The sequence below is a fragment of the Heloderma suspectum genome, chromosome 2 (genome assembly GCF_057233095.1).
Source record: "Heloderma suspectum isolate Gila_16-S chromosome 2, 16-S_ref, whole genome shotgun sequence".
In the NCBI taxonomy this organism is placed as follows: domain Eukaryota; kingdom Metazoa; phylum Chordata; class Lepidosauria; order Squamata; family Helodermatidae; genus Heloderma; species Heloderma suspectum.
In genome coordinates this window covers 233870539-233933941 of record NC_139459.1, presented here as the reverse complement: position 1 = coordinate 233933941, position 63403 = coordinate 233870539, and the positions used below count along the sequence as shown (strand labels likewise).

General features: G+C 47.2%; 2 protein-coding genes across 5 annotated transcripts; both read right to left on the bottom strand.

The window, feature by feature from the left end:
- Positions 1-14378: 14378 nt before the first annotated feature.
- LOC146354262 (volume-regulated anion channel subunit LRRC8D-like) lies at positions 14379-15995 on the bottom strand. Its single transcript, XM_084829796.1, has 2 exons — positions 14881-15995; positions 14379-14649 (listed from the first exon to the last, which is right to left on the bottom strand). Exons 1-2 carry the CDS (start codon positions 15993-15995, stop codon positions 14379-14381), a joined length of 1386 nt encoding a protein of 461 aa, XP_084685922.1.
- A 17593-nt stretch (positions 15996-33588) lies between these two features.
- On the bottom strand, positions 33589-47619 carry LOC146354261 (volume-regulated anion channel subunit LRRC8E-like). 4 transcript variants are annotated; one of them, XM_084838499.1, is made up of 3 exons: positions 47054-47189; positions 37069-37207; positions 33589-36270 (listed from the first exon to the last, which is right to left on the bottom strand). In XM_084838499.1, the coding sequence occupies exons 2-3, from the start codon at positions 37204-37206 to the stop codon at positions 34024-34026; spliced, it is 2385 nt and encodes a 794-aa protein (XP_084694625.1). In that variant the 5' UTR covers position 37207; positions 47054-47189; the 3' UTR covers positions 33589-34023. The 4 variants fall into 4 exon arrangements, with proteins under 4 accessions (XP_084694625.1, XP_084694629.1, XP_084694628.1 ...); XM_084838503.1 differs by lacking the exon at positions 47054-47189 and adding an exon at positions 47575-47619 and having other exon boundaries at positions 33596-36270; XM_084838502.1 differs by having other exon boundaries at positions 33596-36270; positions 46857-47189.
- Between the last annotated feature and the right edge of the window lie 15784 nt (positions 47620-63403).

Below are 63403 nucleotides of genomic sequence, written 5' to 3'. Positions count from 1 at the left end.
TTGCTGGCATGTGAAATGAGCGCAATTGTGCGGTAGTTTGAACACTCTTTGGCGTTGCCCTTCTTTGGAATTGGAATGTAAACTGACCTTTTCCAGTCTTGTGGCCACTGTTGAGTGTTCCAGATTTGTTGGCATATTGAATGCAGCACTTTAACAGCATCATCTTTTAGGATTTTAAATAGCTCGGCTGGAATACTGTCATCTCCGCTAGCTTTGTTGTTACTAATGCTTCCTAAGGCCCACTTGACTTCACTCTCTAGGATGTCCGGCTCAAGTTCAGTGACCGCACTATCATGGCTATCAGGGACATTCAGATCTTTCCTGTATAGTTCTTCTGTGTATTCTTGCCACCTTTTCTTAATCTCATCTGCTTCTGTTAGGTCCCTGCCTTCTTTGTCCTTTATCATGCCCGTCTTTGCACAAAACGTTCCCTTGAGATCTCCAATTTTCTTGAAGAGATATCTAGTCTTTCCCATTCTGTTGTTTTCCTCAATTTCTTTGCATTGTTCACTTAAGAAGGCCTTCTTGTCTCTCCTTGCTATTCTCTGGAACTCTGCATTCAGTTGGGTATATCTTCCCCTTTCTCCCTTGCTTTTCGCTTCCCTTCTTTCCTCAGCTACTTGTAAAGCCTCATCAGACAGCCACTTGGCTTTCTTGCATTTCTTTTTCTTTGGGACGGATTTCGTTGCTGCGTCCTGAACAACGTTACGGACCTCCGTCCATAGTTCCTCAGGCACTCTGTCTATCAGGTCTAATCCCTGAAATCTATTCCTCACCTCCACTGTATATTCATCAGGGATATGATTTAGGTCATACCTGAACAGTTTAGTGGTTTTCCCGACGTTCTTCAATTTAAGCCGAAATTTTGCAAGAAGCAGCTCATGATCTGAGCCACAGTCAGCTCCAGGTCTTGTTTTTACTGACTGTATGGAGCTTTTCCATCTTTGGCTGCAAAGGACATAATCAATCTGATTTCGATATTGACCATCTGGTGACGTCCATGTGTAGAGTCGCCTCTTGTGCTGTTGGAAAAGAGTGTTTGCTATGATCAGCATGTTCTCTTGGCAAAACTCTATTAGCTTTTGTCCTGCTTCATTTTGTACACCAAGGCCATGCCTGCCTGTTATCCCAGTGATTTCTTGACTTCCTACTTTAGCATTCCAATCCCCTGTGATGAAGAGGACATCTTTTTTTGGTGTTAGTTCTAGAAGGTGTTGTAGGTCTTCATAGAACCGATCAACCTCAGCTTCTTCGGCCTCAGTGGTTGGGGCACAGACTTGAATTACTGTGATGTTGAATGGTTTGCCTTGGATTCGTACTGAGATCATTCTATCATTTTTAAGATTGTACCCCAGTACTGCTTTTCCCATCCTTTTGTTGACTATGAGTGCTACTCCATTTCTTCTCAGGGATTCTTGGCCACAATAGTAGATATGATGGTCACCTGAATTAAATTCGCCCATGCCTGTCCATTTTAGTTCGCTGATTCCCAAGATGTCGATGTTCAATCTTGCCATCTCATGTTTGACCACCTCCAGCTTACCTTGATTCATTGATCTGACATTCCAGGTTCCTAAACAATATTGTTCTTTACAGCATCGGATTTTCTTTTCACCGCCAGACACATCCACAGCTGAGTGTCCTTTCGGGTTTGGCCCAGCCGCTTCACTCTTTCTGGCGCTACTTGGAAATACCCTCTGCTCTTCCCCAGTAGCATATTGGACACCTTCCGACCTGAGGGGCTCATCTTCCGGCGTCATATCTTTTAGCCTTGTGATACGTTCCATGGGGTTTTCTTGGCAAGAATACTGGAGTGGGTTGCCATTTCCTTCTCCAGTGGACCACATTTTGTCAGAACTCTCTGCCATGACCTGTCCGTCTTGGGTGGCCCTGCACGGCATAGCTTATGGCTTCACTGAGTTACGCAAGCCCCTTCACCACAACAAGGCAATGATCCATGAAGGGGCAATGATCCATGAAGGGGCCAACACTGAAAAAATCAGCCAACACTGAACTGCTCCAAATACAGACATTTCCCCTCCAGGCCTAACAGAGAGCATCGTCGTGGCGACCACCCGTGACCGAGTAAGATCGTCTTCCAGAGACAGAGCCTTAGCAGTGGGTCTGCAGGTGGCTGTGGAGGCCGATTCTGGGTCCGCACAGCCTCCCGCAGTGAGGACATAGGTTTCCAGGTGGAAGGCGCTCACGATGCGGGTTTGCTTGACCTGCTTTCCGCTGAGCTCGTTTCTCCATTTCGCCCTGTACTCGTGCCTCTTCAGAGTCCGTAGCGCCTTTAATATAGGCTGACCTCCCGTTGGAACGCTCATGGGTTAGAGCTTCCCAGTTCTCAGTGCTTATGTTACATTTTTTTTAGATCAGCTTTAAGAACACCTTTAAATCTCTTTTGCTGTCCACCAATATTCCGTTTTCCATTCATAAGTTGGGAATAGAGTAGCTGCTTTGGAAGACAATAATCAGGCATTCGAACAACATGGCCAATCCAGCGAAGTTGATGTTGGAGAATCATTGTTTCAACGCTGGTGGTCTTTGCTTCTTCCAGTACGCTGACATTTGCCCGTCTGTCTTCCCAAGTAATTTGCAGAATTTTTCGGGGGCCGCGTTGGTGGAATCTTTCGAGAAGTTGCGAGTGGCGTTTATAGATGGTCCATGTTTCACAGGCGTACAGCAAGGTCAGTAGTACAATGGCTTTGTAAACAAGCATTTTGGTCTCCCTGCGAATGTCCTGATCCTCGAACACTACGCTTCATTCAGGAGACTGCTACACTTGCAGAGCTCAAGCGATGCGGAATTTCAGCGTCGATGTCGGCTTTTGTGGAGAGATGGCTGCCAAGATAAGAAAAGTGATCGACGTAACAGAGAACTCCAGTGGGATCTATCTGACCGTCTGCTTGCACCCAGGTTTCCTTTTGCTTCCTCCGTCCATGTTCCCTTTAACGCTGGGACGGTCATAGCAGATTTTGTGGACCCATTTTCCCATGAAAGGATTCCCCACCCCCTTCATCTGCAACCCTTTAGAGCAGCCAGGCGGGTGTATGTTCTCAAGATTACGTCTAAATATCTGCTGTCCCAGAAGAAGAAAAGAGGGAGAGGAAATCCACTCAAGCTACTTGGCAAACTGGTTTTTTTATCATGAAATTTTATGATGTTATGTTTTCCCACTGCTTCTTCCGCCTTTTCTCTTACCAAAAAATCTGTTAAGGAAAAATTGAATAGCTGCACAATGTCTTTTCATTGTTAGTGCTAGCAGCCCTCCATCTGGTACCACAGCACTCAATGGAACATACTCGGAATGCTTCCAGATGAGGCGTTTATTGTGCAACCACTCTGCCCCATTCACAAAATTATTATGGGAGGTCCAGACGGCATCATCTTCCACCCAAAACCCTCCATGTTTTCTCCCCGCTGCTTCTGACATTTTTCTTACCACAGAAGATCCATTAAGGAGGGAAAGATGGAATAGCACAATGTATTTTGATTGGTAGCGTTAGGAGCCCTCCTGGAAGTACCAGGGTAAATGCATAGGATTACAGGGTAAATGCATAGGATTACAGGATTACAGCAGGTTGGACTGTACTCTCCTGCCATTTTTGGTTCTGCTGGACACATGGGAGATCAGGGCATATGCCTCACGCTAACTGAGTTCCCCTTTAGTAGGGAAAAATTATTCTCATTATTATTATTTTCATTTCTATATCGCCCAATAGCCAAAGCTCTCTGGGCAGTTCACAACAATTCAGTGCAGCCCCCACCCTGTTTCCCTGTTGACCCTCATCTCAAGCCTATTCTTGGTGCATGATGCAGACCCATTCCATTTAATCAACTAACCAGACTATTCAACCACCTACCCGTATTATTGATAAAGCCCTGTAGTAATGGCGAAGTGACAGCGGGCATGGAAGATGCTGCTGGGAGCCTGCGGCAGCAGGGAGAGGCTTCCAATGCAACGCTGCTCAGGTGGACAGGTAGGGCTGAGAGCACCATGAGCCAATACAAAGCTTTGACTCAGACAAGTTGCTAGGGCACCTGGTAGGGCACAATCTGCTGGGCCATAACTCAGTAACAGAGCTATGTATCAGAGTGCACTTTGCATGCAGGAAGCCCAGGAGATTCACTCCCTGAATCTCCAGTTTTAAAAGGGGTCTTGGGGCTAAGAAAGATCTCTGCCTGAGACCCTGAGGACTCCCCACAAGTAGGAGTAGATAGTACTGGGCTGGATAGGCCAGTGGTCAAATTCAGGATAAGTCAGATTCATACGTTCATTTCCAGTGTAAAAGGAATATCTTTTCTGGATTCAGCCTGAGCATTTTATTTATTTATTCTGAAGATGTATACCCCATGTTTCAATCAAATGATCCCCAAGGCAACTCACAACGGATAATGATAATACAATACAAACAAATTAACTCATGTCTTTGTGGTGGGGCAGCCAAGAGAGGAGGAATATAATGTCAAAGCCTCCCCCAAACACTCTGGTGTTCTTGCTGCTGCTGCTTTTGCTCAGCCTGCAGCAAGCACAAGGCAAAAGAATATACACTTATAGGGTATAGTGTGCTAGCAGCATGGATATATGAATTGGGATGGCTGAGAGTTTATTTGGGGAAGCAGATGTGTTCAAATCCTATATGTGTAATGTATACACAAGGCCCACACATTCCTATACAGTGCCATCCAAGAATCCTTAACCCCCAAGCTAGACCCTAAAAGAGACAGATGGAACACAGCGTTGCAAGCAATCAAATCATCTACTTTGGATATATCAGGCTGAGATTAATACAACAGAAAATCATGTACAGAGCGTACTGGACACCAGTTTGCTTACCACAATAAGACATGACTCTAGAGGATAGGCACTGGAGATGTGGGTAACTGCAAGCTGGCCTCATACATCTTCTATGGAAATGTCAAATAACAGTCCCCTTCTGGACAGAAGTTAAATAATCAACATGGTCCTAGACAGGTTACTTATGACAGAATAGGGGTGTTGAACATCTTTCAGCCTGAGGGACAAATTCCATTTCAGAGATGCTCTCAGGGCCCACATTCCAGTAATGGACAGAGCCAATGACAAAAAGGTATTTTTGTTTCAAGCTGTTAGCATTTCAACCTTTTAGAATGGAGAAAAAACTGCACAAAACTGCATCAAACGATTGGTGGTTAAGGGAAGGAGGTGGGGCCAGGAAAAGGGAGCGTGGCTCTCTAGGGAACTCTGAAGGAAGAATTGGGACCCCCAGGGGGACCGGTATGGGGCCCTGCCCCTACGTTTCTGCATCCCTGTAATAGGGGATGTACACATCTTGGTGGGCCTTGTACCCAGTAGGAGAATGGTTTCCCAGAGCTACAATGACAGCCAAATGCATAATCTTGCAAAACTGGAAATTCAAAATCTCCACAAGCTTGGATTCAAACCTTGCTAGCGCTGGCAGCCTGTGAAAATATACTGTACATTAAATGAGGAAAAGAGAAAAAATTCAAACAATTTGACATAGCTTCCTTGAGCTATATGTGGAATGTGCCAATGAACAACTGGAATATACCACACAAGCCAATTAACAACTTCACTTCTCTTTCCTGTTCTTTCCTCTCTCTCTCTCTCTCTCTCGTTACCTTCCCCATTCTCTATGTTTCTTCTCCCCTTTTTCTTCCTTTGAGGTGTATCCAGCAATGTGTACCAAGTGAAAACAAAACTGCAAAACATAGAGTTGGAAGGAGTATGTGGAGAAATCAGGAAATTGTAGTTAAACTTGTAAGAAAAACCTGAAAAATCAGAAATAAACTTTTAATTAAATTTTTTTTACATACTTATTCAAAGTTCATCTTACCATCACTGCCTCTAGTAACAAATGGTAAGTGCTGATAGCATAGGTATCCACTCATAGGCATAAGGGGGTGCAACTGCCCCCCCCCCATTCCAGTCATGCGGTCATTCGGAGAGCAGCAACAGGGCTGCTGTGCTGTGCCTACTCCATCTGTCTCTAATTTGTTTGCAGCCACATGGGCAAAGCTCAGGACAGGACAGTTGGTGTTTTAGGGAAATGCAGATGGGGCTGTGAAAATGATTGTAGCAGCAGTGCAATTCATTAAGGTTAGAACAGATTGTGAGACACACACACACACACACACACACACACACACAGAGAGAGCTTTAAGAGTGCCAGTTTTAGCTCTTGCAGGAGGCCCAAGTGGATCCTCTTCCCATCTCTCTCTTAGTGTAGGCCTTGGAGCCAAGACTGTGTGCCATGCACCTCCAAATAAGTTAGTGTTTTCTCATATACTGCAGAAATAAACCTCTTTTGAAGGTACTTGAATCTATTGTGCATTGCCTGTAGAGAAGAAGAGCCCTTACATGGGTGAAGGAAGTCATGGAAAGAACTGAGGGTTTCAGCTGTGGATGGAAAGAGATTGTCTGGACACCAGTTCTACCCAAGGAGAAACAACAGAGGGGCAGACCTGGTATATGTTTTACTCGGAGGCTTGATCTACCTGTCTTGGTAGACCTGGTGCTCAGGCCTTATTGCTGCTCGGTCACCAGATCTAGCAGAAACGGTAGACCTCTGATGCTATTAGGGCTTTTTAAAAATGTGCAACCATACGCAAAATGTACAGTTCAAGGAAAAGTATGCAATTCCAAGGTAACTTTGCTGTAGTTCAAAACTCAAGCCATGCTAAGCTTTTATCGTTAGCTGATGTAAAAAGTGGCTGATAACAATGTGAATAAAGTGAGTTGTCCAGGCTCCTCTAGAACTTGAAAACCTGATCAAGCACACCCATTCTCCTTCCTCTGCTAAAGACACTCCCCACAGACTCCACTGCTACTCTCTAGAGCTGCCTTCCCCGACCTGCTGCCCTTCAGATGTTTTGGGTTTCAACTCCAATCAGACCCAGCCAGCATGGCTAACGGTCTGGAATGCTGGGGTTGTAGTTCCGAACATCTGGAGGGCACCAGGTTCTAGAAGACTGTTCTAGACAGTGTTAACCAGTGTTTCCAAGATGAAAAATCATTGCGTCATGTGAAGTTGTCAATGTTATGATAAGGCCAGTGATGCCATAAAATATATGTTATGATATTCTTAAGACAGCTGTACTATGTTTGTGCATCTGGGTTTTTTCCCTCTTCTTCCTATGTGTTGTTTTAATCTCTCACTCCATATAAAGGTTTGTTGAAGTTCACGATGCTTCTTGACTATAATACTCTTCTGCATTAGTGCTGTTCAATTTCCAGGATCTTTCACTACTCTGCGTAGGCTTCCAAATGTCATGGAATGTGACGCTAAGCAACAAAGAGCACACACAAGGAAAGTGCACAGGTGTGCTGCAGCGCTGCATGCTATGCATGTGAATTGCAACCAGAAACTGTTGTGAAGCTTTGCCCACCCCACCCCCGAAAAATTCCAGCGGACGCCCGTGGCTGATAGCCTTGTAACCGTACAACAGGGCCACTAAGATGGAGGTATCAATATACTCAGGGGAACCCCAAGGTTTGCAGAACTGCAAAAAGAACCAAGGGGGAAACTCCCCACTCCTAAACTAGCTCAGTGAAGACAATGCATGCTCTGTAGCCACCGAATGTTAGAAATGAAAAACAGAAAACTGGTATGGATAGGAAATGAAAAACAAAACCAGTCTGGGTAGGAATGTAATAGAGTATCCTGGAGGAGGGCATGGCTGTCTGCAACCCTAACAAAAGCACTCCTGTTAGAAGGTGAAGATACACAAACATTCTGTTGCAGGTCCCAGTTGTGAATCAAACAAGAAAAGCAAATAAGGAACTGACAACTTGGAAACGGCTTCAGCCTCAGGAAATATCAGTGGGAATCACTTGTTTCTTAAAGGCTGGTTTATGTGTTGGTAATATGAAGTAATATTCCTGCCAGCCTAGCAGTTTGAAAGCAAGAAATTGCAAGTAGATAAATAGGTACCGCTTCGGCGGGAAAGGTAACAGCGTTCCGTGCACTTCGGTGTTCAGTTATGCTGGCCACATGACCACGGAAGCATCTTTGGACAGCGCTGGCTCTTTGGCTTTGAAATGGAGATGAGCACCACACCCTAGAGTCAGACATGACTGGCTGGGGACACCTTTACCTTTTACCTTTAATATAAAGTACCTATGATATGCTGGATGTCCCAGCAAACATTCTGTGTAATTTAGTGATTACAGAGTACAGGCCTAGGACCTAAAAGAGATGGGCTCTTGTTCCGTAGAACTGCTGTGGATCTGTTTCCCATCTTTAAAATGTGAAGTGTGGACTTAATGTGGGCCAGGTGTAGAAGCATATTAAGAGATAACACAGCCACCAAAGTAAAGAGTTATTAGCAAGCTTTTATTACAGTCCCTTAGCAGGTGATGACATCAGGGTTCAAGAAGAGAAAACTACTCATACATATATACCCATCATAAGACACATGTTTTAATTTTTTATATATGTCTATTTCTGCTTAATTCTTATCCATGTACTGAGTAGTAAAACCTCAGTACAAATAGAGTCAAAAGGAAATGTACAGTCCTAGCATGCCCATTGAGGAGGTACAGTGCTTAAAGGAAAGAGTTAATTTGGTTTTACCCTACTGGTTTCCTAGTCTAGGCCTTGTCTAGTTCCAGTAGCCACATCTGTTTGGCCTTAGCTACAGTTAAGTGTGTTCTGAATTCAGCCAGAACATTCTGATGATGCAGGTTTCTGCCTACCAAATGCAAACTGCAACAAGCCATTTAGTTCCTGGGGAGGAACTGCAATTTTTGTCTTCTTGGTTCAGTTGTAGCGCTCTTTTCAATTTATATGACATACTTCCTTATATATATCTGTAAAATAAGGGGCGCTGTCCTGATTTTGTTTTGGAACTAGAGACACAGCAGAGAGTTCACAGCATCCAGGAAAGCTGTCCTGTTTTACCCAAAGATTACTGTGGTCAATTTCCAATCTGGCTCTTTGCCAATCTGCTTACTAATTACTAAACTTATTTCCTGTTGCAATGTTTCTAATAGGTTATGATGATTTTTCATTCTAGGCCTCTTTTTTTGGTCAGAAACATCTCTTTTTTTCCTACTTAGTGTTTCACTGACACACTTTTCATGTATCTTTCTCTTTTCCATGTGTCATAAATCTTATAAGCTTCAACTCTTCTCTAAGATAAGGAGATGCAGGAGGCAATGTTTTCGTCTGTGCCTCTGGATAGATTTTATTTATTTATTTATTCATTCATTCATTTCATTTCTATACCGCCCAATAGCTGAAGCTCTCTGGGCGGTTCACAAAAATTAAAACCAAACAACACACAATAAAACAATTACATAGAACTTTAAAACCACAATATAACAATACAACCACAATAAAACCTAGCAGCAGTGCAGGAGTTTAAAATACAAATTTAAAACAGCAAAGCTAAAAATTTAGAAAGCTAAAATGCTAAATGCCTGGGAAAATAAAAAGGTCTTCACCTGGCGCCGAAAGGAATACAGTGTAGGTGCCAGGCTCATTCCAGAGCCGGGGTGCCACAGCAGAAAAAGCCCTCCTCCTAGTAGCCACCCGCCTCACTTCCTTTGGCAGGGGCTCATGGAGAAGGGCCGACGACAATGATCTTAAGGTCTGGGCAGGCACATATGGGAGGAGGCGATCCTTCAGGTAACCTGGCCCCAAGCCATTAAGGGCTTTGATGTTAACACCAGCACTTTGAATCGGGCCCGGAAATGGACTGGCAGCCAGTGCAGCTGGAAAAGTACTGGCGTAATATGAGCTCGCAGGCCAGTCCCTGTTAGCAATCTTGCTGCCCTATTTTGGACCAGCTGAAGTTTCCGGACCGTTTTCAAAGGCAGCCCAACGTATAACGCATTGCAGTAATCCAGACGAGAAGTTATCAGAGCATGGATAACTGTAGCTAGGCTATCTCTGTCCAGAGAAGGGCGCAGTTGGTATACCAGCCTAAGCTGATAAAAAGTGCTCCATGCCACTGAGTTCACCTGTGCCTCAAGTGACAGTTCTGGATCCAAGAGCACCCCCAAACTACGAACCTGATCCTTTAGGGGGAGTGCAACCCCCTCCAGAACAGGTTGAATATCACCTAGCCGGGCAGACGAACCACCCACTAACAGTGCCTCCGTCTTGTCTGGATTGAGTTTCAGTTTATTGGCCCTCATCCAGTCCATTACCGTGCCCAGGCACTGATTCAGAACAGCCACTGCCTCACCTGGTTTTGATGAGAAAGAGAGGTAGAGCTGGGTGTCATCCGCATATTGATGGCACCTCAGCCCACACCTCCAGATAACCTCCCCCAGCGGTTTCGTGTAGATGTTAAACAGCATGGGGGATAAAATAGAGCCCTGTGGAACCCCATGGCACAATTGCCATGGCACAGAGCAATAATCCCCCAGCACCACCTTCTGGAATCAGCCATCCAAGTAGGAGCGGAACCACTGTAGTGCAGTGCCTCCAACTCCCAACCCAGACAACCTATCCAGAAGGATACCATGGTCGATAGTATTGAAAGCCGCTGAGAGGTCCAGGAGAATCAACAGGGTCGCACTCCCCCTGTCCCTCTCCCGGCAGAGGTCATCCCACAGGGTGACCAAGGCAGTTTCCGTTCCAAAACCAGGCCTGAAGCCCGATTGAAATGTATCTAGATAATCCGCTTCATTCAACAGTGCCTGGAGCTGTCCTACAACCACCCGCTCAAGCACCTTGCCCAGGAAGGGGATGTTGGCCACTGGCCTATAATTGTTAACATCCTCTGGGTCCAGGTTAGGCTTTTTCAGGAGTGGTCTAATTACCACCGCTTTTAAAGTGGCAGGCGCCACTCCCTCTCTCAAGGAGGAATTTACAACCTCCTGGACCCAGCCAGACATCTCCTCCTTGTTTGATTTAATAAGCCATGAAGGGCAAGGGTCAAGCACACAAGTGGTCGATCGGACTTGGCCAAGCACCTTGTCCTCATCCTCAGGCCTCAGTAACTGAAATTCATCCAATAAAACTGGACCAGACGGTGCTCTACCAATGGAACTGCATTAATGGTTGTGTCCAATTCATGACGAATCTGAGTGACTTTATCTTCAAGGTGCCATGCAAACTCGTCACAGCGTGCTACCGAGGGTTCCACCATCTCTCTCCCTGGCCCAGAATGTAGCAGGCCGCGAACCACTCAGAAAATCTCCGCTGGACGACACTGAGAAGATGCAATGCTGGTGGAAAAGAACTGTTTCTTTTCCACCCTCACCGCCACAGAGTAGGCTTGATAGTGGGCTCTTACCTGTGTTCGGTCAGACTCAGCACGAGTTTTCCTCCACCTTCATTCTAGCCGTCTCCCCTCTTGCTTCGTTGCCCTCAGCTCAGGTGTATACCAAGGAGCTGGCCGGGCTCTGCTCAGAGGGAGAGGGCTGTTGGGCGTGATCGTGTCAACCGCCCGAGTCATCTCTGCATTCCACAAAGCGACCTGGGCTTCGACAGGAGCACCAGCCATACCAGCAGGAAAATCCCCCAGAGCCCTCTGGAATCCATCGGAATCCATTAATCTCCGGGAGCGGACCATTTTAATAGGTCCCCCACCCTTGCAGAGGGGGAAGGCTGCCAGGAGTCTAAACCTCAGCAGGAAGTGATCTGTCCATGACAAAGGGACAGATGTTAATTCCTCCACTTTCAGATCACCATCCTCCTGCCCAGTTGAGAAAACCAGATCAAGCATGTGTCCTTTTATATGCATTGGGCCGATGACATGTTGGGACAGCCCTATGGTTATCACGGCGGCCATGAAGTCCTGTCCTGCCCTGGATACAGCGGCCTCGGCATGGAATTTGAGATCCCCCAGGACCATCATCCTAGGGGTCCTCAACACCAAGTCCGAGACCACCTTCGTCAGCTCAGGCAGGGAGTCTGATGGGCAGCGGGGTGGGCGGTACACCAACAGAATCCCTAATCTGTCCCGGGTACAACACAAGGTACAGACACTCAAGATCTGCACTCGAATGAGCAGGAAGCCTGGAGAGGGAGATTGAATTCCTATAGACCATGGCAACCCCCCCTCCCCGACCCTCAAGTCAGTGTTGGTAATGCACTGAGTACCCAGGAGGGCACAGCTGGGAGAGAGTGACCCCTCCCAGTTCCCCCACCCAGGTCTCAGTAATACATGCCAGGTCAGCCCCCTCATCCACAATCAAATCATGGATGAGGGAGATTTTATTTTGGGCCGACCTGGCATTCAGCAGCAGCACCAGCAGACCCGAGGGCAGACTGGTAAGGCTGCCAGGAACCATCAGGTTGGGGGAAGAACCAGAAGAGGGGACAGCTGTAAGGTGTCTAGCCCCTCTTCTCCTCAGCTGGCCTGTTAATCCCCCAATGCCATACCCCCTCTGCCCGTGACCACAGTTATAGTGGCACCTCCCTGACCCCTTGAGTTGCCCAATAGTCCTCCCAGGCACATATTAAAATGTTAGGGTATAAAATGTTCAACAGTATAAAAGGATATAAAAGATAAAAGAGATAAAAGAGAACAGCAGCTAAGAAGGAGCAATCCACGTTTGCCCCTTTCTCCCTCGTCTTTAAAGCTGCTGCCCTCTGCTGCTGCTATTTGCTGCTGGTATCTGTGGCTGCTGGTGTCTCTGGAGAGGCAGGTGGGTGGGTCTTCAGGTCCAGTTCTACGCGACTCCAAGTGTGATGCTAAGTGCGCACTTAGCGTCGCACTTGGCGCGACGCCGAGGCGCTGCCTCTGGCAGCCCTGCCTTAAGTACCTGTGGGCGGGGGCAGAAGCAGGCTCAGGTGGTGCAGCTGCTGGCTGGGCATTCCATCTGGGCATTCCATCTGGGCATTCCATCTGTTTGCTTTTTCAAAAGGGCATGTTGAAACTACACTGGTTATTTCATTACCCTAGGAGTGGCCAAGGCCTTGTTTCCACAACAACGGAAGGAGAAGCGAATGGAGGAGTACTGGATTATTTTTTTTTTAAAGTAACAGCTTTGCTGCGCTTTGGTCCATGTAGGGCTCCACAAGCAGGTTCTCTGCACCAGTAAAAATCGCTTCACAGAACATACTTCCCAGTGGGGGTGGGGATTGGAGTGAATGTCATCTGACTGGCAGGGGCTGCTCAACCAATAAGAGAGGCTTCCCCCCGCTTTCCCTTGAAAGTCCAGATGCATTTCAGGAGCAAGCCTCATTGAGCACAATGGGAATTACTTCCAAGTAGACACACATATGCTTGTGCTGGGAAAGAAGTGGGAGGAGAACACCAAGATGGGAAAGCAACCCCCATTTTAACCTGCAGGATCTCTATAACGAAGGGTCAAAGTAGTTACTTCCTAAGGCAATAAACCAAACAAAGGAGAATCAGAGCATCGAGATCGCACTTTAGGGACTTGGGCTTTAAACTGTTCCATGTCCATTGAGGGGGATCTCTGTACTGATGTGGGCATGCAGAGGGCAAGCCTCATTGATCACAAGAGGAGTTACTTCTGAGGAGATGCTAATAGGTTTGTTGTGGGAAACAGAGCAGTAAACACAAGGACGGAAACCAGCACCCATCTGAACCTGCAGGATCTCTATTAAACCAAACGAAGGAGAAATCTGAGCCTTGAGATCGCGCTTTACTGCACTCAGGGAATTGGGCTTTAAACTGTGCCATGTTAGTTGAAAGGAATATGGGCATTCTGAGGGCAAGCCTCATTCAGCACAATGGGGGTTACTTCTGAAGGGACATTAATTGGTTTGTGCAGGGACGGGAAACACACAAGAAACCCCTTGACTGGGGTCACGGTGAAAGGCACACCCCTGGGCAGGGCTAGCAAACCCAAGGTCAATGTGGGGGTTGGGGCACACAGCAACTATACCACAGAGAATCCAACTTAAGGAAAAGAATCGGACTTTAAGCAGTCTCAGGAAATCTGGTTTTTCTCTGATAAGCTCCGTGGGTGCCTTCTGGATGGTCACTACATCATCTGTCCCTAACGACCTCAACACACAGCCAGCTTGGAGCAAATTGCTGGTGGAAGCAACCCCCAGGAAACATTTTCTAACACATTTTCTTTTCTTTTGGAAAGTGAATCATTTTGGTGTTTTTATGGTATCTAAAATGGGGATGCCCAGGTCCTGGTATTGGTTTTGGTGTTTTTTTAACTTTTGAAATGATAGTATGGAGAAATTAAAATCTGGACAAATAGTTTGGAAAAAATGTTATAAGATTTGATCCAGATTTAAGCTGGATCAACTGCTTCGGTGGAAGTGGACTTTCCCACCTCTTCCTTCCCATGGCAGCCCCTCCAGCCCCCTGAAAATGCTACACAGAGACTGGGTTCGGACAATGGTGGGGGTGAAAGAACCCATTGTGGGGGGTTTCCCTGCCCCCACAAGTGCTGGTTGCGTGACCATGATTTACATAATTACTTGCGATTAAGCGTGGGTTGCTGTGTTATCTGAACCCAGCATGCAACGGGGCAGGGGTGGCTTCTTACCCACCCTACAGCCCACGAATTGCAGTAGAGGTTGTGGGGTGGGTGAAAAGCCAGGCCTGCTGTGCTGCGTGCCAGGTTTGGGCAGCATGGCAACCCACTCTGCATCGCACGTAATTATACAAATGGTGGTCATGCGACTGGCACGTGGAGCGGGGGCAGGGAAAGAACCCATGATGGGTTCTTTCGCCCCCACGATCGTTTGAACGCAGCTAGAGAGTCAAGAGACTCTGCTGAGTGGGGTTAGCTGTGGTGTGAGTGGGGGGGGAGGGGATCCCCAAAAATCAGGCAGAGGGAAATTCTGTGAGTGGAGACCTTCCTCTTGCAGAAGGCAGATCCTGGCTCCAACCCATGCAGTTTATTAATTTATTTATAAGTGCCTGTGTGTTTCCTGTGATGTTAGGGCAAGAAAATTATGCCCAACCCAATCTTGAATAACCAACTCATGGTCAAGGCGCACATCCAGTGGGCAGTTCTCATCCATGGCTGAGAGGAAGATGGCAAACCGCCATGAGTATAGCTGGTCGCACTGGTCAGCTATGTGCAGCAGGAAAGCAAAATCATTGTACACATCTGGGATGTCTTCTTGCACTTGCTTAAAAGAGTAGCTGCGCAGCGGATGCTGTATCAGCCACAAGAGTGGGTAAGCCCCCACTACTCCATAGAGGAGGACTAAGAACAAATAGGTAGCCATCAACTTCTGCAGTATGAAAGCCAAGCTGTGCGTACAGAGGAAAGTAGAATAGCCAGTGAGGTTCTCTGCATCCAGCCTGCAAACATGCTTGAAAGAGATGGATCCCACACAGTTGGAGGTGTAGCCCAGTACAACTAGGATCTTGGCAACTTTGAAGATCGTTTGTCCTGTGTAGACCACGTAAATCAAGCTAGCACCTTCAGTGTGTGCCCTGAATCTGCGGATCTTCTCAAAGAGTGCCCGGCCCTGTTCCCTATCTTTCCAGTCAAGGATGGGAGACAAGGATGAAGGGGAAATGAGTCGTTCTTGACACTCTCCAGTATCCATGGGTTTGGATAGGCCTAGGAAGTGCTGGCAGGCCATTTCAGAGAGAGCCTTGGTGGTCCAAGGTGACTCAAAACATTTCAGGAGGATGGCTAAGAAGTGTTCAATTTTTGATGAGGTCTTAGGGTACTTGAACCAAAAGTTGCTGCTTGCCATTAAGAGAAGGGAGTTGACAAGTGCAAGATAAGGAAAATACTTGGAGAACCAGGGCAAAGCCTTCTGATAGCAGACATGGCTGATGTACAGGTACTGCTGGTAGTCAAGGTTCATTGAGCGGCCACTGTTTGCAGGAGGAAACTCTTCACTGATGACATGATCGGTTGCTCCAGCCTTCAGTATCACTGTTGTGGACTCATTTAGCTTGTCTTTCAGAGGCAAGCAAGTCATTTTGTCAACGGAGATTAGCAGAGTTCCTGAGAGAAGAGAAACCATCAGCATTGCTAGTCCCAAGTAGTCCATTAGGACATCCCACCAAGGCTTTAGAGTCTGGAACCGGGAATGGCTGTCATTGGGAAAGGTCACTTCTGTCAGGGTAAACATCCCTAGGAGAAAAAAAAAGAGTAAGTAGGAATTCAGGAGCTTCATTAGTTCTTCCACTAAAACAGGGGCTGGCAACTTGTAGCCCTCCAGATATTGTTGAACTGCATCTCCCAACAGCTTTAGCCATTATAGCCAGCAGTGAGGAATGATGGAAATTGCAGAAAAACAAGGCTGACGCTGTAGGGACTCTAAAGCATTTATCCTTCTACCTTCGGGGGGAGTCTTTAATTTAAAAAACCAAACCTCTGGGATGCTGTTACCTCCATTAGAATAGGTTGGCCTATAAATGTAAGTGCAATATTTCATGTTGCTAGACCATGAGTGTTGGAAGTTCCCCCCCTCCCAGGAAAGTGGAACAGGATAGGTCAGAAGAGAGAGAGAGAGAAAGCATTACTTCCAGTTTCTATAAGCACAGGACTGAGACCAAATTTCTTTAAAACACTGGTTTACACAGTCCTGTATGTCTGGAGTTTGTGGTTCATTCTGAAAATAGCTCCCCTGCTTTTGAGCTTTTCTACACAAGGCATTTATTGTGCACTTGTCATTCCCTACTCACAGTAGTTTATGGGTTCTTTAGACAACATTGTTACCTTCCAGTTTTGCTTTTGTTTATAAACAGCACTTTAGGTGAGGTTTTTTTTTTAAAGCAGGGAAAATGGGATATTATTTCCAATGGTGAAAGAAAACATTGTTTCCAGTTGTGTATTTGCAGTAGTCTGCTATACCACAGTGCCACCTAGAAGTTATATAACAGAAAAGCAGGAAAAGAAACGCTTCTTGCATAGAGCTCAAATCTCAATTCCGCAATGAAACCAAAAGTAAATACAGAAGATTAACAGCTTTGTGTAGAAAAGCCCATTGTCTCTCTACATGCTTAGCTTTTTCAAAAAGGAGGAGAAAGTTGAGCCGATGTTTTCTAAACTCAGATCTGAATTGAACCATTTCAAGAACCAGGATTTTAAAAGCATTTTTCTGGGAAGAGACTTGCTTTATTTGGGAGACTGTATAAAAACTTATGAACCACCCAGTACTTGACAAGTTTGAATAGGCAATAAAATCTATGTGCGGTATCCAAGTCAACACTAGAGTTAATGTAAATTACATTGCACGAATGTAAACGATCTCTAGTGCAATGCCAATGACATGATGGATTTCTCTGGAAAACCTGTTGTGCCACTGAACACTATTGGCATCACACTAGGGGTCACTTACACTAGCACAACATAATTTACGTTAATGCTAGTGTTGACTTGGATACTGCCCTATGACTGGAAGTCATTCACTTTTTAAAAGGCGCACTAGCAAACGTGCCCAAATGTGTGCAACAAGTATGAATCTGGATCACGGGTGGGCAACTTTGGGCTGTCTGGGGGCAAGTTCCCCACCCCCCAGTGGGCTGTACTTCCACTGCTGCTGCACCAGCAGCAAAATAAAAACCCAGTGGCAAGCTGCCATGGAGCCAAAGGAAGTCCAAAATTAGCTAGAAAACAAGCTAGATTTGTCTTTCCTAAGGCTCAATAGTGGTTCGGTGCCAAATTTCAGCAGCAAACCATTGAGGTTTTTGCAGCTGTCATACCACTAAATTCAGCAGTACAGCAGGGACTGCAGAAGAGAATGGGGGCGTGTATGCAGCCTGCAGGCCATGTGTTACCCACCCCAGGTCAAGAAGGTCACTTGGAATGTGAATGCCCTATTAACACGAAGAATTAGGCTTATTGCTTCAAAATGGATATGAAATAACTTTGATTAATCTAGTTGATTTAAGAAAGCCACTCTCTCAAGAAATATTTGTCAGGCCTCTTCTTTGCCTGCTTTTAAGTGGGCTCTTCCAATTATTTGGGCAGGCATTTTTTAAAAAGCTAAAAACAATTAGCTAATTAATACAGACAACAATACAAACAGAGAAAGAAAATAAGTTGATCTTACCTTTTCCCCCTTTCTCTTATGTCAACTTTCTTGCTGCTGTGGATTTCTTGCTCTTGTTTATAAAATGGTATTTTAGTTTGTTTTCGTTATATTTTTATGCTATATACCTTTGGTACAGAAAGGAAGGATATAAATACCAAAAGTAATAGTACAGTGAGAGATGAAAAGGCAGAATATACTTGAAATTTGTTCAATATACTTGAAAATCTTGGAAGAATATAATTTATACCATGTATTACAATGGTCTGTAGAGATTCTAATTAAGCCAAATTTATCTCTAAATCTCTAGGTGAATAACAACAGTTCCTTTTCTCATATTGATTCTCATAAGATCCCTATAACCAGACTTTGTTATGTGGATCAGGAACTGAAGTGGAAAGTTTCCTACAGCCATATATGTGACTTACGGCTTTTAGACAGCTTTCCATCCCCCCCCCCCCAGTTCCAACACTTTATAAACTAGATCAGGCATATATCCAAGTGGGGAGTGGTCTTGCTGTAATGAGATACCACCATGAGTGAGTGGAGGAATGACTGTTACTTCAACTACGCTGATAAAAACTGAAGATAACCAATAAAAGTGGAAATAACTTTTATTTAAAAAGTGGAGAGCCAGTGTGGTATAGTGGCTAGAGTGTTGGACTAGGAGCCAGAAGATTTGGGTTCTAGTGCGCATTCGGCCATAGAAGCTCACTGGGTGACTTTGGGCCAGTCACAGACTCTCAGCCCAACCTACCTCACAGGGTTGTTGTTGTGAGGCTAAAATGGAGAGGAGGAGGATTATGTACACCACCTTGGGTTCCTCAAAGAGAAAAAGGGTGGGATATAAATGTAATTAATTAATTAATTAATTGAGTGATCTGTGCTAACACAGACAATGCAGCATTCCCCAGCTTGGGTCCCTCCAGATCCTTTGAACTGCAACCACCTCCCCAGCCAGCATAGCCAATGGTCAGGGATGCTAGGGGCTGTAATCCAACAACATCTGGAGGGACCTGGGTCAAACAGCAGCTATTCTTTCAGACCCAGTCCTGTTTCTGCTGCTGCAGCAGCTGACAATACAGAGTACGGTATTTAGACCTCAGCCATGCAGATGGAGAGAATACACTTTTCTTCCTTTCCAGGTGGATTGACCTCCAAGTGGTGCCATTTTTGCTTGCTCATGATATTGTATAGATCTGCTTAAACTGGTGATGAAGAAAAGCTGCTCCACTCTGCTAACAAAACTTGCGCAGTCCCAGCCCTGAACTGCTGCATGTCAGAACTGAGCACCGCTACTGCTGCTGTGTGCCCTTTTCTGCATCTGGGGCTGTTCTTAAGTATAGATGTGTGGTTTTAGCATGCATCTGCACAACTGCGTTTGGATACACTTCTAACACTAGTCATAGATTGTGTGCCAACCTTCCCTCCCTCAGGGCTGCCCAGATGGTGACAGGCAACTGGGGCAATTTTCCTTGGGCCCAGCAAAGCTCCTGCACATACTGTTGGCTGCTGCCTTGCCAAACTGCTTGCTACAGCCCCACACACTTCTGGGTCCTTGTAGGGGAAGGTGGCAGGGCTCCCAGCACCACTCCAAGATAAACCCTCTGGGCAGCTCTGCCCTCCCTCTCTTACTCGCTTCCTTCTCCAGTCCAGCAGTCAGGTGCTCACCTGCAGGCAGTCCGGTTCCCTTTGTGTACAATCTCAGTTCTCCCCCCTCAGTCCATGAAGGTTGTCCTCTCCTAGACCCTCTCTCCTCTGGTTGTGGTTTTAGCTTGCACACAACTCTTTGCTGTGGCTCTCAGTGCAAGAGGCTTTATTCTGTTTCCATGGTAGCTGCATGCAGGGGGAAAGGATTGGAGGAGAAAAAAAGCAAAGCACTTGCTACCCAGGTCTCATTTGCTTTCAAAGTCATTGCTACCAATTGTGACAAATTCCTTCAGAATTCTTTCTTCCTTTCTTTCTCCTCTGTGCTGGCAGGCAGGGGTTATGACTAAACAGATTAATCACAGAGCTACTAGGAGAATGTTTCTTTAATTTTTACCCATCCTTCCTCCAAGGGGAAGCATACAGTACATGGTCTCCCCTCCCAAATGTTATCCTCACAACAACCCTGTGAGGTTGATTAGGCTGATAATAATAGCTTTAGGTCACCCAAAGCCTTTCTACACGAGGCTTTTATTGTGCCCACGTGAATGCTCGCTCACGGTAGCTTGCGGGTCCTTTATATGATCATCCTCCAGGGCCTCTCCCATGCTTTGTGACCATTATCACAGTTTTTTCCTTAACAGGAGAGTCTGGCGTATCCTGAATGGCACCATTAAACTCTCCGTGAAATTGCACAATTCCACTATACCACAGCACCATCTATAATGAAGCTGAATAATTATACAGTGCTGTATAATGAAACATATAGAACAGCAGAGAAAGAGAACACCCAGAAAAAAGCACATGTAAAGGAGCCAGTCTTAATCTAGGAAAGAATCGGGAAGCAGAAGCCCCGGTAAAAGTGTGGGATAAAGGCCTCATGAAGCCCCTGGTGAGCTTCATGGCTAAGCATGGATGTGAATTCAGGTCTCCCCTGTGTAAGTCCCCCACTATCACCGCTACATCATAGCCTGGAAGCTCCTTGGAGGCAGGGATCTTTTATAAGGCCGAGGGGTAGGGCTTCAAACAGTGCTCCCTGCTGGCAGGTTCTGGTGTCCCACTCTGCACCACCCGGACTCCGTTTCTACTGCCAATTCGGCACTGGCAGACTGAGCGTCAAAAGACATAGTGTGTGTTTTAAAAGGATCCTCAGCACTGCCAGTTTTATTCTGAAGGAAAAGCAGCCGATCTGCAGCTTTTGCTGAGCTCTGCTGCTTGTAGGAGGCAGCCAGGGCATGCAAGCGAGAGAAGGCAGCGGCTGCTCCTCTCGCCCTCGCCCTCTCCAGGCAGAGTCACGGGGCGGGGGGCAGGGAGAGAGAGCTGGTGCTTCCTAGAAAGAAAGCGCAAGCGGCTGCCTCTGCCCACCCACTCGCCTGCCCTCCAGCTTAGGAGGTTGGTGGTGGAAAAAGCAGCCACCTCCTCTTCCTGCACACCTGGTGCTCTGCCTCTGGATGGCGCAGGCAGGCAGATGGGGCCCAACGAGCCCTATCCCCACCTCCCAGTCCTGCTGCCCAGTGAGAGAGGATGAGCGTGCAGTTCTCCTTCCAGGAGCTGCCACTGCCTCTACGCCATCGCTTCCACCTTCCGTCTCTTGGCGGCAAGGACTGGTCAAGTGATTTTTGCCGCTGCCTGATAGCTTCCCTCCGCTCTTTGTTTGGAAGGCTGCCACAGGGGTGCTGAACCTCTTTCACCCAAGGGCCAAATTCAGTGTCAGAGAAGTTCTCGGGGGCTTCACTGTCGGGGTGAGCGGGCCCCAAATACCAAAAATACTATTTATTCACCACTGCAGGGCCGACATACCAAAAAATACTCGGATATTGTAGCTTCAAGCTCTTGCTGCCCAGTCACTAAGCTTCAGGAGAGCGTTTCACCCTTTTGGAACGGGGGGAAAGCTGCACAAAAACTGAGAAACCAGCAAACCATCAGGGGTCAGTCATCAGAAGAAATGGGTGGGGCCAAGGGGAAGGGGCCATCTGGGGAGCCCTAGAGGGCTGGATTGTGACCCCAGGCAAGCCAGATTTGGCCCGTGGGCCAGCGGTTCAACACCCATTTAGATGGCACAGGAGGAAGGATTGGGCTCAGTGGTGCCATTTCGGAAGAGGGGAGCCAGTGAGCCAGAAGAAAGAGGCAGCAACTGCTGCTCCTTGGAGAAACAGCCACCTCATCTTCCTACTTGTTCACTTGCCCTCTGCCAGTGGGCAGCATGGTGGAGGGGGCTGGACTGAGCCCAGTCCCTGCCCCCACACCACCCAGACGGAGAGCGCAGGTGAGCAAGTGAGAGGACACGGGGCCTGCTCTTTCCATGACCAGTCCTCTATACTGCACCACCTAGAAAGAGTGGGCAAGTGATGGCTGCTTGCACTTTCTTTCTAGGCAGTGTGGTATAGTGGCTAGAGTATTGGACTAGGAGTCAGGAGATCTGGGTTCTAGTCCCCACGCAGCCATGGAAGATCACTGGGTGACTCTGAGCAGTCACAGACTCTCAGCCCAACCTACCTCACAGGGTTGTTGTTGTGAGGATAAAATGGAGAGAAGGAGGATAATGTACACTGCCTTGGTTTCCTTAAGGAGGAAAACATACAGGATATATATGTAATAAATGATAGATAGATAGATAGATAGATAGATAGATAGATAGATAGATAGGCAGACGCCCAGGCCCTGCCATGGTGTCCAGGGAGGGTGAGCAAGGGAAAGGGAGGTCAAAGCAGCTGCTGCCTTCTCTTGCTAGCACACCTTCCCCCACCAACAGCAAAGGTCAGTGTTCTAGGGGGCTTACTGATTTGTGGAGGGGTCTTTCCACCCCCCCTTCCCAGTCACTGATGCAGGACAAGAAAAGGGAGGAGGAACAACTTGCCTCTCTTTGCCAGCAGCTATTGCTGATTTGCTGCTTTTCCTTCAAAATAAAAGCAGCAGTGTTACACACACTGCTCTAAAAGCCTGCTTAATATCATGTGACCTTCAGCTCCATGGTCCAACAGCACCATCTAAGTGTTGGTACCACCCTGCCGGCACATCCTGTCAGCTGACCCCCAAAGGCCAATCCCTGTCCACTGGGCCCTATAAAGCCCTCACCTTAGCGCTTGCTCCTCAATCTCAGCAACTTGTTGCTCCTTCTCCAATTTATTTATATTTATATATAAATAATTATATATTTGTTCTGGCTCACTTGGGCTGAAAGTGAGATCCCCAGATCCCATAACCTAACTGCCTGTAACCAGGTCCTTGCTGACATATTTGCTTATGAAACTCTGTAGTATTGTGTTCATTTAGGGCACTGTATAAGCCGCGGTGGCTTAGTGGTTAAGACTCTGAACTGCAGACCGGAAGGTCGGCAGGACAGCAGTTCGAGACCCGAGTGCTGCGTGACGGAGTGAGCTCCCGTCTTCAGTCCTGGCTCCTGCCAACCTAGCAGTTCGAAAGCAAGAAATTGCAAGTAGATAAATAGGTACCGCCTCGGCGGGAAAGGTGACAGCATTCCGTGCACCTCGGTGTTCAGTCATGCCGGCCACATGACCACGGAAGGGTCTTCGGACAGCGCTGGCTCTTCGGCTTAGAAACGGGGATGAGCACCGCACCCTAGAGTCGGACACGACTGGTTGGGGACACCTTTTTTTATATATAATAAGTATAATAATTATAGCCCCCAACTGCTCCTCATATGACCCTTCCACTTTTCTTGCACATCTGAGAAAAATACTGGAATCCTAGCTTGCTGTAACTTCCGTGCTGAATTCTCTTCTTCCCAAACTAGAATAAGGGGCATGTCTGCACAGTACCCAAAAGTACAATTAGGTAATTTAAGATTCTGTACATTCATTTCATTTATTACAATTCTGTACTGCCCAAGAACCAAAGCAGTTCACAGCATGATCAAACATAACATAATATACAAAAAATTAACATACAAAAAATTAAAACAGTCTGAAACAGTTCAAAACAACAATAAAACTACCAGGACCCGATAGGAAAAAAAAAACACATTAAAAAGCCTGATTATATGTTATCAATACCTGGGAGTGGAGGGAAGTCTTGAGGGGGGAGGGGTGGTGGGTTGAAGATCTTAAGGATCTTTTGATTGTCATGCACATTGTTTCCAGTGCCAGCCCGAGACATTTTGCCGCCTGAAGCAAAGGTCAAGGTAGTGCTTCTCCCCATTCTACAGAAGCTGACCAGGCTGGCAGTTGAATCTTACTTCAACAAGGGAGATGGGGCAGTGTGTCCTCCACCACACCTGAGGATAGCAAGCTAGCTTACAGGTACAGGGCAGGCTGCATGGCACAGATAAGTCTGTCCTCTCAACACCTTGTGGCTGCTTTCCACCTCTCAGCATTTGCCTCCTGAGGTGGCTGCCTCACTCTGCCCAACAGTAGGGCCAGCCCTGTTTGGATGTGGTTGTGTGCTCATACCTTGCTTTCATTTCTAATAAGTAGATTCTTGTGCCCATGGCTGTCTGTATCAGGCTGTGTGCCCTGAACTTTCTGATTTGTGGCCAGAGCTAGCGATGCATGTCACATTCTTTAGTGAAAGTCTCTATTATTTATTGACTCTTTTTGAAAACCTTTCATTAAAGTTGCATTGTTTTATGCTTGTGCAATGCAGGAACAGATCCATCACTTGAGCCAGCCACCTGCATGGACTTGGCAAGAGCTGACACCCCACTAGACATTGTGGGTCACGATCCAAAAATCTTTGTTCTATGAAGAGCTATATGAGGAGGCTTGATTCAAAATAAGCAATGGGCTGTGGCAACCTATTTATTCATTGTATTTTTTAAATGAATATCCTGCCTGTCTTTCCAAAATGAAGCCCATAGCGAATTGACAGCTTAAGGGAGAAAACCTCAGTTGTACACAGTTTCCAGTGGGGTTTGACGAATTGGCAGTTTGCCCTATGCTTGAACATCCTTGCCTAGTACAGCCTAAAGACTCACATCTTGGGTGAGTAGGTGTAGATGAGGTTATTTTTTACAAAATTGAATTAACTCTGATTTTACTAGATCTCTTGGAGCTGCTTAACCACTAGGTGGCGATAGGAGGCAACACAAGAAATAGAGCTCAAATGGACCTAAGAGATGAAGTAACAGGGATGTGTTTTGTGGAAGATACAGGGACAAGAGGAAACCACTTCAGCAGTGGTGTAGTGGACCCAGGGCTCTCAGAGATGCAGCACCGGCACTTCTTTATTAGCAGGGACGCTGCTGTCATCTGCCGTACCCATTAGACGTCCCTGTTCCCTAGCTGCAATCCTCACAGTAGCTGGGGGGATATGAGTTTCCCCAGCAACAATACATTGTTCCCTGCTGCAATGCAAAGCATTTTGGGATGATTTGGGCAATTAAAACCCCTTAGCTTTACCAAAGACCTGCTCCTGGTGTGGATGAAAACTTCTAGAACTGGATTGTTGATATGGATCAACCCAGGTGCCTAAATTTTAGGATTCTCTTTGGGAGTGTGGCTATTGGGACAGTCATGCTGAGCCCCTGCACTTCAAATTTACCACTACACCACTGAGCTTCAGAGGCATATAGTCAGGGCCAGAAATATTGGAACAAGGATAACTGTTTTGGCAGTTGGCCTCTCATAGAATCATAGAATAGTAGGGCTGGAAGGGGCCTACAAAGCCATCGAGTCCAACCTGCTGCTCAATGCAGGAATCCAAGTCAGAGCATCCCTGACAGATGGCTGTCCAGCCTCGTCTTGAATGCCTCCAGTGTGGGAGAGCCCACCACCTCCCTAGGGAATTGATTCCATTGTCGTATTGCTCTAACAGTCAAGAAGGTTTTCCTGATGTTCAGCCGGAATCTGGCTTCCTGTAACTTGAGCCCATTATTCCGTGTCCTGCATTCTGGGATGATCAAGAAGAGATCCTGGCCTTCTTCTCTGTGACAACCTTTCAAGTACTTGAAGAGTCCTATCATATCTCCCTCAGTCTTCTCTTCTCAAGGCTAAACATGCCCAGTTCTTTCAGTCTCTCTTCATAGGGCTTTGTTTCCAGTCCCCTGATCATCTTTGTTGCCCTCCTCTGAACCCTTTCCAGTTTGTCTGCATCCTTCTTAAAGTGTGGTGCCCAGAACTGGACACAGTACTCCAGATGTACCCATCCAGCCTAACCAGTGCTGAGTAGAGGGGAACTAGTACTTCCCGGGATTTGGAAGCTATGCTTCTATTAATGCAGCCCAAAATAGCATTTGCCTTTTTCGCAGCCACATCACATTGTTGGCTCATATTCAGCTTGTGATCAACAACAATTCCAAGATCTTTCTCCCTTGTAGTGTTGTTGAGTCTCGTATCCCCCATCTTGTAACTGTGCATTTGGTTTCTTGTTCCTAGGTGCAGAACTTGGCATTTATCCCTATTAAATGTAATTCTGTTGTTTTCTGCCCAGCGCTCCAGTCTATCGAGATCACTTTGAATTTTGTTTCTGTCTTCCAAAGTATTAGCTATCCTGCCCAATTTTGTGTCATCTGCAAATCTGATCAGCATTCCCTGCACCTCCTCCTCCAAGTGATTAATAAAAATGTTGAAGAGCACTGGGCCCAGGACTGAGCCCTGCAGTACCCCACTCGTTACCTCTCCCCAGTTTGAGAAGGTCCCATTGATAAGCACTCTTTGAGTCCGATTCTGTAGCCAACTGTGGATCCACCGGATCGTTGTTTCATCTAGCCCACGTTGAGCTAGTTTGCTCATCAGGATATCATGAGGCACTTTGTCGAAAGCTTTGCTGAAGTCGAGGTCTATGATGTCTGCAGCATTCCCACAGTCTACAAGGGAGGTTACTTGATCAAAAAATGAGATCAGATTTGTCTGGCAGGACTTGTTTTTGATAAATCCATGTTAGCTTCGAGTAATCACAGCATTGTTTTCAAGGTGCTTCCAGATGGATTGCTTTATCATCTGCTCCAGAATTTTCCCAGGGATTGATGTCAGACTGACTGGTCTGTAGTTCCCAGGTTTCTCCTTTTTACCCTTTTTGAAGATAGGGACAACATTAGCCCTCCTCCAGTCATCTGGCACTTCCCCCGTCCTCCATGATTTCTCAAAGAGAATAGACAGCGGTTCTGAGAGTTCTTCTGCCATTTCCTTTATTACTCTAGGATGCAGTTCATCTGGCCCTGGAGATTTGAACTCATTCAAAGTAATTAGGTGTTCCTTGACCATATGCCTATCGATCTCAAGCTGCAATCCTGCCCCTTCAGCCTGTACTTCGCCTTTGCCAGGGGGGTCATAGACCTTCTTTTGAGAGAAGGCTGACCCAAAGTAGGAATTGAGCACCTCTGCCTTTTCTTTGTCATCTGTTATCGTTTTGCCATCCTTATTTAATAGCTGAACAACCATTTCTTTCCTCTACCTTTTACTTTGCACGTAGCTGAAGAAAGCCTTTTTGTTGTTTTTAGCTTCCCTTGCTAACCTCAGCTCATTCTCAGCTTTAGCCTTCCTGACGCCATCCCTGCAATTCTGTGCTACCTGCCTGTACTCTTCCTTCCTTGCTTGGCCTTCTTTCCACTTCCTATATGTGTCCTTTTTTGTTTTCAGGTCATCCCTAAGCTTTTTGTGAAGCCACATTGGCTTCTTCTGTTGTCTTCCACCTTTTCTTCTTGTTGGAATTGTTTCTGATTGTGCCTTGAGAATTTCCTTTTTTAAAAGCTCCCACCCATCTTGGACTCCTTTTTCTCGTTAGCGTCGCTTGCCATGGGACCTTACTGATCATTCTGAGTTTATTAAAATCAGCTTTCCTAAAATCCAGGGTACGCATTTGACTACACTAGGCTTTTGCTTCCCTTAGAACCAAGAACTCAAGTACAACATGGTCGCTTTCCCCCAGAGTTCCTGTAACTGCTACTTGATCCACTAAGTCATCTCTGTTGGTAAGGATCAAGTCAAGGATAGCCGATCCTCTAGTTCCTTCCTCTACTTTCTGTAGGAGGAAGTTATCCGCCACACAAGTCAGGAATTTCCTGGAGGGGCCATGTTTTGCAGAATTTGTCTCCCAACAAATATCGGGGAAATTGAAGTCCCCCATTACTACTACATCATGCTTCCTTAAAACATTGGCTATTTGCTTTTCAAAAGTTTCATCCTCGTCTTCTCCTTGGTTGGGTGGCCGGTAGTAGACTCCGACCACCATGTTCCTTTTATTCTTTGCTCCATTTATTTTGATCCAGATGCTCTCGATGGGGCTACCAAGCTCATCCTCCTGTATTTCTGTGCAGACATATGTATTTTTCACATACAGTGCAACCCCACCTCCCTTTCTGTTCCTCCTGTTCTTTTTGAACAAGTTTTATCCTTCAATTGCTGTATTCCAGTCATGAGAGTCATCCCACCAAGTCCCTGTTATACCTATCAAGTCATAATTTCCCTCCTGTTTTAAGAGTTCAAGTTCGTTCTTTTTGTTTCCCATACTCTGGTCATTAGTATATAGACATCAAAGACTATGTGCTTCATAGTCTGGCTTTCTTCCTACATGTGTCTGAAGACTATTATTGGGCGCTATCAGAGCTGTTCTCTCCGTTGCAGTGCATGCGCCTACGTCCATTGTTACCCCCAACATTACATCTCCCTTCCCCGTAGGATTCAGTTTAAAGCCCTCCTGATGAATTTCTTCATGCTGTGGCCAAACACATTCTTCCCAGCCTTTGTGAGGTGCAACCCGTCCCTTGCCAACAGCCCATCTTCCAGGAAGTATAGCCCGTGGTCCCAGAATCCAAATCTCTCTCGTCGGCACCACCTTCGTAGCCAGTCATTCACCCGGAGTATTTTTCGTTCCCTTTCTATCCCTCTTCTAACTACTGGAAGGATGGATGAGAAAACTATCTGGGCCCCAAAGTTCTTGAGTTTCCTTCCCAAAGCTTCAAAGTCTGACGTGATTTCTTTGTAGCTCTGCTTGGCAGTATCATTTGTTCCCACATGGATGAGAAGGCATACCTGTCAGTGGGCTTTATGAGTGCAGGAAACCTTTCAGTCACGTCTCTAATTCGTCCTCCCGGGAGACAACATACCTGGCGAGTCCACGGGTCTTCACGACATACTTGGGACTTGATCCCACGCAGCAAGGAGTCTCCCACTACTATCACTCTTCTCTTCTTGTTGTTGTAGGCCTGGGTTTCATCGCCTTTGTTTGACTGACCTTCAGCCTCTTGCTCACTCTCATGCAGGTTCCCCTGTGATTCTTCCTCTGCAGGCTGTCCTCCAGTCTCATCCACAAGTACCTGGAATCGGTTCCACAGCTCCACTGCTTCCACTGGTGCAGAGTAGCATCTAGCTCTTCTTCTCCTAACTGTCACCCTTTTCCAAGGAGTATCCTCTACTCCATTTTTCTTCACCTCATCATTTCCCACTGCCTCAGCTTGCTGTTGCTCTTCAAGCTTCTGGTCTTCCCTTTGCTGCTGTAGTTCCCCCATTCTGTCCAAGAACTCTTCGTGTTCTCTTATTCCCCGGAGGGTCGACAGTCGCCGCTCCAGTCCACTTACGTTTTCTTCCAGCAGCGTGATCAACTTGCACTTGTTGCAGGTGCAGGCCATGTTGTTCTCAGGCAAGAAAACAAACATTGCACACACCTTGCAGGTCACCACCACTGGAGAGTCCTGTCCTTCCATTGCCTCTTTTCCCTGTTTGTGTCTAGCTTTGTGATTGTGCCTGCTTCTCTACTCAGTGTTGGTTAAAAGCAGAGTCCCACTGGTGTGGAAGTGTGTGTTACAAGACAAATAAATGAAGAAAAGTTAGTTAAAAAATAAAATAAAAAATGAAAAAAATGTTAGGGGCCTCCCCCTTGACATCCCCTGCAGAACTCCCCTGGCCAACTCCTGTTTGCTCCCCCTGTTCGCTCGCTCTGGTCACTCGCTCTCTGGGAGCTTGCTTGCTTCTGTAGTCCCTGGACCAGCTGGAGCAGCTTGCTCTGCTCTGCTCTGCTCTGCTCAGCTGGGAGGCGGGAAACAAACTCTGTACACCACCACATTGAAGTTGAAAGGAAACACACCCAGATGGGAGCGAAGTCAGGACTTTCAGCTGTAATTCAAGGGGTGTGACAAAAGTGGGGCACTAACCATTCAGGAAGCACAGCCAGTGGCATACACATGCACCCATCATTGGTGGCTCAGAGGTAATGGAACAAATGGCTGACAAGCAGCTGCATGGACAGGTGTGGCCTATTTCCTGGGTACCCCATGACCAATCAAGCAGATAAAAGGTCTGGAGGTGGTTCTGAAGGTGTTCACTGGAACTCCCAACATGAGGCCCAAAGAGGTGTCCATGCGCGTGAAGGAGGCCATCATTAGGCTGAGGAAACAACATAAACCAACCAGAGAGATAGTGAAAATATTGGGAGTGGCCAATACGACAGTTTGGAACATCCTGAAAAGGAAGGAATTAACTGGCAAGCTCAGCAACAGCAAAAGGCCTGGCAGACCATGGAAGACAAGTAAAGTGGATGACCGCAGAATTCTGCTCAGGGTGAAGAGGAACCCTTTCACAACATCTAGCCAGGTCAAGAACGCTCTTGAGGAGGTAGGCATGTCATTGTCAACATCTACAGTCAAGAGACAGCTTTATGAATGTAAATACAGAGGCTTCACAACAAGGTGCAAACCACTGGTAATGCTCAAGAACAGACAGGCCAGATTAGCCTTTGCCAGCAAACACCTTAAAAAGCCTGCCTAGCTCTGGAATAAGATTCTTTGGACTGATGAAACCAAGATTAACTTGTACCAGAATGATGGGGAAAGTATGTGAAGGAAAGGAACAGCTCATGATCCAAAGCATACCACATCATCTGTCAAACATGGTGGAGGCAGTGTTATGGCATGGGCATGTATGGCTGCCAATGGAACCGGGTCACTGGTATTTATTGATGACCTGACTGCTGATCAAAGCAGTAGGATGAATTCTGAAGTGTATAGGGCTATACTTTCTGCTCAGATTCAGCCGAATGCTGCCAAACTGATAGGACGCCGCTTCATATTGCAGATGGATAATGACCCAAAACATACAGCAAAAGCTACCCAAGAGTTTCTGAAGGCAAAGAAGTGGGATGTTCCTCAATGACCAAGTCAGTCACCTGATCTCAACGCAATAAAGCATGCTTTTCACTTACTGAAGACAAGACTGAAGGCAGAAAGACCCACAAACAAGCAGCAGCTGAAGGCAGCTGCAGTAAAGGCACCTGATCTCAACGCAATAAAGCATGCTTTTCACTTACTGAAGACAAGACTGAAGGCAGAAAGACCCACAAACAAGCAGCAGCTGAAGGCAGCTGCAGTAAAGGCCTGGCAAAGCATCTTGAGGGAGGAAACTCAGCATTTGGTCATGTCCATGGGTTCCAGACTTCAGGCAGTCATTGACTGCAAAGGATTTTCATCCAGGTATTAAAGGCGATCCTTAAGTTTGAAATGATGTTGGTTTGTTCCATTACTTATGAGCCCCCAATGATGGGTGTGTGTGTATGCCGCTGGCTGTACTTCCTGAATGGTTAGTGCCCACTTTTGTCCAACCCCTCGAATTACAGCTGAAAGTCCTGACTTCGCTCCCATCTGGGTGTGTTTCCTTTCAACTTCAATGTGGTGGTGTACAGAGGCCAACTGCCAGAACAGTTATCCTTGCTCCAATACTTCTCGCCTGACTGTACTTCCCTCTATGAGAAATGTCAATCCACCAGTCACCCCAAACTGGCAGGAGCACACACTGGAGCAAAAGAGCCAGTCTGTTCAATATACTTTCAATCACATCAGCCTTCTCCAACCTAGCACCCACCGGATGTGCTGGACTACAACTCCCTCCATCCCCAGTCATCCTGGGGTAGTCCAGCACATCTGGAGGGCACCAGGTTGGAGAAGGCTGCATCAGACATGCCTGCCCCCATCAAGTCTGTGCCAGTGTCAAGAGCAGTTGTGTGAACGTACAGCGACGATTCCAGTAGTTTCCAACTGACCACTTTATGGTGCAGTGCAATCGCCATCTCCTCATCCGAAAGCCAGTGTAGTGTAGTGGTTAGTGTGTCAGATGGAAGACTGGGAGACCTGGATTCAAATCACTGCTCAGCCCCAGTGCTTACGGGCAACACTGAGACAGCCTTCCGGCCTAACCTACCTCAGAGGTTCTTATAAAAGGTGGGAATCTTGTATGTTGTTCCAAGGTTGTTGGAATGAGGGAGGAATAAAAATGTAACGGAACGTTTAGAGTGATCTCTTGATAGCTTGAGGAAATGCATGTGGGGTCTCCTTTGTTTCTGGAATGTCCATGCGCCTCAGCATGGACATTAACATTCTTGTAAATAGTGTTTCATAAATGATTAGGAGGAGGCAAAGGTCTTCCTTAGGCTTCAGGTGCAGGATCCTTTGCCACCAGTGGCAATAGCTCTTGTGACACTCATTCACACACCTGCTTCATTGGCTGTTGGAATTTGGCTTCATTGGCCAAAGCAACTTTGCTCCTCCACTGCTTGCCATACAATGATGCCGAGGACGTCTGTGTTTTCACCAACTGTTTTGTGAATGGCCACTGCTAACAATGCACTTTCTGCATTTCATTTCCCCCTGAACTCGCTATTTATAATTCCTCCATCACCGTGTGTATACTTATTTTGTTTTTTAATTTATTTAAAACATTTATATCCCACTCTATATCATTAGGATCTCAAGGCAGCGTAATTATCCTGAGATAACCTTTCATGCATCTGATGAAGTGGAGTGTAGTCCATGAATGCTATGCCATAATAACTTTGCTAGTCTTTAAGGTGCAACAACATTTTCACTGTTTTATTAGTAAGAATGCTGCTGTTGGCACTGATGGCAACTGAATGCACTTCCTGCTCGTAGATACGCTGTTTCAGGAATTCATTCCAGTGGTCAGGGTCAGCATCAGCATCCAGTATAGTGAGGCAAATATTGGACCCCAGAGGACCCACTGCGACTGATGCCAGCCACTTTTTTAAGAAAACTTTTTTTTAAGTTGTTATTAAAGGCCCAGAGTTTCTCTTTGCAGTGCTAGGCCAGGTGGCTGCAGCCAGCACTATCTTCCTTATCTTCAGTCCTTCTGGGCCCTGCCTCCAATGTACACATTGGGGGTGAGATCCAGAAGCACTGGAGCTAAAGAAGATAAAGGTGGCAGCAGCTGGAGCCTGGAGCTGGACCACTGCCCATCCCCTCTGCTGCCCACTACTGCTTGTCCCCTCCCCATCTACTCCCTGGTAAGCTTATCGAACCTTACCTGGAGATGCCAGGGATTGTTCCTGTGACCTTTTGCTCACAGTGGCCAACCAGATGTCTATGGGAAGCCCACAAGCCAGACATGAGTGAAGTAGTGCCCTCCCACTCATGCTCCCCAGAAACTGGTATTGAAAGTGCCTCTGATACTGGAGGTAATATATAGCCCTCATGACAGCCTTGTCTTGCATCAGTTTGTCTAATCCAGTTTTAAACCTCTTCCACCAGCAGGTGCCCCATGAGCAGAACTCCACTGCGGGATGCTGCCACCAATGGAGTGTTAGTTAGAATCATAGCAATGTAGGAAGCTGCCTTATTTTGAGTCAGACCATGGGTCCATCTACCCCAGTGCCGTTGACAGTGACCGGCAGCAGCTCTCTAGGGTTTCGGGCAGGAGTTTTTTCGAGTCCTATCTGGAGATGTCAGGGATTGAACCTGGGCCTTCTGCATGCAAAGCAGGTGCTCTTCCACTGAGCTATGGCACTTCCCTGCCCATGTACCATAAAGAGAAATCAGAAGGGACCAAGGTCCACCATACTACGAGTCCTTATACGTCAATGGTACATGAACGCTTTGTGCTTTGGCTCTCCACCAGCCCTGAAGAACTGAACTTGTCTTTTAGCAAAGAACTAGCAGTGAATGGAACTAGGCTAGTTCCCTGCTGTAAGGCTACCTGTCCTACACACCATTATATAGGCCATGACACTGCAAAGGATGACTTCTAGTTAAGTCCAAGGAGGGTTCTGGGCAGAGGTGTGAGGAGAAGGGAACGCATGAATCCATTCGTACAAAACAGTCTCACAAAGCCCCAGAACATTTCAAAAATATACACAAGGACACACATGTGTATAAAAATAACTATAATGATAATTTGGTCTGGCACAGCCATTTCTTTCTTACAAATAACTCCTGCTTAATCTGTTTTGAAACTTAATCAAAACTTAAATCTGTTTTGAAAAGTGTCTTTTGTTGTTGTTTTTAAAAAGAGTCGCTCGCTGCTTTTTGTTCTTTGTAGTGTCTTTGCTCCACTGGCATGCTTAGGTTTTCAATTCCTACCCTGCATCCCTTACTGAGGTGAAAGTTTTCCATTCCCTCCCTGGTTCCAACCTGAGGTGGAGCTTTGCTTGCCTTACCAGGTCTACCCCATGGTGGTATGGAGAAAAAGAGCGGGAACGTTTCCAAGCTGTCTAGATCCAGATTCAGCTAGATTCCTCTGTGCTCTGTGTCTGTGGGGCCAACACTTGCACGGGCACCCTCTCCCCGCTATCATTTTCCCCATCATTCCTCCTCCATTTTCTCCCTCACCTCTGGAGGCAATGCTTCGTAAAGGTGGCTCCCCACCACCAGGCCACTACGCCTGAGGACTGGGCACTGGCCAATTTCCAGGGGCAGAGCCTCGAGCTGGTTTGCTTCCAACTCTAGCCTGGAGAGCAAAGGCAGTGAGGACACATGACCAGAGAAGTTGCGCAGTTTGTTGTGTCCTGCTTTGAGGATCTTGAGTTTCTTGCACTTGAAGATATCATTCGGCAGTGCCTTGATGGAGTTGTGAGAAACAGCAAAATACTGAAGGTTTTCTAGGGCTCCCATCCCAGAAGGTATGACCTCGATGTTATTGTGGGAAAGGTCCAAATAGGTCAGCTTAGTGCACGAGAAGACTTGGGTAGGGAGGGCCGCAATGCGGTTATGGCTGAGGTCAAGTTGCTCTAAGCTCTTGAGCTTGCGGATGTGTTCCGGGATGCTGGCAATGTGGTTGTACCAAAGTTTGAGGCACACTAACTTGCGGCAGTGCTGGAAGCTGATGACCTCCTCGATGGTATTTAGCTGGTTATCCCGCAGGTCCAGCTCCTGGAGGTTCACCAGACTGAAGACAGCATGGGGGATGCGCTCCAGGTTGCAGTTGATCAGCTTCACTTCTTGCACAGAGAAGAGCTTCTTGAGGTTGTTCAGGGTCACCAGCTTAGTCCCATCATTGTGGATCCTGAGCTTCTGCAGATGAGCGGCAAGGTCAGCCACGCTGGGTGGCAACTTGGAGATGTTGCTATGCAGTGTCAACACTTTCAGGTTCTTGAGTTCACGCAGGCATTCTAGAGTTCCTGCCCGGCCCATCTCCTGGTTGAAATGTCCCAAGATATGCAACTCTTCCAAGCCTCTCAAGTTGTAGGTCCATACAGGTATATCTTTTACATCATCAAACTTCACGAGCATCACCTTCAGGTGTTCACGGAAGAACATAAGAGAAGTAAAAGATAGCTTAGCAGGGCAGTTGATCAATGTCAGCTCTTGGAGATTGACCAACTGAGTCACCGAGGCTGGGAAAGTAACATCTTTGAGGAGCTCCAGCTTCAGGGCCTCCACCTCAGTCAGCTCAAAGATGGTGTCAGGCAATCCAGGTAGCATGAAGAGATGGAGCTCCAGCCGGTCATGAGAGTTCTTCTGCAGCTTCTGCCGCAGTTTCTCCACTGTCCACTCATGACTGAGGTTGAGCTGCTTGAGCTTGAACTCACTGACTTCAGAGAGGAACACAGCAAAGCGCTTGGAGTAGAGGGAATCGTATTGGTCAATGAGGTGGAGCATGAAAGCAAAGTCGTTCTTAACATCTGGGATGTCGCTGATGCCTGTCTCCTTGCGCGCAAAGTTGAAGGAGTACTCTTTGAGCGGCCGGTGGAAGAGCCAGTAGAGAGTATAGAGACAGGTCATGCCATATATGCCAAGAAAGCAGATGTAGCAGATGGCCAGCTTAGAGAAGAGGTGGGCTTTGGTGTGATTGCAGCAGAAATGGTCATAGCCAGTCATGTCCTCCATCTCGATACTGCATGGTACTACAAAGCTGATATTGGGAACCAGGGCTGCATTGTAGACAATAATGATTAGAAACTTGCAGACTTTGAGAACAGTTTGGCGGATGTACATGGTGTAAAGGATGTCTCCTTTTTCTACGTGGAGCCGGAACTTCTTCACCTTTTCAAAGAGAGCCTTGGCCTGCTCACCTTCCTTTTTGTCCAGCAGGCTAATGGAGGAAGACTCTGCAACTTTCTTCTCCACCATCGATCCCCCTGCAGGGGAAAGCTCAATCAACTCAGTGGGAGCACTACTTTTCCTTCTCCGATCCGCCTTCTCTGAGCTTCCATTCTCCTCCACAGAGACTTCTGAGATGGCTCGAGTAGTCCAGGGTGAGTCAAAGCACTTGCTCAGGATAGCAATAAAATGTTCAATCTTGGAGCTGGTCCCCGGATATTTGAACCAGAAAGAGGCACACACCATGAAGATGAGGGTGTGGATGATAACCAGGTAGGGGAAGTACTTAGCGTACCAGTGGAGGGCTGTCTCATAGCACATCTGATTGATGTAGCTGTACTGTTGGAGGTCTAAGTTGTTCTGCAATCCATGCATTTCCCGGTGGGCAGATGACTTGATGGGCTCAGAGGCACTGATTCTCTTCTTGGTGAAATCTTCACAAGTTGCATCAGTGAGGGCTGTACCATTAGGAACATGGCTGGGAAGGCAGATAATCTTATCTTGCAGTGCCTATCATGTACATGGAAGAAGAAAAGAGAGGAACATCATAGATCATAGAGTCCAGTAGAACACAATGAACTGGTAGAGCCCTGAAGAGCTTCAGTGGAATTTAACACTTCAGACTGCAGGTGGGGGATCCCATTTTTTAAAACATTTTTAAAAATCCCTGCAAGTAGAAACAATAGCACAGCAGGGAGTGGGTTGAGCTAGAATCTCTCTCCTTGATGTGCTAGGTTGTTGTTATATGTAAGGAGTTTTTCTTACATTAAAAGTATCCCCCAACCATAGTATGACAGGGGGAGGTGGGGTGATGTCACAGGAGGTCCTTCCCTGCCCTGCTGCTCTGTACCTTCCCCAATATCTCATGCCCCTCCTAGAATAGGGGATGGAATCCTAGAATTCTGCCTCCTATACCTACTTCCCTGCAGTGCTGCACTAATCCAGCATACCCAGCCTATTACACAGGCTCTCATTTTCAGATGGGAGAGACTTCTGTCAGCCAGGAGAGAAGTGGCTGGCCACTGCCAGGTGCTTCAGTGTAGGAGACCAGACTCTCCCTGTCTAAGCTGCTGAGCTTGTACAACGTCACCTCCAGAGGGCTTCTGGCTCCCAAGCAACTGGATGCAGAAAATCCATACACTCCCTCCAGGCTGAAGAAGCTGGCCATCACCAGGCCATCAGTATTTCCCAAACCTGCCCAGAATGCCCCAACTTCTGCGAAAGCCAGTGCAAGATCTCCCACCCCCACCCCCAGGTTCCACTGTGATCCTATTTAGGTGTTGCGTAGGCTCCCCCAAACTCACTCACTTGCAGAGTGCAGCCGAAAACACCTATCATCAGCATGGCTATGGTGATGTACTCAGCCAACACATCCCACCATGGCTTGAGAACCTTGAAAGCAGGCTGCTGGTCCGTGAAGTGCTTGAATTCGGCTACCGGGATCATACTGCCTGGCAAAAAACGGTGAGGAATTAGAACAGTTTATGTCCAGGTGGCCTCTCTCCTTCAGTGTTAAGCCGAGGTTGGCACATGGCTGGCTGCAGAATCTATGACCAGTCCTTGTTCTTGCACACCCTAGGTGGCCGGTGTCTGTTCATCTCTCCCTACCCCACCACTGCATGGCCATGAGGAAGACTGTTCTGGGAATTAAGGCTACTAGAATAGGAGTATGCAAAGAAAGAAGTGGCTGCTAAGTCAGCGCCTGCCCTAAATAACTTTCAGATCAAGTGTTTACACCTGATAGAAAAACAAAGCCATACTAGATAGAGGCCCCCAACAGATACAGCTACATCTTAGCCTTGGCTATAAGGAGGATCCCTTAAATATCTTTGATATGCTGCTGCCTTCCTGATGGGCTGGCTCTCACGTCTGGCCATGAGGCAGCTTATCTCAAGACCAGAAAGGCATTTGTTTATGTAAGGCAGCCATGTCCAGCACTGAAATGCAAATGATTCTGAGGTGCGGGAGGGATACAGGCCTACCTGATCAGCAGATAGGAAGAGAAGCCATGTTAGTTTGTTGCAGCAAAATCACAAAGAGTTATTGTGGCACCTTAGAGACTAAGTCATTTATTCTGGCATAAGCTTTTGTTGACACTGTCCACTTCATCAGATGCATCTGACAAAGTCAGACGCATCTTGTTAACCATGCAGTGTGGCTTTTCTCAACAAGCCACGTTGAAAACCAATGGTTTGTTGTTGGGCTGCTCAGGGCAGTTAACAAGCCACTCTGGCTGCATTCAGACAACACGCTAACCCATGGTTCAACAAACAACCCATAGTTCAAAACGGGTTAGCATGTTGTGTGAACACACCCATTGCTTCCTATATAAGATTTTCAAAGGACTACATGTTCTATGAGGATTTGCAGCACCTACTGGATAGTATGCCAAAAAAAGATGTTATTTTCATTACAGGAGACTGGAATGCTAAGGTGGGTAGATGAACAACACCTGGAATTACAGGCAAGCATGGTCTGGGAGAACAAAATGAAGCAGGACATAGGCTGATAGAATTTTGCCAAGACAACTCACTGTGCATAACAAACACTCTCTTCCAACAACCTAAGAGACGACTTTATACATGGACTTTACCAGATGGTCGACACCGAAATCAGATTGACTACACCTTGTAGCCAAAGGTGGCGGACATCTATGCAGTTGGTAAAAACAAGACCTGGAGCTGATCGTAGTTCAGTTCACGAACTTCTTATTGCACAATTTAGAATCAGACTAAAGAGAATAGGGAAGACCCACAGATAGGGATGGCAGAGAATTCCGCCACGGATCTCGGTGAGGCCGAATGCCAGTGCATTCGGCCCCCCGAACTCCGTGGCGGAATGGCCTGCCACCCCCCCGCCCCCCCGCGGATCCCCCCCCCGGGACAAGACTTACCTGGGGCGGATCTTCCGGGCGGCGGCGGCTGCGGCTGGTCTTCCGACCGGCTGCCGCCGCCGCCATTTACAGTTTTGTAAAAAAACAAAAACAAAAAACGACGTGATAGGCTATGTAAAGATTTACGTAGCCTATCATGGCTGGGTTTTTTAAAAAAAAAAATGACGTGATAGGCTACGTAAAGATTTACGTAGCCTATCATGGCTGGGTTTAAAAAAAAAACAAAAACCAGCTTACGCAAATGGCGGCTACGGCTGCCGCCATTTGCATTCCTTATCTTTGGCTGTCTTAGTCTATGTAAATATTTACGTAGACTATGATGGCGAAAATAAAGGGGAACGCAAATAGCGTAGCGGGTGCTATTTGCGTCCCTTTTTGATTCACCGTTTTAGCCTACGTAAATATTTATGTAGGCTAAAACGGCCAGAAATCCAGCTGCGGACGGCTCTGGCCTGGCTGGGCCTGGCCGGCTGCTCCGCAGAGCTGCCGTGGAGCACAGCCGGCTGTGGAGGATTCCAGGGGGGAGGAACGGATCGCTTCCCCCCCCATCGAGGATTCCGGGGGGAGGGACAGAACGCCTCCCCCCCCACCATCAACGTAATCCGCGGAAAGGTAAGTGGCTTTCGTACATCCCTTCCCACAGATCAGTTAGATATGAGCTCATTAATATTCCTAATGAATATGCAGTGGAGGTGAAGAATAGATTTAAGGGACTAGATTTAGTAGATAGGGTCCTGGAAGAACTATGGACAGAAGTTTGCAACATTGCTCAGGAGGTGGCAACAAAAAACGTCCCAAAGAAAAAGAAAACCAAGAAGGCAAGATGGCTGTCTGCTGAGACACTGGAAGCAGCCCAAGAAAGAAGGAAAGCAAAAGTCAACAGTGATAGTGGGAGATATGCCCAATTAAATGCAAAATTCCAGAGGTTCGCCAGAAGAGATAAGGAATTATTTTTAAACAAGCAATGAGTGGAAACAGAAGAAGATAATAAAATAGGAAGGACAAGAGACCTCTTCCAGAAAATTAGAAACATCGGAGGTAAATTCCGGGCAAAAATGGGTATGATCAAAAACAAAGATGGCAAGGACCTAACAGAAGCAGAAGAGATCAAGAAAAGGTGGCAAGAATATACAGAAAATCTGTATAGGAAGGATAATAATATCGGGGATAGATTTGACAGTGTGGTCAGTGAGCTAGAGCCAGACATCCTGAAGAGTGAGGTTGGATGGGCCTTAAGAAGCACTGCTAATAACAAGGCAGCAGGAGACGATGGTATCCCAGCTGAACTGTTTAAAATCTTGCAAGATGATGCTGTCAAGGTGATGCATGCCATATGCCAGCAAATTTGGAAAACACAAGAATGGCCAACAGATTGGAAAAAATCAACTTATATCCCCATACCAAAAAAGGGAATCACCAAAGAATGTTCAAACTATCCAATAGTGGCACTTATTTCACATGCCAGTAAGGTAATGCTCAAGATCTTGCAAGGTAGACTCCAGCAATTCATGGAATGAGAATTGCCAGATGTACAAGCTGGGTTTAGAAAAGGCAGAGGAACTAGAGACCAAATTGCCAATATCCGCTGGATAATGGAGAAAGCCAGGGAGTTTCAGAAAAACATCTATTTCTGTTTTATTGACTATTCTAAAGCCTTTGACTGTGTGGATCATAACAAATTGTGGCAAGTTCTTGGTGGTATGGGGATACCAAGTCATCTTGTCTGCCTCCTGAGGACTCTGTATAACGACCAAGTAGCAACGGTAAGAAAAGATCATAGAACAACGGACTGCTTTAAGATTGGGAAAGGAGTACGGCAGGGTTGTATACTCTCACCCTACCTATTCAACCTGTATGCAGAACACATCATGCGACGTGCTGGGCTTGATGAAGCTGAGGCTGGAGTTAAAATCGCTGGAAGAAACATTAACAATCTCAGATATGCAGATGATACCACTTTGATGGCTGAAAGCAAGGAGGAGCTGAGGAACCTCATGACGAAGGTGAAAGAAGAAAGTGCAAAAGCTGGGTTGCAGTTAAACCTTAAAAAAACCAGGATTGTGGCAACCAGCTTGATGGATAACTGGCAAATAGAGGGAGAAAACATGGAGGCAGTGACAGACTTTGTCTTTCTAGGCACAAAGATTACTACAGACGCTGACTGCAGCCAGGAAATCAGAAGACGTTTACTTCTTGGGAGCAGAGCAATGACAAATCTTGATAAAATAGTGAAGAGCAGAGACATCACACTGACAACAAAGGTCCACATAGTTAAAGCAATGGTATTCCCGGTAGTAACCTATGGCTGCAAGAGCTGGACCATAGGGAAGGCTGAGCAAAGGAAGATAGATGCTTTTGAACTGTGGTGTTGGAGGAAAATTCTGAGAGTGCCTTGGATTGCAAGAAGATCAAACCAGTCCATACTCCAGGAAATAAAGCCAGACTGCTCACTTGAGGGAAGGATATTAAAGGCAAAACTGAAGTACTTTGGCCACATAATGAGAAGACAGGACACCCTGGAGAAGATGCTGATGCTAGGGAAAGTGGAAGGCAAAAGGAAGAGGGGCCGACCAAGGGCAAGGTGGATGAATTATATTCTGGAGGTGACGGACTCGACCTTGGGGGAGCTGGGGGTGGCAACGGCCGACAGGAAGCTCTGGCGTGGGCTGGTCCATGAAGTCACGAAGAGTCGGAAGCGACTGACCAAATAAACAACAACAGCAACAACACATGCACATTCACACCTCCTTCTTTTCTGAAAGGACAAGAACTACTCACTCACCCAAATATAGTAGTCATGGTGAAGGTGTATCTGGCTTCCAACACCACCAGCAGAAAATCTAATCCTTGGATGGATTGAAGTGGATATAGTGATCTTGCTTGCTATTGCTTATGCAGAGTCCCTTCATCCCCTTTCTTTTGGATGGCTTAGGATGGGATGGCAGTAAGCCTGAATCAGGAGTTACATGTATATCTAGGCTTTGAACGTAGCTGTCTGCAGGGATCCCAAAACAGCTGAACCTGTAACTCCGTAGCTACCTTCCTGCTGAAGGCTTGTGCTCTGCCACCATGGAATGGAGTGGTCTTTGGGATTCTGGTTGCTACGGTAGCTGCATTCCAACTACATTGGCCTAATGGCCACAGATGTCAGAGGAACAGCAAGAACATGCCAGGGGTAACCAAGGAGCAAGAGTATTAGTCTGCCTCTTATGTCCAACATCACCTTAGTCCAGGGGGACGACCTTTCTCAGTAGTGTTAGCAGAGGGCACGACCTCTTTCCTTCTCCCTTTCTGCTAGTATAATGTCCCTCAACGCTAACTTTTCTTGAGCTACATTCTATCAATACACATGTAGCTCCTGCCTCTGCGCCCAGTAGTTCTATCTAGCCCTGAGAGGAGTGTAAAAGGAACGACACCGTCCAGCTTTAGAATAGCCAAGGACAGCATGGCAGCAGATTCAACTCCCACAGAATCTGGTCCCTAGGCTTTGGATTGAGGGTCCCTTCCTCAGTTTCACCACACATGTATGACATGTAAATGGCTGCGGCATCCCAGCACCACCAGAGCTTGCAGCAAATGTACAAGTGGCTAAATAACATGTGTTTCAGACAGATGACTGCACAGTTTATATGTTGTTACCTGTGAAAATTATGTAGAGAAAATGTGACATACTGAACTGTGTGCAGTATAAGGGGCTTTCAGGGGGAAGTGTAGGCTAACCAGGTATGCTTCTCTCTAGACCAGCCTTCCCCAACCTGGTGCCCTCCAGATTTGTTGGACTGCAACTCCCATCGCCTGATCCAGCCTGGCTGAGAATTATGGGAGCTATAGCCCAACACATCTGGAGGGCACCAGGTTGGGGAAGGCTGGTCTAGACTCACCGCATACCAACATTTTCTTATTTTCAATGGGACCCACAATACTATGTGATTTAAAGGGTGTTGAAATATAGTGGACTAGCTTTCTTAAGATGCCTTGACTACCAAATCAACAAATCCAGCGTATTTCTGGTGGGGGTTCAGCACTCCTTGTTTGACTGGGACAGGCCTTGTGATAACCTTGGAGGAGTCTACTAAATGGGGTAGGGTGGCTGATAGTCAAATTCACTCGGGCACTTCCAGACAGAGGCTATTGAAAGCAGCAGGGGAGCTGCCCTTCACAATGCACACAGGTCATGGAATTGAAGCCCATGTGGGTCAGAACTGGGTGGGGCAGGGACAGAGCAACCATGGAGCAAAGTCAGCCACAGCAGCACCAGACCGCTGCGCTACTTGGTACGTTTTGTGCCAGAGAGGCCCCCATGTGTAACAGAGGGGCCCACTTTTGACCATGGATGATGGAGAGAATGCGCAAGGACTGGGCTCCTTGACTGTCATGAATTGGGTCCTGCAGCCCAGTGCCCGCACAATCACTCTGCAGATTTCTCTCTTGTTATTCAGGTTTTCCCATAATCCTTCCCTGCCTGTCAAGTGTTGCAGGATTTGTCTCCTTGCAGTTAGTGATCTCTTAGGAAGATCCTGGGTACTAATGCAATGAATAACAGGAATACCTTCTATACATATTGCTCAGTGGGTGGATAGGGAGAGCTCAAGGCCCAGCCCAGGAACACCCTCTGACGCAGCGAACAACACTAGATCACTGAACAGTCCAACAGGAATTCCTGTCACTTTGCTCAGAGCCGCCACATAGCCGTCGTTGGGATCTTGCAGAAGAACATGTCTGAACAGCTGGAACAGTCGCTGACTCTAGAACACTGTGGTTGGTGTGAGCATCAAACCAGCCAAGTGAATATTTCCACAGATTACCAGGAGCAGCCAGGAAAGATGAGGGGGGAACATTGGGCAATTTCAGCAACTAGGATAATCAAGCTCTTGATGAGACTTGTTAGACATTTTAAATATCAGTGTTGCAATTTTTCATGGAAAGATATCTCTGAATAGTCACCTTCAGTGCCATTTTTCTTGGTAGCGGGGCAGGGTACAAATCAAATAAATAGTTTCTAGGAATCCTAGCTACCAGTTCTTGTCCTCTAAATCAGGGGTGGGCAGACATAAAGCTTATGGGATCTACTTTGTTGGGGATTTTTTGTTTTTTTACTGCAACTCAAAAGTCCACCAAAAGGAGACAAAACAGTGGCTGAAGAGCCAGAGCCAGGTGCAAAATGGTGGCTAAGGGGGGTGGAGCCAGTTCCCTAATGCACCCCCTCCCCATGAGCTCACATACGCAAGTTGTTTTTGTTTTTTTGAACTTTCAGTTTTACTTTCAATTTTTAAACTATTGGGAGTCAGAAACCCTTGGGAGATCTACTGCAAATCTCACAGTGATCTAGATCCAATCTATCTTCTGTCCACTCCTTCTCTAAAACTCCCAATACAAGGGAAAAGTAGGAGGTTTTAAAAAACAGGATGTTTTGGTTCTCAAGCTGCTAATGACAAGTAATAATAATAATAAAAAGGTAAAGGTGTCCCCAACCAGTCGTGTCCGACTCTAGGGTGTGGTGCTCATCTCCATTTCTAAGCGGAAGAGCCAGCGCTGTCCGAAGACGCTTCCGTGGTCATGTGCCGGCATGACTGAACACCGAGGTGCACGGAACGCTGTTACCTTTCCCGCCGAGGCGGTACCTATTTATCTACTTGCAATTTCTTGCTTTCGAACTGCTAAGTTGGCAGGAGCTGGGACTGAAGACGGGAGCTCACTCCGTCACGCAGCACTCGGGTCTCGAACTGCTGTCCTGCCAACCTTCCGGTCTGCAGTTCAGCATCTTAACCACTAAGCCACTGCAGCCCCAGTGCCAAGTAATACATCCCAGCTAAAAAAGATGTAGAATCCAGGAATCCTGTCTTCCATCTCACTTTCCCCTTCCCATTCCTCTCCCAGAAGCTGTGGGAAAAAAATCCTGCTTCTATCACAGGCCACCTCTCATCTTCTGTCCACTACAATCCATTAACTTCCCAACTGGCCCTCTTCCTTCCTTTCCCTATTTAGTAGCCTCTTTGTTGTAAAGGGACATAGAAGTTTGGGAGACGCTGGCAGATACTACAGATTCTACAAGTGTCTGCATGTGCACCGAGGGCAAGGATAAATCAAGGTACATTCTGAGTAGAGGGGTTATGTGCCAGACTGACTATGCAGGCCCCTTAATCTCTCTAGCTCATTGCCCTTCACTCCAGAACATGCATGATATTACATTCCCTCCAGTGGTGGTGCCTACTTAGATCTTGTTTAAATGGAAACAAAAGAAGGGGCGTATGGCTCCAGAATACGCAACTGCGTGAACTTGCTCATAACCTGGCTGTATATTATAGTCACCATGTGAAAAGTAGCAATCTGTCCCCAACCTCCTTCTGTTGAGAATTCTGAAGATTCACCTAGGAACAGGTAAAGAACGCCCATAGGCAAATACACAGCAAAGCAGGAGTGGCTGGCTACCTTTCTTCCTCAGTTGTTTATCTCTGCTTATCACTCTGTTTATCAGCTAATTTTCCTTTCCATCCCCCCTACCCTCCCAAACTCCTAGGGAGAATTAGCTGCTAAGCAGAGACAAAAGCAAAGAGAACTCTGCCTATCAGTTTTAGAATTCTAATCAGCACCCAGGGCCTGGCTAAAACTGGCTATTTTTCACATAGTAATGTTTTAGCGAGGCTAGGCTGAACATCCCCTAGTTCCTCATGTCCCCCCTGCCCCGCGCCTGCAGGTTATTATTATTTTTTTAAGAAAAAAAAGACTGCAGAGCACTTGCAAGTATTTTGAGTTTACCATTCTAAGTTGCCATTGTCTGGTGGGCAAACTTGTGGACCTCCAGGTTTTTGGTCTAGAACTCCCACACCTTCTCACCACTGGCTATGCTAGGTAGGGCTGATGGGACTTGTGGGCCAAAACATCAGGAGGGCCAAAAGTTGCCCACGCCTGTCCTAAAGGTATCTCTGCAACCCAATTTGGATTGGCATGCACACGAGCTAAACATCGCTCTGGAATACGGATCAGTGCAAGGCTTTCAAAGTGTGGCATCTGGGGGAGGCACAGGAGATGGTGTCACTGACTGAAATCCACACGCTCAAGCTACCTTTAATTGGACTCCATTCTCCTCCCAGAACTTAAAAACACACACACACAACCTAAGAAGTCCTTGGGTGCCCCAGCTCTCCACACACACGCGCGCACACCCCTTGCCAAGTGCCAGGTCGCTGCCTGGAAACCAGCTGGCATATCTTTGCTCAGTCAGTCCCTTGCCTTCAGCGATGGTCGTGCCACCATCCGCCCAGGCTCACCAAACCTGTTTTCCGTGCCATGGATCACGTGAAGGAGTACAACGGAGGGCCCCGTTGAGCATGCGCGGGTCTGGTGCCGTCACAGGCGGACTCCAGGGGGATTGGGCGGAAAAGACTTCCAGAGCCCGGACGCGAAGGCTGCCGTCGTGCGCGCACACTTGCCTACCTGGGAGTAAGTCAGTGGGACTTCGCCCTGTGTAGACATGCCTGAGATTGCGCTCTCCGACAGAAACTAAACGCGACGGAGAAGCCCTTTCTCCAGGATCAAAAACAGGGCACGTAGACGGGATCCCTTCACCCTAACCCAGCCTTTCCCAACCTTGTGCCTTCCGGAGGTTTTGGACGACAAGCCCCAGCTTTCCTGCCCATCGGCTATGCTTCTGCGACTGCTGGGAGCTGAAGTCCATCTGGAAGGCACTAGGCTGAAGAGGGCTGGTCTGGCTTGGAGGCGCAACCCCCCGGGGACTCCCGTTTTCGCATCCTGCCCTCCTCGCAAAAGGCTCGTCTACGTCAAGCCCATAGTCACCGTCCGTACAGCTTGCCCGAGGGCCAAACCCACGTTCCCAAGACACCCGCCACCTCTGCGGCATCTCTCGGGTGTGGGGAGCGTGCTCCGTGTTCTCGGAGGCTCTACGGAGCCGTGGGAAACCTCGTCCACACCTTGGGGGCGGGAGACGGGGCGCGCGGACGTGCTGTCCTTCTCCCCGCCTCCCTCTCCCCGCGCAGGGGTGCCTCGAGGGGCAAAGGCGGGCCCGGCCGAGCCGGGCCGAGCCCGCAGCCCCAAAGCTACAGGCAAGAAGTCGGCGCCGACCTGCCCTGAGCGGGACTGCTCCGGCTGCTTTTATCGTCCACGCGCCGGATCAGCCCGCCAGCCTCGTCCGGACCTATCCCCCCCCCCCCTCTCCGCTGTACACTTTCGGGGAGAAGGAACCGACCCGTCTGCTCTCGTTTCCTGGAAACTTCCCGAGAAGCGAAGCCGGTCGCTTCGGCGCCTTGACGGGCTGGCGCCTTCCCCTCGCTCGGGAGCAAGGAGCCGTCCTCAGCTGCCCTCAAGAACCGGCGCCCGGCCCGTCCGCACGCGCGCGGCGGCAGGCGGCTGCCCGCGTGCCCGATCTTCTCCCCCGCCGGCCACTTGCCTGGACTTGGCGGCCTCGCGCCGCCCGCCCCGCCGGACTGAGCCACCTGACGCGCTTCTCCTGCTCCAGCCCTGCGCCGGGCGGCGGCGGCGGCCCCCTCGCTGGCTTCCCCGGCGGCGCCCCGCGCGCCACGCCCGCCTCCAAGGCAGGGCCGCTCCCTCCGCGGGCGCCTGCCGCGCCCGCCTGCCCCGCCATCGCCCCGCGCAGGCTTGGCGAGGGAGGGGCCTCGCGCGGGCGCTGGGCGGACACGCCTGAGGCAGGCTCGGGCGGCAGCGCCGGGGCCCTGGTGGATTCCGACGGCAGGCCGAGGCCGGGGAGGGAGCCGCCGCCGCCGCCAAGGCGCGATTTCTGTTTGTTCGTAAGACCTCTATACCGCTTGATATGACGAACTCCTAAGCGGTTAACCTATAAATGGTGAAAATCACATTCAAGTGCAGCACTACGAACAATTTCAGCTGAAGTGCCAATGCAGACCACGTTATGTATTGTGCAGTGACAGCACAAACAATAATGATACCCGAAAAGTGGCAGTGACGATCCTTCTGCGTGGCTGTGCTGAAGCGTCCCAGGAAAGGGGCCAGCTCACTCCCCGCTTCCGGGCCGCTGCACGGTTCAAAGGCTGGGAGCTCCAGCCGTGGGCGTTGTGCCCCGCCAAGTGCGTTCCTAAGAACACGCAGGGACGTTGGTCCGTCTAGCCCGGTATTGTCAACATTGGCTGGCAGTGGCTCTCCGGAGCTTCAGGCAGGAGTTTTCCCTGTCCCTATCTGGAGAAGCCCGGGATTGAACCTGGGACCTCCTGCATGCAAAGCTTGTGCTCTGCCATTGAGCCATGGCCCCTCCCCAGACCATCTGAACGGTCACCACTTGTAGTGGGGGCTTAGCTTTTTGTTTGAAACCACCTGTAAACCGCCATCCCAAACACACGTATTTGGGAGTATGCTCCAGCGAACACAGAGGGACTGACCGACTTTGGAGTAAATGTGTGGGAGTGTTGCAAGAGCAGAGTCACACATGCACAAGAATGTATGCTGCCCGAGTTCTCATTGCTGGATGACTTGGATATGTGACCACAGACGTTGAGCAAGTAAGAGTTTCCACTAAGAAGTATTGCTTCTGTGGTGATTTGAGATTAACTAGCAGATCTCTCTGATGTTTTGCCCTGTGATGGCTGACTCATACGTAGAAGTAATCACTTGCTGTGGCCGTTCCCAAGCGGTGAACTCAGTTCCAGTTCTTCCCTTCTGGATTGAGTTTTCAGTCAGCTGGGCAGTGTTGTTTTCCCCGTGGAACTGTGTCCTCCAGTGGAAGGTCAAATAGGCATCTCCTTAGATCAGGGGTGTGTGGCTTTTTTGGCCCCAAGGGCCACGTGTGATGCTGATTTGGGGAGGGGGTCAGAGTAGTACATGTGTGCTTGCATGTACACGCGCACGCACATACAGTATACACACCAGCAGTCCCAATACAGATCGCTCTTTCCTTGCAGCTAGCAGCAAGGTGAGTATCAGTATCGCTGGGGGATTGAGTGGAGAGTACAAGCAAGGGGGAATTTGGAGGTGTGGGCAGGGCTCCCATGGCAGGGGCACAGTAAAAGCCTGGGGCGGCTGCAGACTATGAACCCTCTGCCTTAGATCCTCCAGCTACAACCATTAACTTATGTGATGTTACTCCAATCAAGTTGGCAGAACTGTGACAGGTTTGGAGCCTAAATGGTACTGGATCTTTCCCACAGACCAGTTCCCTTTTATTTAGTGCTTAATTTCTAAAATGAGATAAAGTACATTGGAAAGCGTAATATTTATGGCAGGGAAACCCTTGTATACTTCCTAAGAACCCAACGAAACCCAGGGTGATTACCATAGGCCGGTTTGCACCATACGTTTGCTGCACATTCCAACAATGTGCTATGTTTTTCGCCCCCATTAAATTTGGACAAATTTCACATGGAGCTACCACAAGAGAAAAATGAATTCTGCAGAGGATTGGGGAATGTCCTCTGTTTGCTTTCAGAATCTGTTGTAAAGTGATGGATGAGGCTTTGTAGTAGATTCACATGATCCTCTTTTTTTCTGTCATGAGATGATGCTTTGGAGGAGTCCCATCATAATACAGATGCATGTGGATATCATTCTGGTGAAAGGCTAGCCGTGCACTCTGATCCCAGGCTGAGAGAAGTTTTGCAAATCTCAATGATTGGGGCTTAACCAAAGCAGTGTTGGCCAACAACTATGTTGGAAGACTCTGGGTGTCAAAAGTCACTTCCACTGGGACAAATGATAGTGTGAATCCACCTTCAGTTTCCCATCGGCGACAGTGTGGAGGCCCCAGCCATCAATATCACACCATTTCAAGTCTTGTTCTCAGGATTGTCAGCATTTAAAGCCAAACCTTCAACATCTTTCAGGAGCTCTTATCCCCGAGCTGGAGGTGCTCTTTCATACCTGTGATGATATGGATCGCAGTCTCTCCACAGCTCTTTTTGTGCCAAGCAAAAAACAAAAAACCCTATTCATCCAGTGCCAGCAGCATTCCACTTCCCTGGAGTGGTGTGCAATCCCTCAGCACTACTGTGCAAAGGTACCAGCCATCTACAGCAGCACTACATAGCGGTGTAGTGGTAAATTTTGAAGTGCAGGGACTCATCATGACAGCACTCAAAGCCATGCCCCAAGGAGAGACCAAACATTGCAGGGGGCTTTGTTGATCTATATCTAGAAACCAGTTCTAGCAGTTTCCAATTCCACCAGGAGCAGGCTTTTGTAAAGCTAATGGGTCTTAACTGCCCATTCAAGACCAAGTCACCCCAAATACTTTGCATTACAAAAGGGAATGATATATTGTTGCTGGGAAAATTCATTTCCTCCCAGGTACTGTGAGGGCTGAAGCTAAGCTCAGAGGGAACAGGGAATTCAGAGGGGGTTGGCAGATGAGTCAGCATCCCTGCTAAAAAGGGGGGGGGTCTGGCATTGGGTCCCTGTGAGCCCTGGTTCTACTATACTACTGGCAGCTACGAATAATTTGACCACATTTTGTGGCAGGGGCTACCTAGAGATCATTCAGAGCTGCTGAACCACAGCTTCCTCCAGGGTTGGGCCCCACTGCAGCCAACTTCCAAAGGCAGGGCAAAGGCTGATGAAAATAACCCCCTGTCCAGCCATTACGTAAAATGTTTGTGGCAAGCTTGTGTAGACAAACTGTGCTAAATTCTGCATTTGGGGACTGGAGGGCAAGCGACTTATAAAAGGCACTTATTATGTACTCTGGGAAAGCTGATCATTAGTTCTCTGAATGGGCTCAAAGCCTTTCATTGTCTTGAGGAAATTCAGCCGACCCTGATCTATCTCTCTAAACAGACATACTCAGGTTGTCTGTGGCGGGTTTTTTCTTTTTTCCCCCTTTTCCCCCTTTTTCTTTTTTACAATTTTCCAGTTGGAACAGACCATTTCTTCTTGAGGGCAATATGTGTATAGGCTGGGAAGATGGGCTTTGTGATGTCGCCAGCTTTCGCCTCACAAGAGTCTAAACAGTGCGCCTGTGTGTGAAGGCCTGGATCCCAGAGTCTGGAAGCAACTGGTGAATGAAAGCCAGCCTGACACCAAAGCTCCAGAAGGCTGAGAAACATGGCATCTCCTTGCGGCTTCCTTGTTTCTCTTTACTCCCTTTGTCCAGCTCTGGTATTATCCTGCCTCTTGTTTTATGCTGAACATTTCCCCAAGGGAGATGTCTAGCATTATTACAGGTATACTAATTTTGAGAATTCCTGCAGCCCCCCGGCATAAATTCATCACCCTAGATTTGGGGCATGTAGTGCAGGCCTATGTATGTTTACGCAGAAGTAAGTCTCATTAGGTTTAAGGGGATTTACTCCTGTGTAAGGGTGTATAGGATTGGAGCCTTTGCCTTATTACCAGGTGAGATAGGCTTTTGTTTAATGGATGCTTAACAAAAAACATTGCATCAGTAATCCTCAGCCACCTACTCCAGGATAAAATCTGTGGGTGTCATAGTTGCAAGTTCTTTTAAATAGTGTCAAGGCAAGACAGTTTTCTGTCTGAAGCAGAAGATGCTTCCCACCCCCCTGGCTAGGGCTAACACTTTGAGGGTACAATCCTATGCATGTTTAGACAGAAAAAATCTCCTACAGCTCCCAGCATTCCCCAGCCAGCTGTAGGACATTTTTTCTGTCAAAACATGCATAGGATTGCCCCCTAAAAAGCCTTGCTATACCAGCCTTTACCAACCTGGTGCCCTCCAGATGTGTTGGACTACAACTCCCATAATGTATTTATTGCATTTCTATACCACCCAATAGCCAAAGCTCTCTGGGCAGTTCACAACAATAATGCTGCAAAGTGCTGTGCCAATCCCTGGAGTGAATGTAATACAGGATGTGCTTATTCTGGAGTGAAGAGCAATGCGCTAGAGGGACTAATCGGTCTGGCACAGAACCACGCCCTAATCAGAATGCACCTTAATTTACCCTTGCCCTCTGTGCACATGCAGACACTTGTAGAATCTGTAGTACAGCCTTCCTCAATCTGGCACCCTCCAGATGTGTTGGACTACAACTCTCATCAGCTCCAGTTAGCATCTGGGGCTGATGGGGTTGTAGTCCAACACATCTGGAGGGCACCAGATTGGGGAAGGCTGCTCTAAGGTCAGTGACGCGTGTTTCTGTTGCTAAGGCAGCCTGCCCCAACCTGATGCCTTCCAGATGTTTTGGATGTCAACTCCCATCAGTTTCAGCTAGCATGACCAATGGTCAGGAATTCTGGGAGTTGTAGTCTGAAACATCTGGAGGGGAAGGGTGTGCTGGACCATTCAGTCACCAATTCCTGCCTTCATCAATCACCTGTGGTGTTGCCTAAAGCACAGGCATCTTTATTTTGTGCTTTTCCAGCACAAAGTAAAGCATGAGTGTAGTAGAGGCTAAAGACTGGAGCTTATAAGCATTACCACTAATTATGTGCTATCACATAATTAGCGTTAGTTAATGACGATCAAACAAGATGTCATGGTGCCAAGAACAATGCTAATGAAAATGGATGGATGACTTTAGGCAGGTACAAATTGACCCACCATTAAGCCCTTGCCAGATGTACATTTCCGAATGTACTTTCTAATAAGAATAACAAGCATCTGTCAAGATCTATCTATCTATCACTCTATCATCAGTAATTATTTCTATAAAGGGCTTAAGGAAATGCAATGTAATCCTCTGGAGGGGTGTGTATGTGAGTACAGCATATGCGTAGGTTTTTACTGCTGACCATAATTACTGTGACACACCTTCCTGCAAATAACAGGGTATGAAGAAACAGCCAGCAAGGAAAGCAGGGAGAGAGAGAGAGAGAGAGAGAGAGAAACAAGAAAGCACGAAACAGCACAGCATGCATGCATATGCACATATGCGCGCACACACATACAAAAGAAAGAAAGATGCAAAGGAAGTAAACAAAGATGTGATTAATTATTATTACTGTTATATTATTATATTTATTTATATCCCGCCTTTTTCCCAATACTGGGACTCAAGGCGGCCATACTGGCGGCCATTAAGAGCATTTCTACACAAGACTTTTATTGCATGCTTGTGATTGGTCACTCACAGAGGTTTGCAGGTCCTTTACATGACATTATCAACCTCCAGAGCATCTCCTGCACTTTCTGACCTTTATCCCACTTTTTAAAAGATTGGAGATAACCCAGTAAGGATTGTTAAACTGATGTATCGACAGTGTCTGTGCGTAATTGCACAGTTCCGCTATAACCACAGTACCATCTAGCTGTAAAATGAAACATACAGAACTTGCCAAGGAAGGAATTCCCCGATTCAAAGCTTGTGTCCGCCCATGTAAAGGAGCTGACCTTAATCCTGCAAAGAATCTGGAAGCAGAAACCACGGTAAAGATGCAGGATTTTAGCCTCATGTGGCGAAGCTCAGCAAGGCAAAAAGAAGAGAAATCATAGAACACTAAAAATCAGCAATGATGAGAGCAATTCCCCACTCTCTTGACTGGTGAGAAGTTTCAGGGGCAGCACTACCATGGTTTGCCCGGTATCCAGGTGAGATCACTGGACATATACAGAACTTTGTAATATTTGTTTTATCCACAGACACACAAGTAGAAGAACATAAGCAGGGGCAAACACCACCAGCATTTCTAGCAGGCAGCAAGACCCAATGCTTCACATCAGATCCCCCTGCACCACAAGGCAGCTTCAGAGTTTATAGCTGGCTTTCAGCTCTCTGGCTCCCTCTGCTTCTGCTCGGGGTGGGGCTGTAACTCAGTGGTAACGTGCAGGCTTTGCATGAAATGCTCCCAGATTCAATCCCCAGCTTCTCCAGGGAGGGGCGGGGGGACCCTGCCTGAAACCCTGGAGAACTGCTGCCTGCCAGTGTAGAAAACCCTTCCCCAACCTGATGCCCTGCAGATATGTTGGACTGCAATCATGCTGGCTGGGAATGATGGGAGTTGTAGTTCAACATGTCTGGAAGACACCAGGTTGGGGAAGGCAGATGTAGACAATACTGAGCTACATGAACTGATGGTCCGATTTGACCCAAGGCAGCTTCTTTCCCAGACTCAGACTTGATTAGATTGCACATAGACACTCCAGCTGGAGCGGGCAATCCGTCACTTCCCCATAGTCTCCCCCACTGAGAAAACATCAACCACTCATGGGGAGCACTTAGCCAGAAATCTCCCTATCAAAAAGGAAGCTATGAACAGGAGTGGGTGACAATAACATTAAAGAAGAAATCAGGACCAGCATCAAAGGTAGGTATGGGTGAGCAACTGCCAAGGACCCACACCCCAGCAGGGACCCCCTGACAAGACCCCCCTGGAGTTGATTAGCAAAAAGGGGCAGTCTCATCACAGCAGCAGAAAAAGCAACAATAAATGGTAGTCAGCTTTCCCCAAAGGCATCCCTCCAAAAAACATGTCTTGATCAGGCCTGGGAGGGAAAAAGTAACAGTGTGGCTAGGCAGGTTTCCTAGGGGAGAGCATGCCACAGGATTAGCATCATTACAAAGAAGGGCCTGTCCCTCATGGTGACTCAACAATTCCAATCAGGGGAGGGACACTGAGCAGGCCCTCTGATGTTGATTGGAGTTCACAGATGGGGGGGGATGAACATGTGGGAAAAAGTGGTTCCTGGGGTACCCTGGTCCCAAGCCATTTAGGGCTTTAAAGGTCAGAATGCCAACATGTATCAAGCCTGGAAACAAATAGGTAACCCATGAAAATTCACCTACATTGAATTAAGCCCCATCCCACCCTGGGGAATCCAACTAGTTCCAGACAACAGCCTGGTGATAATATTTTGGACCAATCTGAAGTTTCTGGACACTTATCCAGGAGAGCCCCATGTGCAGTACATTACAGTAGTCCAGTCCGGAGGGTATTAAAGCATGATTGACTGTGGCCAGGTCTGTGCTGTTCTCCAGGAAAGGGTGCCACCGGCATACCAACTGAAACCAGTAAAAAGCACTCCTCGTCACCCGAGCATCCAGAAGCAGTGCTGGATCAAGGAGCACCCTCCAGATGTGAATCTGCATTCTAACAGGAAAGGCAACCATACCTGAAGCAGGCTGCACATGCATCCCTGATCTCCTGGCTGGCAGGACTTTGAGAATGCAGTCAATGCGGGACTGCCTTTGAAGGCTTCCAGCCTGCCTGAAAGCTTCAGTTGGTTCAGAATGGGATGAGCAGCCCGTGGCGTGAATTGGCCAGGGGGAGCACAGAATGCCTTAAGAGAAAAGATCTAGATTAGCCCCCGATTACTTTCGAAGCACAATTCAAAGGGCTCTCCTGGACCTTGAAAGCCCTAAAAATGACTTGAGTCCAGGGTATCACAGAGAACGCTTCCTCCTGTATGAACTTCCCTGTGCACTTACGTCAGAGGTGTTGCATCTCTTTCAGCTCAAAGGCCAAATTCTGGTTCAGAGAAAATTCCAGGGGCCACATTCTAATGGTAGGCAGGGCCAAATGAAAAGGGGCAGGGCCAAAATACCAGCATATTGTAGCTCAAAGGTCTTGCTCCCATTAAGGCTTAAGGAGAGGCATTTCAGCCTTTTAGAATGGGGGGGAAACTGCACAGAAGTCAGGAAAGCACCAAACGATCGGCAGGCAGGGGAAAGAGGCATGGCCACCTAAGGAAGCCCGGAGGGCCAGATTCAGCCCATGGGCCTGAGGTTCAACACCCCTGACTTAGGTCATCAGACTAGGCCCTGCTCTGAATACCAGCCTTGTCTAAAGATAGGGGCTGAGCCTGCTCAGTGATGGAGCCTCCAGATGGCACTTCTATGCTAGAGAAGTTGAGCAGGTCCACTCAGTATTAGTTTTTAGCAGGCCAGTTAAGACCTTTCTGTTCCAACAGACCTTTGGAGAGACATGGAATTAGGGATTGCTGGTCTATGTATGTCATTTATACTCTATTTTAAAACTAATTTTATGGAGCCGATAAGATTGCATTGTTTTTCATTCTTACTAGCCACCCTGAGGGTTTTCAAAGCATGTGATAAGATATAAATGCAAATGGTTCTTTGTTGGATCGATGCATTCATTCAATCAGTCAACTGAAACAATCCAGTGAAAGGAGAGCTGTGCAGGAGAGGTGAATGTGGGCTTTCCCATTTCCAAGTGAATGTTGGTGGCTCTTCTGAAGGCTCCTGATTAGGATTAATTTGCTGTTTTCTACATGGAGGTCAGGCCCAAGATCTTAAGTTCTGATAATGAAAGGAAAATACTGAAGCAAAGCTTGAGTTTTGAAGAATGCACTGAAATCATTGTCAAGAAACTGGCAGAAGCTGTAGCACACCGGAAAGTCTGGGAGGAAGGCAGTTTGGCAACAGCCCTGGACTCAACAGTAGTATTGTTTACAAGTGAAAACTTGCCATCCCTGCACTTCCTGTCTTTTTCTCCGCCTCAGAAATACTATCCAAATTTCCCCCCAAAACCTCATGCATCCAGGTTAAAGGGCTTACCTCCCTGGGTGCTTCCAGACAGACAGCTCCTAGCACTACTAAATCCTCGCTCTTCTGCTGTAAGCTACAAGCAGAATTGCAACAGATACTATGCATTTTATGTGCACCTTCCCACTATGTTCTGCCCACGCCAGTGCCCTTGGTGTGACTTCCATCTTTTGTAAGGGGTAGCTGAACCCATCACAGTTCAGCGTACTTTGCAGTGGGCACCATTTAGATCACATGCACGCATGCACAGACACACACAGCCATCTGCCTGTCTATCTAGGGGTATAGTGCTATACTGTAATTCTTGCTCAAACCTTTTGTTAGTCCCCAGAGCCCTTATGTAAATCTATTGCTCACTAGAGTGGAACCTGCCCTACCTTTAGTTCCAGAAACCCCCATGCCTTACCCCGCTGCCCATCTTCTTACATCCCCCTGCAGTGTTAGGAGATTGTCATGGGCAAGGACAATTCACATCCTGAACATTCAACTTCAAAAGAGCCAGTGTGGCATAGTGGTTAGAGTGTTGGCCTGGGACTTGGGAGTTCTGGGTTCTAGTCCCCACTTGGCCATGAAGCTCACTAGGTGACTTTGAGATAGTCACTGACTCTCAGCCTAACCCACCCCACAGGGTTGTTGTAAGGATAAAATGGAGAGGAAGGAGGACTATGCAAGCCACCTTGGGCTCCTTGCAAGAAGAAAAAAGGTAGGGTATAAATGTAATATTAAATAAATATATAATAATGATAAAAATATGCCTATTATTATTGTTGTAGGCTTGCTGCCTGATTATTGCGAATAAGACCGTCACCATGGTTTTGCCTTAAAGCCATGGCTGATCAGAGTCTGGGATATGACAACAGAATGTGAACATGTCTTAATGATCCAGGACGGCCAGCTCACCTCTCTTTACAGGAGCTAATCAAGGTGGTTTCTTGATAGGAAGATCTCTCTGGAATGTTTGGAATGGGACAGGTAGCCATCAGCGTTTGGAAAAGGTGACACATCCCACCCCCTCCAGCTAAAGGGAGGGGCAGATGTGTGTGTGTGTGTGTGTGTGTGTGTGTGTGTGTGCGTGAGGGAGGGAGGGAGGGAGAGCAGTGAGATGAAGCCTGGAAGGATCCTGAGGTTCAGGTTGCTTCTCTCTGGGGATCCAATGTGGGGAAGCAGATCTGCCCCGTAGGAGCACATGCCACTTGCCCCCACTTATGCTCTATTTGCAAATCATCCAAATATTAAGAGAACTCCACGAGCCTCCAGCACTCTCTTCTCCAAAGGAAACCAAAACCCAGGTAGCACCGCCCTGGAACTCTCACACTATGGGCAAACGGGGAGCACATCCCCTTTGCTGCTCTCCCCACTTTGAAAGATATCCACTCTTTCCCGCAGTGCTGGGGCACTGACTGCAAGAGGATGCCATACTTTGCCAAGGGAGGGAGCCTTTTAAAGCACAGCCTACACAGTGTTATGAGCTGGTGGGATGGAAGACCTCTTGGGTACCTTCCAACTCAGACGTCCTTAATTGTAAGAGAGAGACCTAATGGCCCAAACCTACCAGGTAAGCTTCACCCAGGCACATTGTCTGGCCTAGGCCCATCCACTGAAGGATAAATAAGTAGGAAGATGGGTCTTAAATGTCTAGCAAGTATCTGAACGTGAGGTCTCTTTCTTCTACCCCCTAAGGCAGCCTCCCCCAGCTGTGGCTGCTGAGGATGTCAGATAGTGAGGAAGCAGCAGCCCTTTTACTGTGCCCATGACCTGCTGAACTTTGCAGCTAAGAATCTAGTGCCTGAAGTTGCTTGTTTCCTCCTCTCTCCCAATCCTCTTTCCTTTTGTGTCGTGTCTTTTAGACTGTAACCCTGTGGGCAGGGACTGTCTTCTTTCTTATCTTTGTAAGCCACGTTGGGAGCCTTTTTAGTTAAGGGGTGGATAAAAATGCTATAAATAAATAAACTCCCAGAATCCCTGACCATTGGCCAGGCTAGCTGAGGCTGATGGAAGTCTAAAGCATATGGAGAGCTTCAGGATGGGGAAGGCTGCTCTAAGGCTAAGACAGTGTCTGTCTGAAGAAAGAACAAAGCATGCAGGTTATAGTTTGTGGCAGATGGAGACAGATGGAGAACTGGGCCAGAGAACAAAGGTAGAACACTGAAAGATTTTGGGGTGTCTGTTGGGGTGTTTAGACCATGAACCTCCACCTTATGCTCAACCTGTATATTTGTAAATTAATGCAAATATGTCACCAGCCTCCAGTGACCTCATTCAAAGAAAGCCAAACTCAGCGTGGGTGCTGCACCCCTGAAACCTCACCACCCCCGTGAGGTAAGCATAATAATGTCTTCGAAGGTACCCTATAGCCATGAGCTTAATTATATATATATATATATATATATATATATATATATATACACACACACACACACACACACACACATATACACACACACACACACTGAGATTTTCAGGAGTCCCAGTTTCTGTGCTAAATAAGGGATTCTGCTTGAAATTATGGAAGTTGATAAGTGTTCTTACCAGGCCCTCAGATCCTTGGGTTGTTGGCAATATGGCTCACAGTGGGGGTGTTTGGACGATCACAGGGGTAAAAGAAGCTATCGTGGCTTCTCCCCCCTGTCCACCCTGGCACATGCCCTGGTTCCTGTCCATGCAGGCCAAGCGTTGACTCTGCCCTGACCTGGGCGTTGCCTGAGCAACCACAGTACCTGCTGGGTTTGCACGCTTGGCTCTCACTTACAGGTTGGCTTAACACAGCCTTCCTCAACCCCGTGCCCTCCAGACCTGTTGGAGTACAACTCCCAGAATCTCCCAGCCAGCCATACTGGCTGAGGGATGCTGGGAGTTGTGTCCAACACATCTGGAGGGCACTAGGTTGGGGAAGGCTGGGTTAAGGGCCAGTATTGATACCCAGTATCTACTTCTACTTGGGGAAAGGGTGGGATAACCAATGCCATCAATAAACAATAGAGGAACTGTTGCTCCCACATTTTAACACTTTAACTCTATGAAAAAAATATGGATTCCCAAAATGCTCTTGCAAGAATTGTGCATGGCAGATACTGAAAATCATTTCACCAACCCTTGAAAGGGGAATGATACAAGAAATTGTGGAGCATGGCAGATATGGCTCAGTTCACAGCTCATTATCCCCAAACAGAAGGGACGTGTGCACTGGAGACATTTAAAATAAATGCATTTCTGTTTTATTACTTATGTCAAGTGGTGCTTCAGTTAGTGCCAAAACAATTTCTATGTTGATCTATTACAACTTTATCTCCTTTGATGATTGACCAAGGATATTAAGGACTCTATCATCACTGGTGTGTTCATTCCATTTTATAGAGGTTTTGTATTATTTGTATTTGGCTTATCTTAATCCTCACTCTCAAATGTAACCAGATTTGAGTATTTGTAACAGCTTTTCTCACAGTTTTCTCTCCCCCCCTCTGTTGTTTCCTGCTGTCTGTTTAGATTGTAAGGTCCTTATGGTGAGCAGGGACCTGTCTATATTGCCTCTGTAATACAAAGCTGTCATGTAATCTGATGGCATGGTATATATAATAACCAATAAAAATAATGCTTGCTGTTCTGGATTCCAGAATTATTATCCTATCGTGAACTCATTCTCCAAGGTCTTTATCAACAACATACTAGAACATGTCCAGAGGAGGGTGACCAGGATGGTGAAGGCCTTGGAGACCAAGCCCTGTGAGGGAAGGTGAAAGAGTTGAGCATGTTTAGTCTGGAGAAGAAATAATTAAGAGGCAAGTTCTTGGTGGTATGGGGATACCAAGTCATCTTGTCTGCCTCCTGAGGAATCTGTATAACGACCAAGTAGCAACAGTAAGAACAGACCATGGAACAACGGACTGGTTTAAGATTGGGAAAGGAGTACGGCAGGGTTGTATACTCTCTCCCTACCTATTCAACCTGTACACAGAACACATCATGCAATGTGCTGAGCTTGATGAATCCAAGGCTGGAGTTAAAATTGCTGGAACATTAACAATCTCAGATATGCAAATGATACCACTTTGATGGCTGAAAGCGAGGAGGAGCTGAGGAACCATACGATGAAGGTGAAAGAAGAAAGTCCAAAAGCTGGGTTGCAGGTAAACCTAAAAAAAAGCAAGATTATGGCAACCAGCTTGATTGATAACTAGCAAATAGAGGGAGAAAACGTGGAGGCAGTGACAGACTTTGTCTTTCTAGGCGTAAAGATTACTGCAGATGCTGACTGCAGCCAGGAAATCAGAAGACGTTTACTTCTTGGGAGGAGAGCAATGACAAATCTTGATAAAATAGTGAAGAGCAGAGACATCACACTGACAACAAAGGTCCTCATAGTCAAAGCAATGGTATTCCCCGTAGTAACCTATGGCTGCAAGAGCTGGATCATAAGGAAGGCTGAGTGAAGGAAGATAGATGCATTTGGACTGTGGTGTTGGAGGAAAATTCTGAGAGTGCCTTGCACTGCGAGAAGATCAAACCAGTCCATACTCCAGGAAATAAAGCCAGACTGCTCACTTGAGGGAAGGATATTAAAGGCAAAACTGAAGTACTTTGGCCACATAATGAGAAGACAGGATACCCTGGAGAAGATGCTGATGCTAAGGAAAGTGGAAGGCAAAAGGAAGAGGGGCCGACCAAGGGCAAGATGGATGGATGATATTCTGGAGGTGACAGACTCGACCTTGGGGAGCTGGGGGTGGCGACGGCCAACAGGAAGCTCTGGCGTGGGCTGGTCCATGAAGTCACGAAGAGTCGGAAGCGACTGACCGAATAAACAACAAAATGATAACCACCTCTAAATATCTGAAGGGCTATTACATACCTGATGAAGTAAATTTCTTTTCTGCTGTTCCAGAGGATAGGACCTGAACCAATAGGTTCAAATTATAGGAAAGGGGATTTTTACTAAATATTAAAAAGAATGTCCTGATACTACATGCTGTTGAACACTGGAACAGACTGTCTCAGAAAGTGGTGGACTCTCCTTCATTAGAGGTGTCTAAGCCAAGGCTGAATCACCACAACCTATCAGGGATGCTGTCATATTTGATTTCCTGCATCAGCAGGGGATTGAACTAGGAAGTCCTTTCCATTGCTATGATTCTGTATGAGTGGCCATCGTTTTGTAGCCAACTTGGGGCCATCCATGCACACAGGGGAGGCATCAGCAGGCTTGGTGGAACACCAAGGTTTGTTTATTTGATATTTATCCCACTTTTCCACCAAAGAAATGATGCAAAAGTGGCAGACAGTAAAAAAAACCAAAATGCAAAATAACCCTTAGTTAAAACTATCATAAAACAAATGCATTAGAATACAATTAAAAACACAACAATAAAAGAATAAAAATAGGATCCAATGCTATGGACCAGCTTACATATCAAGGCTCAGCTCAAATAAAAACGTCTTTGCCTGCAGGCAGAAGGACAGCAGAACTGCCCTCCCTCAAATAAAAATCGGGGGGGGGGACCAAAGGGGACACACACAACCCCCACACAAACACACACACACGACCCAAGGAGGACTGAGCATACCCAGGGGCTTCAGAATGCTGGTTCAAACTACCGTACAATTGCGCTCATTTCACATGCCAGCAAGGTCATGCTCAAAATCCTACAAGCTAGGCTTCAGCAGTATGTGAAGCGAGAACTACTGGAAGTACAAGCTGGGTTTCGAAGAGGCAGAGGAACTAGAGATCAAATCGCCAACTTTCGCTGGATCATGGAGAAAGCAAGAGAATTCCAGAAAAACGTCTATTTCTGCTTCATTGACTACGCCAAAGCCTTTGATTGTGTGGATCACAACAAACTGTGGCAAATTCTGAAAGAGATGGGAGTACCAGACCAACTTACCTGTCTCCTGAGAAACCTGTACCAGGGTCAAGAAGCAACAGTAAGAACCAGACATGGAACAACCTTTGTTTCAAAATTGGGAAAGGAGTACGACAAGGCTGCATATTGTCGCCCTGCTTATTTAACTTATATGCAGAGTACATCATGAGAAACGCTGGGTTGGATGAATCACAGGTCAGAATTAAGATTGCCGGGAGAATTATCGACAACCTCAAATATGCAGATGATACCACCCTAATGGCAGAAAGCGAAGAGGATCTCAAGAGCCTCTTGTTGAGGGTGAAAGAGGAGAGTGCAAAAACTGGTTTGAAACCCAACATTAAAAAAACTAAGATCATGGCATCTGGCCCCATCCCTTCCTGGCATATAAAAGGGGAAGAAATGGAAGCAGTGACAGATTTTACTTTCTTGGGCTCCAAGATCACCGCAGACGCAGACGGTGACTGTAGCCATAAATTAAAAGACGCTTGCTCCTTGGGAGGAAAGCTATGGCAAACCTAGACAGCATAGTAAGAAGCAGAGACATCACCTTGCCGACAAAGGTCCGTCTAATCAAAGCTATGGTTTTCCCAGTAGGAATGTATGGCTGTGAGAGCTGGACTATAAGGAAGGCTGAGCGCCGAAGAATTGATGCTTTCGAACTGTGGTGCTGGAGAAGACTCTTACGAGTCCCCTGGACTGCAAGGAGGTCAAATCAGTCCATCCTAAAGGAAATCAACCCTGACTGCTCATTGGAAGGACAGATACTGAAGCGGAAGCTCAAATATTTTGGCCACCTAATGCGAAGAGAAAACTCCCTGGAAAAGACCCTGATGCTGGGAAAGACTGAGGGCAAAAGGAGAAGGGGACGGCAGAGGATGAGGTGGCTAGATAGCATCACGGATGCAATGAATATGAACTTGAGCACGCTCCGGGAGAGAGCGCAGGACAGGAAGGCCTGGCGCGCTATGGTCCATGGGGTCACGAAGAGTCGGACACGACTGAGCGACTGAACAGCAACAACAACAGAATGCTGAGTGTTGGTGGTGGTAGTGGGGAGGACAACAGAATAGAGTATCCTGAAAAAAGGCACAGCTGGCTGAATGGAACTCTGACCTGGAGTACTCTGTACTGCAACATTTAGCTGGTTTTGCTAAAACCCACTTGGTGTTTTTTTTTTAATAAGATACTCTAAGAAAACTAGTTTTTTAAAAAAAATCTTGATTGCCACCTATGCTCTGACACTGACTAACCAAACATTTACAGCCTCTTTTCAAAGATACTGAGGGAGGTATATAACCTAAAAAACAAAATCTTGGAGGCACTCTCAGTCAGCAGCAGCGCTCAGCACCATAATGAGGTAACCTCGCCACCTGCTGGTGGCAATGTGGAGGTTGGACAGAAGCAGACTGGGGTTTTCCAGTACAGGGTGGGTGGATGGTAGATCTCCTGATGTTTTTGGACTTCAACTCCCAGAAGCCCCTGCCAGCATAGCCAGTAGTTAGGAATGCTGG

Bases quoted from the DNA above. Each gene is read 5' to 3' on its own strand.
- LOC146354262 (XM_084829796.1), bottom strand. From the start codon at position 15,995: ATGTTTACCCTGACAGAAGTGACCTTTCCCAATGACAGCCATTCCCGG. The intron at 14,650-14,880 runs GTTGGTTATTCA...TTGACTCTCTAG, and splicing joins GATGTGCGCCTTGACCATGA to CTGCGTTCAAACGATCGTGG.
- LOC146354261 (XM_084838503.1), bottom strand. From the start codon at position 37,206: ATGATCCCGGTAGCCGAATTCAAGCACTTCACGGACCAGCAGCCTGCT. The intron at 36,271-37,068 runs GTGAGTGAGTTT...TGTACATGATAG, and splicing joins TTTTCGGCTGCACTCTGCAA to GCACTGCAAGATAAGATTAT.